Source organism: Thunnus thynnus, chromosome 13 (genome assembly GCF_963924715.1).
Source record: "Thunnus thynnus chromosome 13, fThuThy2.1, whole genome shotgun sequence".
NCBI lineage: Eukaryota > Metazoa > Chordata > Actinopteri > Scombriformes > Scombridae > Thunnus > Thunnus thynnus.
The window spans coordinates 27262771-27334859 of NC_089529.1; the positions used below are offsets into that span (position 1 = coordinate 27262771).

The window sequence follows — 72089 nt, forward strand, 5'->3', positions numbered from 1 at the left end:
AGGCAATGCTGCATATTCCTGGTAGCTACACACATGCACACATACATAAAGTACACACACAGAAAGTAAGTGCTGACATCACTCAGATTCTTTTCTGCAGGACAAAAGAGAATTTGAAGAAATCCAGAAAGTGTTGACTTGCGAGTACAATGTGAGCGTTACTTATCTCTGTAAGGTTAATGAACACATACCATGCTATAACTCGACGTGCATTTCAGTTCAGCCTGGTGAGTAGATCTGTTACTACCATAGTGACTGTCCAATCTTTAAAGTGTTACGAATCATTATTTTTCATTTAAACAATGAATAAAATGACTGCAATGAATGAACCCACAGAAAATGACTCTACAGAGCTTTTTAGTCTCTCTTAGATGATTGTTTTGGTTTAATCCACATGTACTGTGTGGTTCAGTGTCTGTTTTCTCATCAACTATGTTTCCAGAAGCAGCAGGCAGCTGTTTTCAGCAAACAAGCTCTGATTACCCCAAACAGTAGACGAAATTAGCAAATAGCTGGTCAAGAAAGTGGAACATCTTGCAGCTAAAGAGCCAGATGTTTTTCTCAGGAGTTGATGAAAACCAAACCAGAGAAAAAAGCAGAATGAATATTGGACCTACATTCACTAGGTGGCTAAAAACACAACTCCAAATGAAAGATAGTTTTGCTCTGCATCTGCTAAATGTGTTGATAGGCGATAACAACTTTATAATGTGATAATTTGTTCAGATTGTGTGTCTGTTGCTTTGTTTTGGAGTTCTTTATCCCCTGAGTGGCCCAATATTAATAGAGCTTAAAGCTATGAACTCCATTAAACACTCCTGGAGCATAATCCACTTCTCCTGGATCCATTCTTATGTTTTGCATGTTTCATAAAAAGGTGTTTATATCTGTTGCTTGCAACCAGTGTATTTGTAAGTGTATTTGAGAACAGATGTAAACAACTAACCATGCTAGTGACAAATGAAAGGTGTTTATTTAGGTGCCACATTTTGGAAAAAAATATCAGTCCTCATGTACATAGAGGGAAGATAATAAAGAGCTTAAATAACCTCCACAACAATTGCGTCTTAGATGAAAATGAAATATGCCATCCATTTCGACATCAAGATCATCTTGCATCAATCAATTATACATTTTTCTAGACCAAAAGCACAACATAGTGAGGACTTTAGAGTTGCAATGAGTAGTCTATTAATTGATTAGTCAATCTGCAGAAAATTCGTCAACTATTTTGATAATCCATTAATTGTTTTGAGTCATTTATTTTAAAGAAAGAATGTTAAAATTCTCTTTCTCCAGCTTCTTAAATGTGAGTATGTTTTAATTTATTTAGTCCTCTATGACATTAACCTGAATATCTTTTTAAGTTATGGACTATTGGTCAGAACAAAACATTTAAGGGTTGCATCTTGGGCTTTTTTCACAATTTTAAAGACCACACAACTAATCTATTAACTGACACTCTGATTGACAGATTAATCGATGAAGAAAATAATCAAGTAGTTGCAGCCATAGAGGACTTATAAAGCAGGCTTGTTTCAAATCTCTGACACATCCTCAGCAAAAACAGAAAAAGACATTTTAATATTTTAGCTGCCACCGATCACTTCAAGATAATTCTAGCATGTTTGTTGTTTTATTTTCTTTGTTTTGTATTTTTGCAATACATTTGCATACAAATCTCCAGTCAAATGTCCATGATGTGATGCAGCTGCAAAGCCTTTTCTTCACACTTGATATTATCTTTCAGTGCACAGCAGGCAGGTCTGCAGAAGGAGACTAAAGGTGTGAGAAACCTTGTGAGGAAAATGTCAGGGAAAGTCCAATCGCTGCCGCCTCGCCCCGCGATGGCATCCCATGCCTGATACTGTAAAGGTCATCAGCCAACAACAGGATATAGTTATGATAAGCATCCAATCAGAGCTCACGTTGCTGTGATAAGCATCCAATCTGAGTCTGAGAGCTTGTCACTGCATTCCAGAGGCTGATCTGACTCTATCATGAGGCCTGATGCTGGCAGGGACACTGAGCTGCGAGGCTATTTTAAGGGTCTTTAAAGATAGGAGGGAGTTCCAACACGGCTCACACAAACGGAAAGAAATCTGACTGACTAAGCTCGACTGACTCGAAACAAATATGTTCCTTTAAGCCCCAGAACTAACCTGTTTGAGACTTTTTACATGACCAGTTCTCCACTGTTAAGGGATTATGTGACAGCAATAAGACAATTTTTCATCGCGTGTTCACATTAATAAACTGACAGGTGAAGGTTGAAATTAGCTCATGAGTAATTTAAGCTATTTTTAATTCATAAAACCACTTTGACAGAAAATTAAATCTTCACTGAGGTTATAAACATTCTTGTTAATGCATCATCCACATCCAGTTACGCTCCACTGCACTCTAATCTTTTGTATTTCTTTTGTGTAATCATGTCCTGGTAGGAAAACAAGATTTGATTAAATTTATTAAATCAAGTTTGGGACTTGTTTATATATCACACTGCACTGCAATTTTTATTCTCTTCTTTTATCTGTCTTATTCTACACTGTTATTTGTAGTTACTATTTTATTTAACTCTCTTAAATCCTATTTAAATGGGGCAGCAGAAACAAGTTGTGAACACAACACTGACATATCACCACCAATGAAGTTGATATGTTGAACTTGTTAGCAAACAGTTGCTTATTTTCCACATCCAGCAGTTACGGAGCAACGTTATCATCCAACTCCTGAAGGAAAATATCTGGCTATTTAGCCGCTAAACGCATCAGCTAAATATTTGTCTGGCCAAAAACGATGCTATGTGAGCACTGAGAGTGAACCAAAACAGAACATTTGGAGCTACACAGCTAAACAATGAGCTGACACTCGCTATAAAACTCTGTAAAGGCCAAGGGGAGCCGCAGAGTCGCTGATAATTCTCTATAGGTTCATCACTACGAGCCACGGCCAAAACATTACCCTGCCATTTGATTCATTAGTTTAAAAATACTGATTATGGATGCTTTAAAGCTACACTCTCTAATGGAGTCATTAGTAAATAATCAATATTCAATATTCTCACTTGATCTTACAGAAGATTCATACTTCTTTATTATGAAAAAGAACTAAATCCATGACTGTAAACCGTGTTGATTTTCAAAATGTTAAAGCTGTTTGAATCCCTTTTTGGCCACTAGGGGGCAGGAACACATCCAGAGCCATGTCACTGGCTTATAAGGTTAATGTATTAGTTTACGTATCAGGCATGAATCGTGTTTGTGTTCACCTGATAATCGAAAGTCCAATATTCACTCACCCTTTACTACTAGTTTGGTTTCCATCATCTTTGGAGGAAGAAACCTGTCTCTTTAGCTGCAAAATGTTTTCTTCACCAGCTAAGTTTGTCTGATTGCTGTTTGATGCCTGGCAGGTAGAGCACAGTGGGTTTATCAAAGCCTTTTTTGGGCTGAAAACAGCTGCCTGGAAACAAGATTGATGAGAGTGCTAAGACTGAACCAAACAGTAAATGTGCCGTAAAAGCAATAAGAAGCTAAAAAGTTCCAAAAAGCTGACGTAGTAAGTTGGAGATAATTCTTTGTGAGTGTGTCACTATGAATAACCTTTCAGCATTACAGAGACTCATTTGATTGATATCAAAAATGTTGAATGATTAATGCAGGTTCAGCAGTGAGGTTCAAAGATGTTTTGGCATTCAGTTGTATGGGTGTATGGGACTATTTAAAACAAAATCTGGTAGTGTATCTTTAAGACGTATTGTGATTTTGTGTCTTCCTTCAATATACATCACATGCCTAAAGGTATGTGGACACCCGGACATTACAGCCACGAGCATTAGTCTGCTGCTATAACAGCCTCCGCTCTTCTGGTTTCAGGCTTTCCATCAGATTTTAGATCCTGGCTGCAGAGATTTGCTGCTTTTCAGCCACGACAGCATTAGCGAGGTCCAACACCGATGTAGGGAAATAAAGGCCTGGCTCACGGTCGGCGTTCAACTCATACCAAAGGTTTTGGATGAGGTGGGGGTCAGGACTCTGTGCCAGTCCAGTTCTTTCACACCAATTTGGGAAAAACATTTCTTTACAGAGCTGGCTTTGTGCAGGGGGGGGCATTGTCACGTTGAAAAAAGAAAGGTTCAAACACAAACTGTTGCCACAAAGTCGGAGGAACAAACCACGAAAAACAGACCCAGACCAAAAGAGGTATTTGGACGGGAGGGCTGTATAGTGTATAAACTTTGGTATGGATAAAATGACTTTACCAACATCCAGTAACTACTTTCTTTAAGGATTTGTGGTTCTTTGGCCAAAAAACCTGTTAAAACAATGAATAACCTCCGCTGAGGATTAGGACTGAAGACGATGCTCTTCATATTGATCCTGTAAGCAGAACCAGGTTTAGAGGATCAGTTTGTCAGCCAAAGATTGATGCAAGACTTTGGAAACAGAACCAGCGGATGCTCCAGATTCGAGTAATTATTTTAGTGTGTTGTAAAAATTCCCTCAAGCCTGTCTTTGAGGGCATCTTGAGCTCTCTTGTCTCTATACCGTGCAGCAGGTAACATCACATCTGTCAGTGGACCAACACGTCTCCAACCAGCCTTACAGCAGACATTTTTTAGCTTGGGTGGCCCCGTTGGGGAAACGAAACCCTCACCCTAGTGTTTAACTTCACTTCCTAGCCTCACCTCTCCCAAAGCTCCGTCCAGGTGAAACTAATGGGCGACTCCACATCTGTGGCCCATTCACTGTTTTTAATGAGTGGGAGAACGACGTGGAGAGAGCGGAGTATGAATGGACAAGCAGGGACTTTAACTAGCTGTCTCTGCCATTAAGAGCCTGTGGGGCAATTATGTTAGCAAGCACAATGACCTCAACACCACTACAGTGTTATTACACACAACAGCTCCGTCTGATGCATTTCTTTATATTTTTATGATGATTAAAGGATTAAAAGATGTCCTACTTTATGAGCTTAATAACCGTGAGGACACTTAGTTTCCTCATAAATCCTCCTTTATTTTATTTAGTTGAATTCACTTTATTTCAGACATGTAGACTATGTGAGGGAACATTAAGAGAGACGATCTTCTCCAAAACCAGGGTACTTTGTTATTGAGAAATCCCAAAAAATGTTTCCATAATTGTATGACGAGATCAGCATGTATGTTCTTTATCAGCTTTTTGTGTACTTTAATACATGATGTTTTTTTTTACCGTGAGAAATATTTAGTGTTTTTATGGCTGCATCAACAAATACTGCAGATGATTTGCTCATAATTTTATGCACATCTTTGCAAACTTTGGGATATACAGTAGAATTTAAATAAACATGTGGGTTTCAACATTTTGTAAGAATGAGAACATTGAGATATTGTATTAAATTAGCATCGTCTGGATGCTAATTAAGTCTTTCATATAAATTAATGAAAAAAAAAACATCAGTCATTTGATGGTAATGTTTATCCAAAGGCCCTTACAATAATTCAACTGACCTCGTTCTGCAACTGTCGAAAATATTAAAATATAAAATATATTAAAATATAAGATAAAAAAAGACGTTCTTGGAATTCAGTAGGAAAGAAACTGATTTAACATTGAAAATGAGCAACTAAAACAGTAAGATTTAACCAAACAAATAAGTCAATAAGATCAGGAATATTAAATTAAACTTGAAAGGGGAAAAATATTGATTAATAACAATGTCCATGGTTTAAAAATCTGCACATACGTGTGTTCATATAAGCTCATTAAACTACATAAAACTCACTGTCTCAGAGTTTAAATTCATCACACGATGCTGTTCGTCTGACAGGAACTCATTCATGCTATGAAACTGATTTCCCACTCTGTTAAATAGTCAGTGGAGTACTGCAGCCTCTTAAGTGTTAAAATGCTTTCAGAGAAGTTGGTCCCTGAACCGTCTCCACCTCTAGATTTCTCAGGGTCAAGCTTTTATGCTGATATTTTGACTGTCAGCCTCTCTAAACCCTCTGGGGTCGTCTGACACAGAGCAGCCACCCTCTGTTAAATCTGCTGCTGTGAAATCATTAGAGCCGACCTGCCGGTGGTCCACAAGCCCAGAGCTCAGGACCTGGATGTGTGTGTGTGTGCGTGTAAGTGTGTGTGTGTGCGTGTGCGTGTGTGTGTGTGTGTGTGCGCGTGTGTGCATGTGTGTCTGGAGGGGGAGGCTTGGTTTAATGGTTCTGATCAGTGTAAGTATAAAATAAGGGCCAGCGTGGATAAGTGCAGCATGTAACCGACATGTGCTCTGCTGGAGCAACTCATACTTTATAAATAATCATCTGCAACAACAGATCACTGTCAACTATTTTGATAACTGATGGACTATTTTAAGTAATTTCTTAAGAAAAAAATGCAAAAATGATCTGGTTCCAGCTTCTTAAATGTGAATATTTTCAGGTTTCTTTAGTCCTCTGTGACAGTAAACTGAATATCTTTGTGTTGTGGACTGTTGGTCGGGACTAAACAGTCTTTATGTTGCGTTTTGTGCTTTTGGGAAACAGTGATCTGTTTTGTCAACATTTTCTGACCTTTGGTCTATAGACCACACAACTAATCAATTAAACAAGAGAATAATACACAGATTAAATGAAAACAATCAATAGTTGCAGCATTACTTTCATTAATCTTTTCATTATTCATCGTCTATTATTATTTATTTCAATGAATTATTCTTTTATTAGCAATGAACAAATGCTCCTTATTTTCCTCTTTGTGCTCACAAGTCAAGTTAAAGTTAAAATTCTTCAGTTATTTTCTTTGAACAAATATACAAAAACCCAAAAAGGATTTAAATTGGAGATATTTTGTATATTGTTATTCATAGTAAAGCAAGCAAATCCTCACATTTGAACTGTAACTGGCACTTTGACTTGACATATGACTTAATAATTAGACATTTTACTAATTAGTTGACTAATAATATGTGTAAAAAATAGGCAAATTCTGACTCATTACAGTAAAAAATGAAACAGTATAATCCTGATTGGTGACCATAAGGCCAAAACATCAATCAGACCATTAATGTTTCTTCTTGACATGGTAAGAATGGAGATCTATTTTTGTAGAGCTGAAACAATTAGTCCGTTAATGAATTTGTTGATTGTCAGAAAATTAAAAAAAACAGAACAAAACAAAACAAAACATCAAACATTCTCCGGTTCCAGTTCCTCAAATATAAGGATTTTCATTAGGAAATTCAGATGTACGACTGATTGACTAATTTTAAAAAAATATCAGCAGATTCATTGATAATGAAAATATTTGTTAGTTGCAGCCCTATGTGATGACGTTGCTTGTTTATGTGTGAACTTTGTTTCTCAGCGTCACTTTCCCAAAAATCACCTGTCAGTCAAACAGCATGTTGTCTTTTCTCTTTGATTTTCTGTTGATGCTATTTAAGTATTTGATTCTTTTCTTTCTGCCGCTGCTGACAAAGTAAGACACTTTCTGTGCAGTAAAGGACATTTTCTTCCCAGGAAAGACCTGGCAAATAGTGATCCCTCCTCTGTTGCTGCATTTTTTCCCCTGTTAGTGGGTTTTTGGGGAGTTTTTCCTCATTTGAATTGAGAGTCTAAGGACAGAGGATGTTATATTGCTGTACAAACTGTAAAGCCCCCTGAGATAAATTTGTAATTTGTGATATAAAAATGACTTGACAAGCTACCATGAACTGTTTATAGGTTGAGATATAACAGTCTAAGTACAACTGACATTAATTTATATAAAACATTCCCGATCATTACTGTTAAAATCAGTGGTGGAGGAACTATTCAGATTGTTTACTCAAGTAAAAGTAGCAATACCATACAATAAAAATACTCCAAAGTAAAAGTCCTGTATCAAAAATGCTACTTGAAGTGAAAGTATGCAAGTATCATTAGCAAAATACACTTAAAGTAAAAGTATTGTAATGCTGGAAAAAGGCCTGTGAGTAGGATTTTACTGCAGTTGTTTGTCAATGTAGAGCTTGTTTTAAGTATTTTAAATACTGTTGGGTAGATTATTGATCATATTTTATAAGCTTATCATGCATTAAATTTTAATTTGTAAGTAGTAACTATAACTGGCAAATAAATGTAGTAAAAAGTACAATATTTGCCTCTGAACTGTAGCGGAGTACAAGTACAAAGTGGTAAGAAATTAAAATAAGTGAAGTACCTCAAATATGTCTTTAGGTGTAATTATTGAGTAAATGTACTTATTTCACCACTGGTTAAATACAGTGCACAAATGACTTGACAAACAAACAAAAAAAGGGTAAAAGGTAGTTACAGAAAGTGTTTATGTGAGTTTACGTCCCTTCAGCCCGTCACTGTCACCTTTCCGCTCCACATTCCAGCCGTCCTGCTCTTATCTTTATTGGCTGAGGACGGGCAGAATTACGGGAGTTAGAGGACAATTTCTGGAGCTTTGAGACACAGATGACCAAAGAGACCAGAGAGCAGACGTTCAACGGAGACGATAATTACTTATCAATGGACAGAGATGAGCAGAAGAGAGCAGCTTCTGCCATTGAGGAGACTTTTTCCACTGGAGAATTTCCTGTGTGGAGATAATGAGAGGGACTAGAAAGTGAGAGACAACTGGAAAAAAACAGTTGTGGAGTGGCTGTAGTAAAAGTAAATGGTCTGGTAAAGCTCCCCAGTGACAATCATTTAAGTGTCTTTAATCTGAGCTTGAGGAGAGTCAAAGAAAACATCTGTGCATGAAACTTAAGATTTTTTTTTTTTAATTAAAAACTAATCCAAACCACTAAAACATTATTCTGCCTTAAACCACAATAACTTACATGAGCCTTAACCAGAATTATTTACCAAAAATGGACAAAATACTGATGTCTGAGCAGTTTTTTCTCACTAACCACATCATATTATACGTATTCTAGTTAGTGTTTGGCATCTAATACTGTCCATCAAGCTGATCGCTGGATGTGAGCCGTCTATATGACATCAAGAGCAGTTAGATCATATTTCACCAAAACACATTTGCAAAAAACAGACATGGCTCATGAAGGAAAAAAAATCAGTGTTTATTGCATTATTTTAACATCATCAGCTGCATAAGAGCTCAAGAGCTTATTAACATCAGAGGAGCAGACTTCTGCAGAGGGATATTAGCTTGAATATGAGAGCCTGTCAGTGATTGATTGATTGATTAAAGCCAATTTTACAGACGGATCCAGAAAAAAAAAATGTAAACAAGTAATTTTTACATGATAAAACACAATATTGCAGCTGAAAGTTATATAAATATACAAACATTAAAAATGAAAGAATTCTGAAGGTTATTTCATTTATTTATACCTTTTATTTAAGGTGCAAAGTAATTAAAAACTTATTTCCTGAGGGTAATTTTAAAGGGCTGGTTCACCCAAACAGACCTGATTCACTCACTTCTCACTTTGCTTCATGGTATATTGTAAATTTATATTAAAATGTATAATATATGTGCTCACAGCATTAAAAAAATCACCACTTTACAACAAAACGTCTCTTTCCAGGGACAATGCCCTATTTGAACTGTGTAATCTACAGTTGACAGTTTTCATTGGGGAAAATAGTTGCTATAAAAACTGTTAACAGTGTCTTCTTTCATTTATCCAGACTCAGTTGAATGTTTTATGTGCCCTTTTTTCAGTGCTTTACTTACCTACATTAAATTGTGGTGGAGGCAAAAATATCAGTGACAGATAAGTCAGAACATGGGAACATAAAACCCAAACTATGTTTGCATGGTTACATACCACTAGACAGAAATGTAGAAATATATTTGTTGTTTTTGTAATTTGGGTGAACCAAACCTTTAATTCTAGGAATGTGTGAATGAGGACTGCACATGTGTGGTTTACTGAGTTTCACAACCAGCAAAACTCCAGTCGGTGCCGTTTGAGAGTTTAAATTTCTCTTGAAGTCAGATGTGGGTGAGGGTGAGCTGCTTTTCCAAGGATTGATCCTATCATCTCAATTTCTGATTAGATTTTTTCCAACTGTGCTGTGTTAGCTTGACGAGATCTGATATCAATATGACCTCAATTAGAATAAAGCAAAAATGGTAATTTTAGCATGTTTTTTACTGTATCTTACTTCGCTTTAGCCGGGCCCACAAAAGGACACTGAGTGTGTTTCCATCCACCTGTTTTTATGAGAATTTTTTGTTTGTTTTTTTTATGAGAATTTTCAATTTTCAATTTGTGCATGAAGAGGAAACACAGGAAATTTAATCACAAAAGAAGTTTTTACACTCAGCTGAGGAACTGTTGATGGGACACCTCCGACTGCAGACAAAGCCAATTGTTTCTCTTTGTATAATGAGTTTTTAATCGATGAAGGCTTTATATTTGTAAAACTTTCCCAGGAAATAGAAAAGTGGTTTTAAAGCATAATGGCTGGCAATTTTCAACATTTTTCTTAGTGTCAACAAATCTCATGAGCAAAGCCAAACCAAAAATGAACTGATCTAGTTACAAGTATTGTGTGTGTATCCACAGTTGATATATCTTATTACCTCCATTGTTGTCCAAAGACTATTAAAAACATGTCGATGAGCCGCACAGTTGGGTGTCATATGACATGTTCCTTTGCCACGAAAGATTATAGTCATGTTAGCTTTAGAAATGGCTCGCTAGCCACATCCTTTAAAGTCTGTGGTGTAATCTCAATGTGAAGTCTAGTCTGAGCAAGAACACGTGGGTGGACCAGCGAGAAAAACAAGACTGTCCTCCCAAGAAAAACAATATAATCAGTCAATAGGTTGTAATGTCAGTCATCCAAAAATGACCTATAGTTACGTTTAAGTGGCAGATGCCATTTAGCGGCCGTAGAAATTATGACAGAGAGGTGGTGTAGTTCAGATGACGTCTATATAAGTTGACAAATTTCCTTTTTGGTGGCGGGTTGGGCGGATGACTTAACCCAAACAGGGGACTTTGCAACAGGAAGCCGCTGCTCATTTTCCGTTTCCAACCTCGAGTTGGGACAGTTTTTTAAAGAGCGTAACTACGATCATCCCCTAACCTTAACCCCCGCGGTTATTATTGTTGCCATGATGACAAAAGTCACCTAACTTTAACCCACACTACGTGTTTCTCTAACCTTAACAAAGCGATCATTTTAACTCAAACTATTCAAGTCAATTCAATTTTATATATATAGCGCCAAATCACAACAAAAGTCATCTCAGGGCACTTTTCACACAGAGCATGTCAGCAATTCCCCCATGAGCAAGCACTTGGCAACAGCGGCAAGGTAAAAACTCCCCTTTAACAGGAAGAAACCTCAAGCAGGACCGGGCTTTAGGTGGGCGGCCATCTGCCTTGACCGGTTGGATTGAGAAACCATGATCTTTCCCTAACCCTAACCAAGTGTTTTTTGTGCCTAAACCTAACCAGCCCTTAACCACAGCGCTGTCACTTTATAACACATCATCATTTTTAAACTGTGATCTGTAATAGTTTTGGAAAGCACGGACAGAAGATGCTGTCCTGTCAATTACTGCCAATAGGGACACCAACGCTCCTATGTGTCATTCTGGTGTGCAGAGTTTCCCCTATATTCATGCTGCAGAATTATGAGCACTGCTGCTAAAATTTCACGCAATTTTTAATATCAATGGGCTACTAATGATTTTCACTCTCACACTGTGCAAGCACGATAACACCCCAGTTATCATGGAAATGTGTAAGACATCGACTAGTGCATCAAATCCCAGAATCCTCAAAATCTTCTCCTCATTCTTCGAATGACTTCTACATGAAAGGTACAGCTATAAGAGTAGCACAGCTGCTTTAAGGAATAGAGCAGTGCGTAATGTGTGTGTGTAGCGAGTGTGTGGTTGAGTGAGCGTAAGAGAACAAGCGGCAGAAAAGTGACGGTGAATGCGAGCGGAGCAGAGAAAAAGATTAGCAGTGTGTTGTCATTCTGGCAGTAAATGTACAGTACAGACTACAGTGTGTCAGTTAATAAATGCTACAGCTTCTCAAGACCGAGAAAAATCTCGTCTGTTGTTTCCCCAATCACTGGAAGAATGAAGAGGGTTAGCCCCGATGTTAGCGATAATGGGTTAGCCTAGCCTGAACAAGCTCACTGACGGTGGACTGACCTTTAAGGTGGACCAGCTATTTTCATTTTAGTGTCAATATCAACCAGAACTAAACAGAGAACAGAGAAACATCTGGCTGCTGAGTCTCTTCCAAGTTTCGCCCCCACCCCCAAGCAGTCAACCTAGGGAAACACTGGGAGGTCAAAAGACCTGTTTGGTCATTTAATTTGGAGGACTTGTTTAGAAAAACATTTCTGCGCATATTCAGTCGGTCACACTACACAGAAACTAAAAAACGTCTTTGGCTCATGTGCCAGGTGAGTAGTTTTCAATCAAGTAAATAGGCGCCATCTTTAAGTCCGGTATCCAGTTCCTAAAATACATCCCTGCCCCGGACTGGAGAATTAGCATCGCCAATGGCCTTGAAATGGATGGAGACGCGCATTAATTCACATTTTTGTTTTTCGAGTGTTCTGCAAAGTTCAGTTAAAATTTGTGCTACATTTGGAAACTCGGTCACTAAGGAGGGACTTTCTTCTCCCATGAGGACGTTGGGCCTCTGAGGGACTCTCAAACTGTCACGACATGACCCAGTTTGCCCACATTTCCCAGAATGATGTCTAATTGTACCCATTGGGTTTAATTAGCTTTGCGTGTCGCCGTCGATGCACGCCAGAGGTGGAGATACTGTAAGAGCCCCCTGTATGATAAACACTAAGAGCTGAGCGTGCTCCGCAGCGTTTTCCATGCAGAGCGTGCTCGGCTTTGAATCAGGGGGAATATTTGTTTGGAAATGTAGAGTTGAGGGTAAGCACTCTGAAGAGGAGGGAAGCAGTGTCTATTGAAAAATCTACATGATGACACAAACAATTATGAAGAGAATTCATAACACGGCCAAGATGGCTCCTTATGACCTATTTTGGATGTTTCCCCTGGCAAAGCAGCAAGAAGAGAGAGAGAGCGAGAGAGAGAGATGACTGAAGTCTATTGGGGTTGAAAGCAAAATATGAAGAGACTATTACCGCTGCCCAAGTCCTTCAGCACCTCCAGCGATATCAAGTAAAGAGAAAAAAAGGGGGGAAAAGGAGATCAAAAAGAGGAAAGGTTCTGGTTAAAGGTTTTGGGGGGGAAGTGATGCATTGAGACAAAGAATAGAGACAGATTTAAAAAAAAAAAAAAAAAAAAAAAAAGGAAATTAGAAGGAGAGGAGAAAGTGATACAGAAAAGGAGAAAGATGGAGAAAAAGAGTAAGAGAGGGGGGGTGGTGGGAGTATGACCAGTATTGTATTTCATCTCTGTGTAGTGGACGTCTTAATCAACAGTGTCAGGTTTTCTTTCTGGAGGCTGCATGGTGTTTTTCATGCTGACAGCGGAGGTAACATGTGAGTGGCAAACAGGACAGAGAGGAGGATGTACCTTCATTCTGCTCATAAGCAGCACCAGCTTTTGCATAAAAATATGTAAAAAAAATAAAAAGTATAATGCTTTGTGCAGTTATTCTTGTGTTGAAGTTGTTGTCAGTCACCTGTAAAGCACCTTAAACTGCAATAACCTGTATGAGGTTTATTATATAAAAAGTTTGATTGATTGTAGATCTACTGGGGTTTTCTCAGATTTGTCCTCCTGTCTTATTAGCTCCTATCTGATTGATTAAGCAATTCTTTTTTACATAAACATAAACAAAACTTTTTGCATGTTTTTCTCACAGAAACTCGCAGAGACTCACCGACCTGATGTGTTTGTTAAAGGAGAAAAGCTCAAGGTGATTTTTTTGATTTTAAATACCTTGCAATCATTCGAGATTCAAACCAGTCGTGTTATAAAAAGGTGGCCACTGCTATCAAATTCAACCCGGCTAATTTTAGACTTATAAGACTCATACCTAACAATAGATGCAGCCAACCTCTTAATGCATGCTATGATCTTCTCTCACATAACATACTGACTCACAAGCTGGTCACAAGCAAGCATGACAACTCTAAAACCGTTGAGTCCTTTTACAAACAGACACTAAAAACACTTGACCGGAAGGCCAATAGCTATCACCGTTGCCATACGCTGTAGCGCAAAAGTACAATTTATTTAATTTAGATTTTGCAGATGCTTGCCTCAACTTGAAGATCTTACATGAGCTTGCACCTCCCCCCACTGAACCACTTCATAATGCAGAAGGATAGTAACAGCAGGGCAACGAGGGCAACTACCAGATAGGATTGTGTTGTACAATACAGATGTAGCATGTTTAGGCAAACGGTCTTCTCAGTCAGAGCCACCCACTACTAGAACAGCCTGCATATTGATTTAAGAGACAGCACTAATTGCATGACCTTTAAACATAAACTTAAGATATGGCTTAAAGCAAACCAAACTTGCAATCACGTGTAATCATACTAACTCATTTCTGGCATTACATTTCATACTTTCATTGTTATTATATATCTCTGTTACCTCTGTAATCTATGTATGTATTGTATTGTATTGTAGCACTTGTTGAAGCATTGTATTGATGACACTAGGTCACTAATTTGGTTTAACCCGTCCAGGGACTACAGATGAAAATTTACATTTACATTGATGTGGAAACTGGAATGTGGTTTCACGTGCACTGTCCCTGGTAAATAAATAAATAAAATTTAAAACATTTAGTACTATATTACAGTTTTGCACATTTGGTTTCCAGTCTTATAAAAATCACTTCATTATGGTGTTTTATAGGAAAATTATACCAGAGAATGAGCACTGATAAGATTAATAAAACCAAAAGCTGTTAAAGCACCACAGACAAACTGTACATCACTTAATGGATGTTGTAGAAATACTATATGTAACCCAGACATTTTCAGATCATCTCCTTTAAGAAGTAGAGATGTTTAATACATCTCCACCAAAACACATTTCTGCACTATTTGGCCTTTCTGTGTCTCATCATTTCTGTTATTTTTTTTTTAATTTGGGCTTTTTATTTTTGTTCAGTTCCTCTGTGCAGCACTTTTAAAAGTCCTAATCAAATAAAGACCATCAATAAAAGACTATTATAATAACAGTTCATTACAAAATGCTCCATTACAAATATAAGCAGCAACATTTTTTTTACTGAACTAAAAGTCCTGCTTGTGGATTTCAGCATCAAAAAGTAAAAGTGCTCATTATGAAGAATGGCTCCCCTCAGAGTGTTAAATTAATGACACATTCAAGTGAAAGCAGTATTTAGTGCATTAGCATTAGTGGTGTCCAGTGAGGTGTTTAAGTGTTGTACTGTTGGGTAGTTTACACTGCAGCACAACAACAAACAGAATTTTATGAGCTGATCGATATGTTTGGATGTGAGATCTGAATCTAAATCTGCAAAATAACTCATAACTTCAGGTCAGATGAACGCAGTTTTGATCTCTGATAGTGGAAATAAACTATAATTAATAGCACATAATTTACAACCATGTACTTTATATTTACATTCAAACATAGACAGTGTAGACTAGACTGGCATAGAAGATTGTAAGAAATAACTACAGCAAAGTGTAACGGATTTTATTTGTTGAATATTAAGGGAATATTTAAGTAATATCATAAGAAACCCATATGAAATATTATAGATGTAGTAAATGAATTAAAAAAGAACAACGTATTACAAGATGTTTAAAACTACACGCAGCACTTTATGCGCATATAAGAATATCTTTGGAATATTTCCCCGCATACTTCTGTACATCCGTGTAAAATAAGGGACATAAAGTTGTGACTGATGATTATTTATTGTAACACGGGGGGACGGTGAAATATGCTGCAAACCGCCGTGCTGTAAACAGTGAGCAGGCCAGGAGAGCTTTTATGGAATACATGTAACCCTTCTGGAGGGTGACACCTCTTGATTTATGGCTGTATTTAGATAAGACGCGGCCGTAAATGGTTTCTAAATAGCGTCAAGGTCATGTAATGTAATGGGATAATGTTTTTAGGCGATAGAGATAAGATGGTGTGTTTAGTGTGTGAGGAGCTGTGGGGAATTAATTCGGAGATAAAGAGGCGCTACAGGCCTGGGAGTTCCTTATACTGCTGAGGTATGACAACAGGGCACAGACTGTGTCTGTCCCAAAAGTATCAGATAATTCATCAAACTTTTCGTCTTCTCAAAGCGCTCTGAAATATACCTCATGTTATTACTGGAAAGGGAGAGGTGGATAAAATCTCCTCAGGCCTATCCACTCTGATAATGTCTAAATGCGGTCATTTGACGCACAAAAAAAGACCATTACGCTTTTAAGAAAATATGAAAAATCGTAGAAAACAAGCACTGACCTCAGGAGACAGAAAATAACAGGTTGAATCTGACAAATAATTTAATATTTCTGGAGTTAAATAATGGCATGTGGCAGCATATTGAAGTATGATGAAGATTTAACGAGATAAAAATGAAATATTTTAATAGGAACAACATGTTGGCCTCCATTATCGTCATTCTTTGAAAATAAATTTGTTTTATGCCAAAAGAGACAACTAATCCCCTGAAAAGTGAAGATTTTAAAGCCAGGGGGGGCTTAATCTCAATATATAAGATGTCCTATAATGTATGTGGATTAAAAAAATATTTGAATTGTCAGTTAAAGCTGAAGACATTTTATCTTTTTTATCTTTCTCTTTGAATTTCATGTGCGCATCTTCAGAATCAAACGATGTTCCTGATTTTAAATCCCTGCTGTGTTCATCCCAGACATGATACAACACGAGTTTGTAAATGAAATAACACAGAATAATTATTTTTCCACTGAATTACACAGATAAATCACATCTTATCAGCAGGCCTAGTCTAACAGAGGGTGCGTAAATGCTGTGCGTAAACCTCTCCAAAACTAATGAGGACATTCTAACTGACAAAACCCTTATTTTTACAAAACCTGAGAGAGCTGAACAACTTTTTTTTCTCATATGTGCTCGTCTGCGTAGCCAGCAACCAATTCCAACAAGCAGATTGTTGCTCCTTGTGTAGTGCTGTGAGATTGTGGCACCATGGCGCATGTTATTGCGAACCTCTCCAGACTCTCCTCCCATCCAGGCGCTCTCCTCTATTGGCTGCTTCCTTTCCACGCTGACATCCAAATCATATAAACCTGGGGGCCTCACACCTTCACCGGGGTCAAATTTCTTGGGCAAATCAGAGCAGCCTCTTCGGGAAACGATCGCAAGAAAGAAAGAAAGTGGAGCTCAACAGATCACCGAGATTTGTTTTCTGGAATTATAAACTTTTTTCCGGCCTGTTTCACCTCGGCTGAAGTTACTTCCAGACTGACAACGATGTAAAAGTTGGTGGCTACGTTTTTGCTTGAGTCGTTAACGCATTCAAGGGAATACATGCTTAAGTCTTGAATGAGTTCTGTTGGCTGTAGATCCCCGAGCAGAGACCGTTTTGGGGCAGCAGCAGAGCGAGACAGAGGGCGACGGAAAACACCCCAACTACCGTATTTGCTATCCCGCTCAACATGAACCTCATCGGGGGCTACCAGCATCACCACCACCTGATGCACGAACCCTTCCCGTTCGTCCAGCGATGTCATCAGGATGCGCCGTACTTCCAGAGCTGGGTGGTGAACCACGGCGAGGTGCCCCCGGACTTCCAGATCCAAGCGCCCTACCCGGCCGTGGACCTCGCGCCTGGAGCGACGCACGATGCCCGGCTGGAGAGCCTTCAAGTGGGGATGGGGAAGAGGAGAGCGTCGGGGCCGAAAAAGGAGCGCCGGAGGACGGAGAGCATCAACACAGCTTTCGCCGAGTTGCGGGAGTGCATCCCCAACGTCCCCGCAGACACAAAACTGTCTAAAATTAAAACGTTACGCCTGGCGACCAGTTACATCGCCTACCTGATGGACGTCCTGGCCAAAGACTCCGGGGAGACAGAAGGCTTTAAGGCCGAAATTAAGAAATTTGAAAGCCGAGATCTGAAAAGGAAACGGGATCTGGTAAGTTCAGACTGTCTGTAGGAGCCTCCTGTTGCTTCATGAGTAAAATAGTTTTCTATAATTCAGCAGCTCATTCATTTAAGTTTGAGTCACTCTAAAATTAACTAGAGGCCTGGGAACTAAGTTGGAACGGAAAGATTATATTATAAGGCGGCCTTAAACCATTTGGTGTGATTTATCAAACTGCAGCAACATTAATTATAGTTTACGTTTAAATATAAAGCGTAAATATGAAACATAATTTCCAGTTTTACTTGCTTTCAGTCTGTAAATAACCCATGTGAATTATGACAACAACTCCCATCAAAATGTGGTTAAAATATATTTTTAGCTGATAGATCTGAGGTTTAATAGTCAGTCTGTTATATTTAATGGTATTTTATGTCAGTTATAGTCCACAGTAACGACAATTCATGGTGGGACTCTCACAGTTCCCCCTGAAAAACAGCACTTTATTTAAAAAAATATGGCCTTTAACAGTTATGTTATGATCCAGATAATATTTAGACCCTTTATATCTTTATACACACCGAGTTCACTCAGTCACGTTATTGATATGTTTGTTTTGTATCAGTAAAACTTTGCATGCTTAAAATATCTCCAGCTACTGATTACCGTAATGACAACTAGCTTTCATCAGTTATTAGTATTATTTTTTTCACTTTGAAACATCACTTCACACACTATAGAGGTTCATAACGTTTATGCTTAGTGTAATACACAATACACAACACCTATAAAGGTCTCGTGTTCACTCTTAAATTCACCAAAAAAATGCTGTTTTAGTCAACACTGAAGTTAGCACCACGTGTAAAACCTAGTTTAAGTTTTAAAATATAGCTACAATTATATTTTATATGACAATATGTAACATAGGCTATATTGTGTTTAATATTTGGTGAATTATTTTGTTTGTTTGTTATGTTTTGGTCATGGTTTCACTTACTTTCACTAAATGAAAGCCTGTGATGTCATGGCCCTGATTGCGTCGAGGCCCCCAAATTTTCGCATTATGGCTGTAGAGTGACGAAAACCAGCATGCGCCACATGTTCCCAGGACCTTCCCGTGTAATCAGACTCTCAGACTATACAGACGAATACACTCGTAGTAATAATATCCCAGGAAAAGATGCAGTGACACTATTTTAAAGTCCAGGTCCTCTCACTAAGCTGAGCTGAGCAAACTGAGGTTTATGTCCGTGTGTTTCAGCCTCCTCTGCTGATAATGATGATGATGATGATGATGATGATGATTATGATGTGGTGTTTTTTGGTGTTTTGGTCTCCCTCCTCTTACAGACTGACGGCCTGCCAGAGTCTTTAGGAGCCGAGAAGAAGGTGAAAGGCCGGACCGGTTGGCCGCAGCAGGTCTGGGCTCTGGAGCTCAACCAGTGACCCTCCTCTCCTCACCCCCCCCCCCCCCCCCCCAAACCTTCGACCCCCTGCCAGCCAAAAAAAAAAACAACAACAAAAACCAAAAAACTTTCTCACAGACTCTGGATTCAAAAGGCCACTGACTGATTGAACGTGCGCACACCGCTGTGCACGTGCAATGATGCGCAAAAAAAGAGAGAATGAAAGGACAACATGTAAACACAGTGAACGCGCGGCTGAGGAAAACACCAACATGAACACTTGTTGAGCTCCTTTCCTCCTGATGTGGTTTCTAACTCCACACACACACACACACACACACACACACACACACACACACACACACACACACACATCTGGCTCTATGTGTTTGATATTTGTGGTGTTTTTTTTTTCTTTTTTTGATGTTTCCACCCCTCCATTACTGCAGATGTTGCCATGGTGTCAAGAAAACATCTGTCTCCCCTAAAAAATGGGTTTATCTGCTGCGTTTTCCACTTATAATGGCGCTGAAAATAAATAATTATGACACATAATAAGTGGAGCACATGTAGAGTGAGAAGAAAGGGCAAAGATACAATGATTTTTTTATTATATTAACTGAATTTTTATCTTCTAAAACTGTGCTTTCTTCTCTCTTTTTTTTGGCGCGGAATTATTTCGATATGATGCCAAATCACAGTCATGCAGGCGGTAGCTACAACATATTTAAGTATTTATTTTCAGTGTGGGTTTTTGAGTGTGAGTTACCTGGACGTGACAGGTATGGATTGATATATTTTAATCCAATCACAAAGCAGTTATGACGCTCAATTCTTTGAAGTCGTGACTGCGTTGAGAAACAGCTCCGGTTAAACACAGAAGTGACATTAGATTATCATAAAGAGAAACGTTTGATGCAGAAATAGTGATACTATGTTTTATTTTATCACTCAGGCTCGGAAGTGTTTATTATCTTCTATCAATTTGCACATTTTCAACTGCAAAAACTTAACGAAACATAAAATAAGCATCACATCATGTTAAATTTAATTAAAGATAATATTGTAATTTTAAAACATGAATCAATTAAGCAACATATCAAGTTATAAATGACAAGAAGCTTCATTTATAGCCTGGTAATTTGGGATTTGTATTTCTGGATTGCTTATGTCTTTGTAATTTAATATCATGTTTTGTAAAAAAAAAAAAATTGCTGGGAAAAATAGGAAATAAAACAAATATACGAACTAGATTCAGTAATCATTTCTGTGAGCTGGTGGGAAGCCGAGACCAGAAGAAACACGTTTTTTGGGGGAAACAAATGTTAGTAATGTTAATGTCACACAGTTTCCGCCTGATGGATTTTGGCGCAGTCAGAATATTTAAACTCTTATTAATCCAGTATTCTTTGTCAGATATCTTACAACAAACTCAGATGGAGCCCTGACTGTAAACTCTTCAGGCTGTTGTTGATGTTTCTTGTAGAAAAATGAATTAAATATACTGAATCTACCTCAAAATTGTCACTGTCCGTTTGAGAAGACACCGAATGTTCAGTTAACGCACAGCTTTCACTCCCACATGTAAAACACAAAAAGGAAAAAAAAAAGGGATAAAAAATGTTTATTACTGTGCGAAATGTTGATAGAAGTGTATAGATGTGAAGTTATATATAGTTCCGTAAATAAATGAATTATTTTAAGACACTCCAGCCGTAGTGAAGGTGTTTTTGCTTGTGTAAATGTCTTTCTTCAACAGGAAATCAACGTCTTATTAAACAGATATTATTGTCCAGAAATCAGGCGACGTCTTCGTTTTTTTTTTTTTTTTTTTTTTTTTTTTTAAAAAAAAGACGTTTTGTTTTACATGTTTTTTGGGGAGAATAGCGGTTATAATCAATGGAAAAGGAAAAATAGTTCTGAAATTAATCTAAGAAGACTCACATAATTTAATAATAATTTTAGAAGCAGTTAATAAAGATTGTTTTTGTCTTTTTTTAAAAAAATTTAATCCGAACATATGGCTTTTTTTTCACAATTTCTGCACAATTCTAATTATTTCCAGGGAACTTTTTTCAAATTCAGATTTATAACTTTAATTTCTTTGCACATTTCTAAGATTGAAGTTGAATGTTCATTTAAAATGGATGTCACGTTATTCAATGTCCCCTCTTACTATATTCAGAGCATTAAAATAGTCAGAAGGTCAGAAGACTTGTATGCTTTTTAAATCCTATACATAAAAATAATTATAATAATCAATCATTTCTAATCATTCTGTGTTGATTAATCATGCAAACATTTTATTGACTCTTGAATGACTCTTAACCTAACTCTTTCATTGGCTCAATCACCTCCAGTAGGCTCCACTAAAAGTTTTTTGAAAAGAGTTAGTGATAGCATTAAAAAAAAAAAAAAAAAAAGTTTGGCTTAAAAAATAACAATTCAGCCCGGTGAAAAAGTGCCATCTCAACAAAATCTTGTAATATATTTAAATGCTTGGTGGAGGAAACGTTTTAAAAGTGTGGGGCAACTCTCTGTGAACAGTCTCCAGGAGGGTAAAACACACCACACATGCTGACTGACCTCCATTCAAAAGGAGAATCTGTGGTGACATCTAGTGGTTGAAAGCTACAACTGCAACAACACGGCTTTGAAGGAGTAGTTAGGAGAGTTAGGGGACCTGTGAGGGACAATTTTTAAAAAGAAAAAATTGATGCAACTGAGGCTGAGATATCCTGATTTTCAGTCCCTTGAGCAGATTGAGCTCCAACTAACTGTTTCTACCTGTTTCCAGTCTCTATGCTAAGCTAACAGTCTCTTGGCTCTATTAAGCACCTAGACATGAGAGTGGCCTCAGTTTTCTTAACTAAGTCTGTGCAACAGTGTATTTAGGTGTATTAAGCTAACCGTTATTACTTAGCTTTGATACAGTTTGTTGGGAAATTATGCTAGAATTTGATTTTTGTTTGTTATTTTGGTTGGATTGGTGTGTTTTGATTTGTAAAGCAAATACAGGTAACGATACAGGTGACACAGTGATGGTTTGACTACTGAATGATGTAATTATCCAATAGGATGTCTCGCATGATGTTTGAAATTGTATAAAAAGGGGTTTTCAGTCCATTATTCCTGTTTGGCTCCTGATAAAGGCAAAAGCTGAAAGGTTAGACTTTGATTCAGCACAAGTCTGTTTGAACTCTTAACTGCTTGAAGGAGGAGGACCGCACACAGACTAGCTCATTTCATCAACTTCTTCTTTATTCAGAATCTACAAGCTCCAGCATAAATTTGATGGGGTTGAGGTGCTTCTTTATTTGATATCCGAAAATGTTTAACTGACTGAGGCTAGTTTTTGACACAGAAGCTTCTACAGGACAGAGCCACGAGATTAATGGAGGCCCCATCTGAGTTGATATTACACTTAACTGATTCAATGGTGAAAATTAATCAAATTTCCACAAAATAAACAGACACACGGTGAATCAGAGGCAGTTGCCCTCTTTGCCTGGTTGGTAATCAGGTCTTTGATCACATCTGTGATTTTGTTAAAGGACAGGTTCACGATTTTTCAAGTCTTTCTTAAAACAACAGTCAGGTGCCCGAATGAAAACTGGAAGAGGTTTTATTCGCTGTAAACATTCCTCCTTTTCATACTGGCAGTTGAAATATTCCCATTAAATGTGCTTTCAATGTAAGTGATGGAGGCCAAAATCCACAGTCAAACAAGGGTAACTAAAAACACCGCCTCTCAGTCGTACGCCTCCGCAAACCAGTCAATTTACATCCATGTCTGTCCAGACTCATATAATATTTGTAGTGAAGACTTTGAAGGGATTTAATAAAAGCTATTAAGTGTATTTTCCCTGTATAAGTTCACATGCTCGGCCACAACACAAAGTTATAGCCATGACAGTAAACAATGCTTCAGATATGGATGTTGCAGCAAAGCACTTTTGTGAGGTCACAGTGAAAGTGACCTTGACCTTTGACCTTTAATTACCAAATTTTAATCAGTCTATCCTTGAGTCCAAGTAGACATTTGTGCCAGATGAAATTTAATTCCCTCCAGGCGTTCCTGAGATAACGCGTTCACGAGAATGGGACAACCCAAAAACACGATGCCTCCGGGCACGGCTGTCGCCGACGCAGAGACATATAAAGTGTTTAGAAGTCAATCTGAAGATAATAGGAGGCTTCAGCTGTCTGTGTTAGTCAACTAAAGTGGATATCTAATCTTTTTAGCATAAAATCTTCTTTGTGTCTCGACAGACGGTGTTTTCCTGTTCAGCTACAGTGGAAGAATCATAACAAAAAGAGGGAATTTTGGCACTGAAAGACAGTGACTTTCCAAGAATTGAGTGGCTTTGACTCATTTAGACGACTTCATATTAGCTTCAGATTAACTTTTAAATACATTTTGTATGGAAGGAGGACTGTGGATTTTGTTCCTCCATCACTTCCATTGTAAATGCATTATGAAGAGATCTTCTAATGGTCAGTATGAACAGGAGGAACGATTATAGCAAGAAAAACATGTCAGTGTTCATTTGGGCACCTGACTTGTAAAATTGTGAGTCTTTATTTTCCTCGTACAGTGAAAAATGCTGCTGCTGAAAAAGACCACAACATATGTGACAGCTGAACAATCTGTGAATGAACAGAGGAGACGAGACGGTTGCTTCTGCCTGTACAATACATTTATTATTATTTTTATTCTTATTAGAGGAGCAATAAGCAGCCATATTTATATATGTATTTTCTAATACAACAATTAGGTTAATGTGGCGTGGCCTATATGTTAATAAAGATGGATGTTATCTACATGACGCTAACAAACCTACAAGCAAAACTGAAAATATGTCAGACAATAGAAAGAAAGAAAAAAAAAAAACCCTGTCAAGACAAACTCAGTGTGGTGGACAAACTTAAATATGACATGTGACAGAAGATGCAGATAAAAATAAAAAAAACAACAACAACAAAAACCCCAAACTGTGTGTAGCCTACAATCCATGTAGTCACCACCATAAAAAAAAAAACACAGAATAGGAGTTGAAGAGGAGTATGGTTTTGAAAACTATGAGTTTTTCTGGCAGTGCATTAAGAATTTGAATAAACTTGTATCAGCATGTTGGATTCATCATATTACATGTTTCATATTTAAGAGGTGTTGCTGGTGGATACCTGCCAAAAGGGCTACAGGTCAACACAGCTTGTGGCTTAACACTGAAATATAAAAAGAACGTGATCAAAGAAATGACATCTTCAATTCTGCTTCCTCTGCTTCGTATCACTGCAAACTGAAAACCGTTAAAATAAGCTGTTTGCAGACTTCACTTTGGACTCTGGGAGCTGCAGTCACGTCATGCATTTCACAAACTAGACCATAAATCGATTGAGCATAAATCAATTAACAAATGACAAAAAGGAAATCACCGTGCTTCAATGTTTACATACAAATGTAAATCATTTTAAAGGTGCAGTGTGTTGGATTTAGTGCCATCTGGTGGTGAGGTTGCAGATTGCAACAAACTGAATACCCCTCCCCCTCCCTTCCAAGTGTGTAGGAGAACCCACGGTGGCCACGAAACTCATGAAAAACACCAAAGGCCCCTCGCTAGAACCGGCGTTTGGTTTGTCCATTGTGGGCTACTGTAGAAACATGCTGGTGCAACATGGCGGCCTCTGTAAAGAGGATCCCTATGTAGATATAACGGGCTCATTCTAAGGTAACAAAAACAGTTCTTATTTTCAGGTGATCAGACACTAATGACAACATACTTATGAATATTATATTCCTGCCAAGTCTGTTCCGTTAGATGCCACTAAATTCAACACACTGCACCTTTAAAAGAGTGAAGATGGACATGAGTTCAATCCGAGTGTAAAAAATAAAATACCATAAAATACAAAACAAATCCAGTGATGCCACTTTTGGTGCCAAATTAAGATTCATGTTGGACCTTTTATGACATTCTAGTACATGAAGGAGCTGGATTGTTTCAATTGGGCATATAAATGTAAAACTTTTAAGACTTCATTAGCCAACATTCACTAAAGTTGAAAGGTGTAGTAAGTATCAAATCAAGAATTGAGATGTCCACTATAAACACTGCTCTTAAATATTAAAATGACGCTAATAATTACTCTTACACCCCTCTATCTCACACACACACACACACACAAGAAAAAAAATTGAGAAATCTAAAATCAACAGACACAACTTTATACAACTTGTTAAGGCTGAACTAAAGAGAAAGAAAGGATTACAAAGAAAAAAAAAAAGAAAGTAGCTACCACACCTGCGAAGCACTGAGAAAATAAATCTGTATGTGTGTTTGTGTGTACATAAAACAACTAGCAAGAGGGAAAAGTTTGCTTCATAGCCGAATGCTACATCATTCACCGCCACCAGTCTTTACATGCATCACATCCAAATGAAAAAGGGGCGACGGGGTGAGTTTTTAAACATTATTGAGAATTTGGGTTGCTTCCTGTGTGTGAATTTTGTGCCGTTTATAGTTTTGAAGGGAGGAAATTGACCTGGAGCACTGACAAACGAGTCTTCAGCAAAGGCGACGCCCCTTTCCAACAATTCATTCATTCACAAAAAAGTAAAGAAAAACCCACTCAGCATTCAATATCAGTTTGGCACATGCATTCCTGATGGTGAACATGTTAACAGTCAACTCGGCAAAGAAAAAAAAATACCCCAAATTACCAAAAATGTTGTTTTTACTCTTAAGGCAGCTATATTGTACATTGCATTCAACCAAGTACGCTGTTCCTTTTGTACATATCGACAGTTACGTTACAGCATGACGACGTAAAAACCCTGCGGAGCGAGTCCTGGTCCTTCACAGTCTTTAAGGACTTGGCATTTGCAGAGGACAGGAAGAGGAAATGCCTTGGAGAAAGATTGTGATTACTACATGCTCAGAGACTGAGTAAACTCATCCCAACCTGAATTCTCTCCAATTTTCCATTCAGTGTCCATTCGAGGACAGCCAGAGTAAGTGTGTGTGTTCTGGTCTTGCAGAGGAGCGGGACGGTGGAGTTGCTTTTGGTTGTTGTCGCTGTTGTTTTTGTTGTTAGTGGCGTCCAGGTTTTGTGAAGGGTTGCTGTTGCTGTAAATGGTGCCGTTTGTCACTGTGGATTATTGTTGATTTTGTTGTAGCTACTGCCGTGGTGGTGGTTGTTTAGAAGTCTAGTCCAGTGGTTTGCCACCGTCTCCTTTCTGGTCCAAACGGCTCTTGCTGCTCTTCACCATGTAAATAAAGTAGGTCAGTGTTTCCTTCTCGTTTACTGGAATATTTCTGAAGTGACGACTCACCGTCTACAGAAGAGGAGAAAAGACAAGATGTTTTTTTTTTTTAAAGAAACAAAACAGTATACATCTCCCATATTTATCTACACAGAATGTGTTAGTCGTCCAGAACTTTGTGGTTCTGGTATTAAGGCAGCAACTAACAAGTGACTGGGTGGCTGTGGTTCAAATGGTAGAGAGGTCAAAACCCAGCTGACTCCTGTTCACATATCTATGAGGCCCTGTTTTAAATTGTGCAAGCACAGTGATAAACACAAAGCAGTGGGTCTCGGGAGCAGAGAACATGCTGTTTTACTTCATATATGTGCAGAAGTACAAAATCCATACGGATTAGATGAAGTGGAAAATAAATCAGAGGGTGCGGTGATAAATAAATACACTCTCAGCACATCGCTCGTTTCATAGCTCTGACGAAGTTGTGTCAAGTGAAGCATGACAATAGTTCAACAAATGGAAGGTGCAGAGTGTCACGATGTGATCACACAGCATCACAAATCTGTAGCCAAAGGCAGAAGGTGTCCCAGTTTATTATGGTACAAAGATAATAGATTAATAACTAAAAGCTGTTCTTTGATATCATGAATGCAACGCAATGTTGGTTTTAATTCTGCTGAATATAATGCTATAAATAGGCACATCATATTTCAAGGTCGGGAAAATACCCAACTGTCACAACAGTCAACAGTCAGTGTGTTTGTTGCTACACCGCCATAAAAATAGGACCCTAAGTGTGCTTGAGCAACACACTGAATCCCAAACTGCTCCCAGTGTTTGGTGAATGGAAAACAAGTAAGTTGCTTTGGACTAAACGTGCCAAACAAATGTAATATATATAAAAGTATATATGTCCCGTCTCATCCTGTATGTGCACTGAAAACATCTTGACACGAACTCATTGCACCTGCGTTTGGACAGTTATCCACATTTGAGACTGCACCCCCCTGAAAATGTTTGGTGTTTCTACTTCAAAAATAATTGAATTTTTAATAGATTATCACATTTGTCATTGAATAATTTTCTGGTTAGCAACTAAACGATTTGTTTCGGCGCTACTTGTCGATGCTCAGATCTGTTCTCTTGACACCGACGACGGCTCCTTTTTCCAAAGTATCTCCTATCACATGCTTCAGGTCCATTCTTGGTAATCTGTGTACAAAGTATGAGGTGCCGCTTCATTGACTAGTTTATGTAGTAGCACATATTCAGTATCTATCACTTTCCATTACATAGATGCAAATTGAGACGGATGACTGGCTCCGTTTGCACAGGCATGGTTTCCATTTTTCTGCTCACTGAGTGAATATATGAATCAAACACTCAGGCTAAAAAACATCTTTCATTCTACCTTGCTCTATCAAGGATTGCTCAAGGATCTTTTGCTGGTTATGGCCAGTTAACAAAAATTTACACAAAAGAACATGAATTTAATCCATCTTGTAGTCACTCTTCAAGTGCTTTATTGTGGATTTTTTCTTGTCTAGTTTTTAAAAAGTAGCCCAAAAGATGATTATAACTCAGTATTATTACCGTCCATAAGACAACTAAAATAAACATAAAATCTTTGAGGACATTTAACCATCACCTGAAGCCAAATTTAAGGTAGTTTAGATCAATAAATCAACCATTGGCTGAAGAAAACAAACCTCCTCTCACTGGATCTCCTGAATGAGGCTGAACACTGGGACAGCTGTGACTGGTTGTGGGCTGTTGACTGGTGCTTTATTAATGATGTGGGAGGCTCATTAATAGGAGGGCTTGAACCTGTCTAAAAGCCTGGGGAAACATTCAACTTACAGCCCGGTTTCAGTCACTCCCACTGTTCACATCCGACCCCCCCCCCTCCCCAAACACAAGCCGACTGAGAGGCTCTAGATACAGGAGGTATTTGTAAGGATGAGGGCCGAGCCAGCTGCATGAAGTCCACCTGTCGATTTGGCGAATTAGTCTAACAATCTCTCCATGACCAATTACTGTGGAATAGGACCTGCAACACTACGTATATCACGGTAAATGAGTAATACGGATCCGGGGGGTTGAGGAGAAAGAGGTCAGGAACACCTAATGAGGGCGGCTCAATGGCCTTCAATGTAACTGAACATCAACTACGAGGCTGATGATGCCAAAAGAAATCCATAAAAAGGAGTAAAGAGTTCCTCCCAAGGTGCTGCTTAATATGTTGTTTCTATAGGAATGATGTTATGGAGTAATGATCCTACAGGGGCAAAACTTTTATTACAAATATCTATAACAATAGATTTCTAATTCCTCTAAGATGTACTGTTAGTCCAAGTACAAGTCACCCAGCATGTAGTGGACAACGTGTCATTCTGTTATCAGTGTGTTGTTACCTCTGCCAGCTGGGCCTTGTTGAGGCCGGGTCTGGTCTGCAGCTTGTAATGTCGCTTGTAGCGTCTCAACGTGTTCACCTGCAGCTGGAAAAGGTCGACCTGAAAACACAACAGAGGCAGGGATGCAGTCAGTTCACGTCTGAGAGTCGGTACCTTCTCGACCTGATTCCATCCTGGAAATAATTCAACGATTAACTCGAGACTGCTTCAGTCTCTTCTTCAGCTTTTAAAGAGAATGAAACTTCATGGAAAGGAATCTCTGTGGAGAAATTGGACACATGCACAACTAAATAATACAGGATGATGGACATTTCTTCAAACAGAGTAATGGCGGCTATGAAAGCATATTCTTGTCACAGTTCCTCCGTGAGAATATAATAAACTATGTATAATAGAATCTTGTGTTATACATGTTCCAGAGTCCAAGAACAGCCAGTCCTCAAAACTTTCTTCTTTAAAATTTTAATAGCAGCTGTGTCATAATTTAGTGGTTTTATTAATTTAAGGCTGATAGTTTCTGTGTCCTGCTTTTGTCTTTTCCTGTGTTCGTCTGCAAAGCAACTGGAAGGGCTTCTTGCTCCAAAATGCCCCGACTATGATGTCTGTGTTCAACATTGTGAGTGACGAGGACATCTTGTAACTGATCGCTAATTCAGACCGTCTATAAGTCTGAAGTCGCCTCCTGTTTCTAGTTGATTTACATTTGTTGTTTATATGTTCCTTATTTGATAGTTTTGTGTTTTGAATCGGACGGCTCATCCTGCGTAGTTACCTGCATTTCCCTCAAGGTGGCAGACTATCCCCTCCCTGAGTTGCCCGCGCTAAGTCGACTAGGTGAGCCCGAGTATATTAGATCTACTCACCTGCTGGGTAGCGTTCATTAGCCCGGCGTGCTCATGCAGAGACACACGTGGAAAGAGTTGGAGTGATGCTAATGCTATCCAGACAAGGAGATGTATGCGGGGTCGAGACGAGCGAAAACTATCTGAAATTCTCAGTTAACACCCTCGGTGAGCGGAGTGAGGTATGTGAAGTAGTTAATTGCCTTTACTGCAGGTACAGAGGGTTTGAGTTGTTCATTCTAATTGTTTGAAACGTTTTGTTTGTTTACATTATTAGCGTGCAGCGCTATCTTGTTAGATTATTATTAGAGTAGCAGTGGTTTGCTTCTTTGCGTGAATTTAAATGTGTTTGTTTATTTGAGGGAAAGGTTATTTGGAGTTTGATTGAATGAGGGTAATATATTCAGTATTGTGATGTTTAGGATTTGTCTGTTTATTCACTGCTTGTGGTATGAATTGAATTTAAATGCAGTTTAGTCAGCTCTGTATGAGGCTTTGAATTTAGTAGATAATGTTTGCTGACTGGATATTAGTATCAGTGAGGTAAGCTAATTATTAATTTTTATTGTTATTTAATTCAATTTATCATCCTCTGTTCTGTATTTCAATATTAATGACTGTAAATAAATGTGGATTCTAATTTTTGTATATTCTCTATAGTCTTCACGGTGCTTTCCATGGTGCATGAGATGATGACTGATAGTGAGAAATAAAACACAATGTGAAGCATCAGTTTGGGGCTTTCCGCGTCTTTCTCAACTAAGCCTGTTACAAATCTTTCTTTTTTAAACAAATGTTATGTCGTTACCTCAGGAACCTCCACGTCATGATCCGGGGACTCTCCTCCGTCGTCGCTGGTCTTCCTCTTCCTCTTGTTGCGGACGCTCTGGATGAAGTTCTTGTGGAAGTCGCAGATGTAGAGGTGTCGCACCTACAAAACATATTGATGAGCATTAAAGGAATAGTTTACCGTGTGCAAAATATGTTTAGTTTAGACTGTTTTAGGATCTTATCTATATTCACTACACTACTACTGGGAGGAATATAAAAAAAACACCTTTTCCAGAACTTTTAAACCTTAAAAATCAAACAAACCAAACTTCAGCAGTGTTCAAATCAAAACCAAACGCAGCAGTGTTTACTGCTGTCTTTAGAGAAGTAGTCATACAAGAGCCCTCGCCAAAATAAACTTGTGAAACTGGCAACGTTATAATTTAAAACAGGAAGTATCTGATCAAAATCACTGCGTACAGTGCATAGATAGTTGGCTGTTTATGATAATTGATGCTACAGACACATTTTGGTTGTAACTCAGAAAGTATTGAAGTAATAATAATAATAATAATAATAATAACCAAACGAGCGAGGCTTGCTGTTTTAATGCCTGTGCTGCCACGGCTGAATGCCTAAAACGCTGCATTAATTCTGTCCTCTAGTGAACTCCTGTGTCATTCCTCTGAGCCACGCTCACAACATGGGACTTATCACATGAGTCACTATAGCCTGGAAAACAGTGAAACCAGTGGGCAAAGAGCAGAACACACACGCACACACACTAAAGGATAGTCAGTTCGCTCCTCAGGCTGCACTGCTTGAGTCACTACACATCGAGCTTTTCATGAAAGAGATGAAATTTCCTGGATGGCTTACTGCAGCGACACCACATTCGTTAAACATTCTTCCATTCGAGGATTACACTGCTGTGCGCTACGAGGCCCAGGGCCCTAACGGTGACCCCCTCCCTCTCTCTTGGTGCACTGTCATTGCATTCTGTTGCTTTAAGGGGCTTATCAGGTGAAGGGACACGGCAGAGTACACATGGCGGGAATATTTCCCTGCCTCCAGGTCTGTTGTGTTTGTGGTAAAATGATTAAAGATTTTATTTGGGAATATGCACCATGTGAGTATAACTGAATTAAATAAAAGTCATTACAACTAGATTTTTACACATGGTCTCTCCACTACAGAAAGTATTTTTCTATCATTTTCAGTGTTTTGTATTGTTATGTGTGTATATGTATAACGGTTTACCTAAAGATGGGCACTGCAAATGCTTAAGAATAACCACAGGAACCACCCAAAGACCCTTGTCATTTTACTGTGTGTTGTGGGGCTGAAACGATGAGTCCATAAACTGTATAGTTCATCAACAGAAAGTTAATCTGAAACTATTGATTAAATTAATAAATTGCTTATTGGGCTTTAGGAAACTGTGATGAAATTTGTTTTTTGTTTTGCTATTTTCCTCACAGTTAATAGACCAAATAGTTGATTCATTGAGAAAGTAACCGCAAGATTAAACAATAATGAAGATCCTCTTTAGTTGCAGCTCTACTATATTGTGCTTAAGCTGTGCATATCCCTAAACAACACTGGAATAGATAAAAATGACCACAAACTAATTGTCGCATGGTGAACCTAAAAAGGACCCTGGGGCCTAACAGTAACAGCTGCCTGGTTGGTGATACAGCTTTGGTTTCTAATAACTGTATAACTCGACAAGTTTCTCTCATCGTGGTCTGACGAGGCATACTGACACTTTAAGTAGGCCACTGTGAAATGTGAATATGACTGTCATTAAAATGCAAAAAAACAAAAAAAACAAAAACAGAAGCAAAACTGCTAACCAGCTAGTGGTTTCTGCCACATTGTGAGGAGCAGTGGTGGAAAGTAACTTAGTACATATACTCAAATACTGCATTTAAGTACAGTTTTGAGGTACTTGTATTTTACTTGAGTATTTCCATTTTATGCTACTCCACTACATTTATTTGACAGCTTTAGTTATTTTCAGATGAAGATTTGACACAATGGATAATATTACAAGCTTTTAAAATACAACACATTGTTAGAGATGAAACCAGTGGTTTCCAACCTTTTTGGCGTCTTACATAAAGCAGTGTGTAGTCGGGGTCACATTTCAGATGTCTATGAGTTGCTCCACCAAATAGTGATTTTTCTCTCTAAACTTCTCACATGCTTTCATTTCAATAAATGTTAAAAGGATCCAATATTTCACCAAAAAGATTTGAGAAAAAGTCCAAAAACTGAAAACAGATATATGTATCATAACTTTGTTTTTTTTTTCTTTCCTCTCCCATTAATCATCTCACGAACCCTCAGATTTACCCGGTGACCTTTTGGAGGGTCCTGACCCCTAGGTTGGGAACCACTAGACTAAACTATCTAACTGTATATAAAAGTAGTTGAAACTAGCTCCACCTCCACCAGCTACAACAGTAACATGCTGCTCTAACACCGATGCTTCAGTATTAATAATTTAATGATGTCATATATAATAATATATCAGTCAGAGGGACCAAACCACGACTTTTACTGCAATACTTTAACTACATCAAACTCATTATACTTATGTACTTTTACTTAAGTAGGATTTTTCATGCGGGACTTTTACTTGTAATGGAATATTTTTACATTGTTGCATTTTACTTGAATAAAGGATCAGAATACTTCTTCCACAACTTTATGAGGAAGCCGGTGACTGTGAGAGAAGTTGAGCAACACGGTTAACTAGCTTCCTTGGCAACAGCCATTTTATGAAGAGCAGCGGAGGCGTGTTTTGAGGAAACTGTTGCAATGAGAGAAAGCTCTAAGTTGATGTGGGAAGAACCCTGCTGCCCTGCACGTCCTCCTGACAGCCAAAACAGCAGAGATTATTTAAACAGGGGGTGTAAAACAAGACATGGCCACAAACACGACAGCCATTCCCTGACATGTTTACACCAGCAACAACAGGAGGGGGGGAAGTTCTGAATCCGCTCTTTTGTTTATTCACGTCAACCGACGCCAACCGGCTAACTAGCATTAGCTGACAGCTGGAGAGCGAGCAGCTAACTTCCAGTCATCACCTTGCAGTCACAATCACTGATTTAAGTGTCAAAACTGAATATCACGTTGTTATAAAGTTGACTTACACTCTTGTCAATGTCCAGTTTGAGCTTCTTCTGTGATATGCTCTTCTGAATCCTCTTGCTGAAGGAGGCGTTTCCAGCGGAGCGGCCGCAGCGCTCACCGTCCTCGATCAGGCAGCAGCTTTGACCGTAAAACGGCGGAGCCGGCGGTCCGTCGTGGCTGTCTTCCTCTGTGCTGAATCCATTCATTCTGCCCTGATGTAATGCTCTTTGTGTATTAGCCCACACAATACAAGAAAAAAGAATAAAAAGCCAGCGTTATGTTGGCTACCAAGTCTGTTGTTCACGCGGTGCCCTTTTGTGAAAGACACTCCGGTAGCTAGCTTCCTCGGCTAAGTTAAGTGGCTAGTTTCCGAGCTAACAACCGTTGCTGTTTAATCCTGACTCTGGCGACTTATTCCGAACTGTGATGGCTTTGCGTTACATACATATTCCTGCACATCTCCGTCAGATTCACGCCACAAACACAACAGTAGCAGCTACCGTTTGCTAGCTCCAGAGCTAGCAGGACCGCAGGGTGGCTGAGTCGCCGCTAAACGAGCAGATTCCTGCAGTGATACTCGCTCCTGTAACAGCCCGCTTCTACTCCGTAAGAGTCACAGATGACAACAATCTCACACGATTACGAACTAAAAGGAGACAACCGGCAATAACAAACGGAATAGCGTTCACGATGTCACGTACTTAACACCCACACCGCAACAATCGCGGCACACTTTCGGAACAGTTGGTACAATGGACATGCTCAGGCTGTGTGGCGGAAGTTCCCGTCCCAGACGGTGATTGGCCAATTTTACATAAAGGCGGTTTAAGCATGCAAACATAGCTATTCTATTGGCTGTTAAGACACATCAATCATCTGATGGTTTCCTTCCTGGATCACCCGGCGTCATGTTTACGACTGTGAGCAGAAGTTAAAGGTGGCGTCTTTTAAATGTTTTAAGGGGAAATGGAAATCACCCTGCACTGTCAGCTGCAACTGAAAACTTGTTTTTCATGGCAACCTAAGAATAAAATTAAGGCAACCCATCATCTTTTTCAACAAGACATAAGTACACCCTAATCATATCGGTCCACCTTTCTCGGAGATATTTGTTCGGAGAGAGTTTGGCTATTGTCGCAGTCGAATTTTTTGACCAACAAAGTCATAGAGATATCCTTTAAAATGCTTCACAGGTTTTATCCAACTAATCGTTATTTGCAGAAACTCAAGAAAGACATTGATGTAAGCTGTGTGAAGAGTTTAGAGACACGCTGGTACATTTATTCTGGTCTTGGCCGCACACAAAACAACTGTGGAGTAAATTTCCACGATTTGTTGCCGATCACATCCACCCTCAATTTACATTACTTAATCAATTTGCTCTCTATTTTATATTCACAAATCCAGATTCTTAAGCAAAAAGACAAACTTTTCAGAGCTGACTGTACTGCACTTCTTCAATATCTGAATGTAAGAACAAAAAAAAAAAACATTAAAACGTATAACCACTGTAAGCTTTACAAGATATTTAGCTATTTTATTTTTTATTTGTATCACAACCTTTAGTTTCCCCTGTTTGTAGACACAAGTTGTATAAGATGCTGTAATGCTTCATAATAAATATGTTTTAATGAATCATAACAGCTCGGCCACCTGATAAACTGATCAAAATGCACATGGATTAACGAGTCTGACACTGCACTGCGAGGGTGGCTCTTTATCGGGCTGGTGACACAACAGAGACATTGTAGATATGTATATGTTTAAGTTACTTATTTACTTGTTTTAAAGACTCTTACATAACAACGAATTGGTGCATTGGTTTGTGTTCTCACTGCAGGATTTTTGACTAACAGGACACATCTGTTGACATCACCACGGTGTGATTGCACCTTTAACCGCACGGGGGAGACAGAGGTTCACAGATGAATATAAATCAGGGGAAGGCTGACATTAAAATTCCTTCACACACTCACACACACACACACACACTGCATACTGCCAGTCAAATGGTTTAAGCACAATGTACTCCAGCAATTTTAGTTATATCTCAACCACTGTAATTATAATTTAAGGGGGTATTCCAGGAATTTAGTATTGCACTTCCATCAAGACAGATTCATTAGTTAATTAATTGCAGTAAAAATAGTGGTTTGGTCCCTCTGACTGATACATTATTATATATGACATCATTAGATTATTAATACTGAATCATCAGTGTTAGAGCAGCATGTTACTGTTGTAGCTGCTGGAGGTGGAGCTAGTTTCAACTACTTTATATACAGTTAGCTAGTTTAGTCCAGTGGTTCCCAACCTAGGGGTCGGGTCCCTCCAAAGGGTCATCAGATAAATCTGAGGGGTCGTGAGATGATTAATGGGAGAGGAAAGAAGTTCTGATACACAAATCTGTTTTCAGTTTTTGAACTTTTTCTCTAATCTTTCATTTTTGCTGAAATATTGGATGATTTGAACATTCACTGAAATTAAGCCATGTGAGAAGTTTAGAGGGAAAAATCACTATTTGGTGGAGCTGTTAACAACTCATAGACATCTGAAATGTGACCCCGACTACACACTGCTTTATGTAAGAGGTCAATGTTGGAAACCACTGGTTTCATCTTTAACAATGTGTTGTATTTTAAAAGCTTGTTATATTATCCATTGTGTCAAATCTTCATCTGAAAATAACTAAAGCTGTTAAATAAATGTAGTGGAGTAGAAAGTACAATATTTCTCTCCGAAATGTAGTGGAGTAGCATAAAGTAGCATAAAATGGAAATACTCAAGTAAAGAACAAGTACCTCAAAATTATACTTAAGTACAGCACTTGAGTAAATGTACTTAGTCACTTTCCACCACTTCTTTCAGTCTCTAGTAAGGGCTGGACTTCAAAAATGCTCCTACAGTTCCTACAATGCATGTGAATCATTAGACCTTCTGTCTGTTAAGTGCCCTTATCTTTCAAACTTGACACACCCAGTTTATAACACAGGTTTTCTGGAAAAATATTTGACAGAAATTATATAATCAGGTTTATTTTCATAACCCTAAAGTCCTCCTCCTCTCAAAAATGTGTTTTGTGTATATTTACCTCACTGTAATGTTTGTGCTTCACTGTGCAGAATAATGTATGTGCAGCGTTTGTTTTCACATTCATTTGCTGAAGGGGAAAAGTTTCTCTGCAATCACCTTAAATCTGAGTAAAGGTATGTACCCATTAGCATGATTTCTGACATCACAATTAGTTTGGGGCCAGTCAATGCTCAATATACATATTTTTCAGTGAAGTAGGACACATCTTGCCTTCCAGCAGTTTAGCTTTTGAGATGAAAAATATTTGCATATTCTTAGATTTTGTATTGTTGAATGAAAGAAAAGGAAAACATGTCTGGATTGGATCTTTCATAAAACCCCCTTGAGAGCAACACAACACCTTACACAACTGTTTCCACAGGCTGAGAGTGACCCTTTAATGGTACGTATCCCCAAAATAACAGTTTGTATATGAGAACAGAATTATGTGTTTATGTCACGTGAATTTTATTGGATTGGAAATGGGCTGGATCGAATTGGCAGTGGATTAGATCAAGCTGATTGGATCCGTGTAGTAGAGGAAGAAGTTCAGGTCCTTGTAAAAGTAGCAATATCACATTATAAAATCAAAATTTCACATTTTATTATTAAGTATTATCAGCAAAATCTACTTTAGTATCAAAAGTAAAACTACTCATTACACACTAGACACACATGGCCTCTGTCTGTGATAGATTATTGAATATCATATTACTGGATTTTTATTACTAATATCAAATGTATGTAACATCGGTGGTGGTGCAGTTGATTGTAACTATTTTTTATATTGTTTGGTAGTTGAATCTACAACAATGCATCATATTCTATATACTTATCATAGGGTTTAAATGTAAAATATAATCTCCAAAGTAACTAGAAAGCATATAATGTAGTAAAAAGTATAATATTTGCCTCTAAACTGTGATGGTGAGGAGTAGAAATGTTTCATCTTTTGGTAATAAAAAACATGGGCATAATTTTTCATTATAATGCAATTCAATACAATCGCCTTGCAACAAATAAAAAGAACACCTTAAAACATATTGTGGTGCTTGTACTTTGGGGCATTTATGTTTTGATGACAGTTGTTTGTTCAAAAGTTTCCAAACAGAATTAAGTTGCTAATTTATAGAGCAAGAAAGGTGCGATATAGGTTTAATAGGGCATCAATTCATAATCCTACAGCATGCAGTGATATTTCAGGGGATAGTGTTCTTCCAACTTTATGGTAACAGTTTGCAGAAGCTCCTTTCCTGTTTCCTCCATGCACAAAACCAGCTCCAAAGAAATGCTTTTCCTAGTTTGGTGTAGAAGAACCTGATTGGCTTGCACAGAGCCCTGACCTCAACCTCATCCAACACCTTTGGATGAAATGGAAAGCTGACTACAAGCCAGGCTTTATCGCCCAACATCAGTGGCCGACCTCACTAATTCCTTTTGTGTCTGAATGGGAGGAAATCTCTGCAGCCACAATCTTGTGCAAAGCGTTCCCATAAGGCTGTTCCAGCAGACAGGACTGGCCACATTATGAGTTGTGAGAGTTAATTTGGAGAAGCAGCCAGTCAGCAAATCCAGACAACGAGAGAGAGAGCTTTAAAAGCCCACCTATATGTGAAGCCGTCCGTATTATGCAGGTTTGCTAATGATGCTCTTTGTTTGTTGTCATTTGTCTAATGTGATATTTGCTCTCATGTGCAAACTCTCTGCCTCATCATGCTCGCCTAATAGCTGAGAGCGGACGTGGATGTAATACAGAAGGGAGAAAAAACGTGGAAAGATAGGACACCATGAAAAGTATCGAAGGAGAGTAAAGACAAAAAGGATTACCTTTTCTGTTGGTAATGTTCCTGAGCCCAATAAAGACTCTTTAATGGATATCTTTGACAGGAGACTGTGGGAATGTAATAGCCTGGTCTCTCTCCTCACCCATGTATGGCTCATGAGTGGAGGGGAATGCTGATTGTGTGCTGACTGACTTTAAAAGTGGCAGATGATGGAGCGCCAAAACATTAACAGGTTTTTCACTTTGCAATTTCGGGGTTTATATCATCGGGGAAATGCCTCTAAGAGGCAATAACATGGAAAGTGGTCTCTCAATGTATTCAAAGTTATCCCTGCACGTCTTGCGCTCTCCCTCTCAGAGCTTGTGTGACAAGTTGAGTGTTATATGACATCCCATGAGACTGAAGGAAATGGGCCACACTGAAGAGCAATATTACTTCTGGAATGAATAAATCACTGCTGGCTAAAAGCTATCCAAGCTTGTGTGTTGTCAGATGAAATGGTTATGAGATTAACATTTAGTAAAAGTATGTTTTAGTACCATCAGTCACAAAGACAATTAAAGTACTAAAATAAAAACCACTTGAGGTGACGAGGGAGGCAAATCAAAGAGCTCTGGGCAGGGAATGTTCTGAAGGAATTTATTTAGAAAGGAGAAAATCTTCTGGAGTAGAGATACACAGTTGGGATGATAAAGAAATAGAAAATTGCGTTTAAGTGAAAGAGTGATAGAGACACTATCAAATAGTTGCATCTAGATTGTAGTGCAGCAAGGGGAAGATACAATTCAGTGGAGAGTCAAAAGTAGATTATGGTTGCTTTCTGGAAGTTAACAACTAGAAAAGAAAAAACTAAACTGTTCCTTAGTTCAAAACACCAACTACAGGAGTGAGAGGAGTGTTAAAGTGTTTTTATTTTAAATTTCTCTATAACATTATAGAATCCTTGCCACACTCCACTGAATGATTTCCATTCAATAATTGCATGATTCATGGTAAACTGACCCACTCAACCTCTCTTTGGCCTTATGAACCAACACCTTTTTCATAAGACTGTTTCTTTTTGCTAATTTGTGTTTATTGGGTAGCATTTTTGATATACGCTTCAGATATTACATATATTTTTCTTCAAAATCTAGGATAAGAAAGATCTATGCTCCTCACCAAGTCGCTCCTATCATCCAACACTTCCCGCTTTAGTCTCTCAGGGCTATCCAAATGGAACTGATATCTGAATGAATTATCTTAATACAGACCCAGAACCAGAGAAAATAATGACAGAAAAATTAAAATTAAATATGAACAAGATCAAACACAGCAGGGATAAATCTGCAACAGTCAATTTGTATAATTACTTTGATACACACAACCTCGCCACTCTCAAGTGTACAGGCCTATCATGTAAGCCTATCTAGAACCAATCTTCATAAATCTTCGGCTGAAAATTTTTGTATTTTTACACTAAAAAACAGTGCCATCATGAATATTAACAACTAGGTGAAAAACAGCCGTCTGCAGCACAAGTACACATAAAAACATCAGTGTAAAACAATTCACTCATTCCCAAATGCTCTGGTGTGCTGGTGGCTGATTTTGCAGCCTCGATCATTGATTGGGGTGGCTTCCACTTGAAGTATGGCTCCAAGTCTGCCATCTTAAATGTCATTAGAGATGTCAGTGATCCCTCCAGGGCCAGGTTGTGTCTAGTTTTTGTTTTGTTCATTCCCACCAAAGAAAATACCCAGTCTGCATCAGCATTGGAGTGTGGCAGGACTAACACCAGTTTAGCAATGGCGGAGAGTCTCTCAAACCTGCCCACCCCTGACACCTGTGAAACATGAACAACAGGGATAAGATGCACCATTAATACATTTAGACAAGTCAATGAAAATTAATTGAAGTTTTCAAATGAGACATAGATTTCTGACCTTGTGTTTTAAGCTTGCCATGTTGGCCCAGAAGCCCTCAGTGTCTGGGTCTGCTGGCAAGCGAGGCATAGACATTGTCTGATAGTCCAGGAACTCCTTCCCCAATGCATCATGTTCCTGTGAGCTGTGGTTGGGGAGACGGTGCACATACCTTTTTTGACGAGAAACAAGTGTTGAGTTATAAACTTCTACTCACTCCATATGAGATATACGTAAGGTGAAAATGAGTAGTTGTTAAGAACAGCTATCTTTGTTTTTATTTGTTATTAATTTCTGAAGAAATCAATATATACATTTTACCTGTCCACAAAGTAAAGGGCTTCCTCCACCCCACATTCTGCCCTCTGCCTCACATCTGGCATGCCTCAGCAAGGAGTCTCTCAGAGGCAGCCTTTGTCATCCGATTTGACTCTTATCAGCCTATTCAATAGGTGTTATCAGTGTGGGTGCATCGGATCCCAAAACTCATGGTTCGGATCATATCACGGATTTGAGTCACAGATTGGATCATTTTTTGGAAAAAAAAAAAAAAAAAAAAAAAAAAAGAAAGGGGGGGAATGAATAAAACTTTTGCTTTCCATATATTCTGTAAAACACTTTGCCTATGGTCTTAAATTAAAACAACATTCAAGATGTCCAATGTTTATAAAAAAATTAAATATATAAAATATTCAAAGCTCAATTGTTAAATTAAATTGTTGTTATTGTTTGTTCATGCACCTTGAAATGAGTCTTTACATTTATTGCCAAAGCACAAGTTATTATAGTTCAACAGAACAATATAGAGAACATTTTTCTACAGAAAAATATCAAGGTAGCATATCAGAAAAGTTTCATAAGAGTTGTTTTGTACTAGTCTAATGGTTGTTGTGGAAAGCACTAAAAACTCTTTGGTAGTTTATTTTAGGAATTCAACACAAACCTGATTATATTTTTGACAAGAAATACATCAAAGATCTTACTAAATTTGCAGAGAGACAGTCTACTAAATATTTGACAGCTTTGGGATGATCATTACTAAAATGTGTGTGTTCCTGCTGAAGTGCAATCCTATTTGCTGACAAAGAATGTTTTAAGTAAAGGACTACTCGAGATGCACTTTGTTGTGAGAAGTGTATTTCTGATTGCAAAATATGAGAGCAAGATTATTGAATGCTCCTAATTTTTTTTCCAGGGACTATGAAAGATATAAAAGGGTGGTCAACTTTTGGTCAAGAACACAGGGAGAAATACGAGCATGAGGCTTCCAAGGCATAGGACCTTAGTCCAGAAATGAGGGCCAAAAAAATAAAGAAGCATGTACAGCAGCTTAAGTTAGAGTTTTGTTAGAGCTACTGTATTTCTTTAAAGTGCCCAAGGAGTTGTATAAAGCGAAGTTTTACCTCAGTGAGTTGACATGATCTTGTTTAGGTATAATACCAAGCAGGACTACATTCAAGTGTTAATGAAGTTTAATGGTAAAATGAGCCATGAAAGTGAGTTAGTCAAAATTTCATTGTTGAATATAAAAAAGGTATAATGGTTTCATTGCACTCACCTCACCAGTTTTTTGGAGTAAACTTTATTACAGATCTGCATGAAAGCATAAGAAAATTGTTTAGTTTTAACTTAACTTCTTGGGCACTTGGCAAAAACGCTGCAGCCTTTCTGGAGTCGACTGACACCACAAACAAGTTTCCTCTTCATTTTGCAAGTGATATCTTTAAAAGAGTCGAACACCTTATTTACATGTCTTTCAGCTGAGCAGCATTTATACATATTGGGTACATCTCAAGTCACTTATTTGATCTTTCTTCGCTCCTCGCCTGAAGTTGTTCCTGGTGCGCCATTTTGACGGGCGTCCCAAGTCTCTTATTTCTGCTCTGAGGAATGAGGATCGAGAAGTGAGGAGGGATCTCTGAGGAGCGAGGAGACATGAGAGCAGCCTTTTACCAGCTGACATGCCCCCTTATTGGATATCAGTTATTGATTTGATGCTGCAGCTTATCGGACTGATCTGATACATCACAACATCACTGCAGTTTCATACCGAAATAGAGACAGATTACAGATTAAATTTAAATTTAAGTGTATCACACCCAAGTTTTATGTTTTGTTTTCTGATTCATCATCTAGTTAAAAAATCTGTTAATTGTCGGTCTGATCAACAAAAGAACCATAAACAACGTTCTTCATTTATTAGATTTTTCTTTTCATGATCCATTATTTCCCCCATTTAACTGTTTCTTGCTGACAGACAGACTCTTCCTGACTTTAATTTTATCCAAAATGACAGTTGAACACATTTTTTACACCATTCATCATCATTTCCATTCAGTCACATGTGAGGCTGACCACTCCTGAGCCTCAGGTTCGATATGAGTTACATAATTTCCATTTTCCCTGAAACATTTAGCCAAATACTTATTTTCCAGTGTTCAAAAGACACCCTTATCATATTCTCATTATTAAATAATGAATTCATAATCAGAATATCAAAAAATGCAGATGCAAATAATCAATAAATAATATAAACGCATTCTGCGAGTAGACATGGCTCCTGTGCCTCTGAGCAGGACACAGTACACAGTATAAATACAGAATGCAGGTTTTTATTCATGTTTATGTTTTATTTGTGTTTATGAGGAGGTACACTTCAGTCAAAGGCTCCCCATAGCCTCTTCAATCTTGGTTGATTGTCTGTGAGAGAAAACAAAGATACAACTTACACACAGTGTTATGCAAGTCATGTTAGACCAGTTAACTGCTTAAAATTTCATTTCAATCATTTATGTAGAACTGGCTGAAAAGTGGATACCTGCCAGAAAGCCCTTGTGATCGGTGCTACCTTTAAACCAAAAGCCCACATCAACCACAACGTCCTCTATATCAAAATTTGACACCTGCAATTAAACATTTTTAGTAAATTCATCCCCTGCACATCACCTAAATATTAAACATATATTCAACCTACACTTACCTCAGCAAAGGCAAGACCTGCTTGCTTTGAAATGTTGTGTAAAACATGCCAACAATTCTTGATGCAATTAAATTGCGTTGTCTGATGTCGACGGCTTCATTGCCTACAGAGAGGCCGACACAGTTGCACCATGAACCATCTGTCTTTTGGAAGATGAACTCTCCTGTGGCAGATCTGATTCCAGTTGTGGTGCACATGCCAAGGAACCGATGGGCCCCCTTGTTCACATCGAACACACACACACACACAGTAAGTGGGTTCACCTTTTCTCTTCCTGCAATGACAAAAGAATTAGCCCATTACCTTAAGGAGAATTAAACAAATATAGTAAAAACAGAATCCTATGTGGTTTCTTGCTCCAGCTTCTCCTTGCTCATCTGGGGCTCCTGCAGGACAACATTTCATCCCACTTTTGGTCCTCCGGATATGGGGGAAAGAGGCTCCTGCTGTTTTTTTTTTGCCACCAACTTTCATCACTACCTACTGTTAGAACAGCAAATTAAAGTCAATTTCAGTAACACCCAGTCCTGACAGCCAGTGCTACAAGTTTGAAGGGACATCCTGTGTCAGCTTTGATATAGAACAAGAACCTTAAGGACTTAACGCTGGTGTATACTTGAAGCAAATTGATTTGTACAAAGTGTTGTCTGAATCTGCTTGAAGGCAAAAGTGTTTAGAGCTGTTAAAAATGGCTGCACTCAAAGGAAAGGGAAAAAAAAGCTTGCCGTCGTAGAGAGGGGGGAGATGTAAAGAATGACAAGGTTTCTTCAAAGGTGTTGATAGTGTTGCACTTGTTTGTACACATGAAAGTGACAGAAGTGATCGTGTGAAGAGTGAAAACTTTCTCACTTCATCACACCTGGCCAATCGCTGATTGTAGTGCTTGATTGTGAATTGTTGTTTTCGGACACTGTCAAAAGTTGTCAGATGCACTCATCCAGAAGGGGAACTTTTTTATTGAAGTGCAATGTTGTCTTACTGTCATGGTTGCAGTTTCATTTTCTGTATTTCTCTTACTGTCAACGAATCTCATGCTAAGAGCCAAACCAACTGATCAATTTGATCTATTGATCTACACAAGTATTGTGTGTGTATCCAAAGCCGGATGTATCTTATTCCTCTGTGCTGTTGACCTCAGTTGTTACCCAAAAATGTGCTGAGATGTATAATATCACAATCTCTTAACTGCAGTACACTGTACATTTTAAAAAACGTATGTATAAAGTCAAGAGGTTGTGATATATAGCACAACAAGCTAGTTGTAAATGGAAATGTGTTCCTGTGCATGCACAGTGGCATCTGCCTTATACATAACTACTCTCTGGAGACTGAAAACATGATCACTATTATTAGTCTTTGGAGCTGTTTTAGCGTGATCAAACTGTTCATAATGAGGGAACATGTCACTCAGTGAAGACTTATGGTAGCTTTGATTTCTTCTGTGTGGGCGTTGATTGACCGCTGTGATTGACAGTTCACTCACCTGCTGCTCTCCCTGGCTGCGAGACTCACTCTGAGTCAGACTATTGTTGCAATATTTATTAGATTAATGTTACTTGATTATGATACCTGCCCTGTAAGCACAATTTAGCTAACAGGGCAGGTATTGTCTCTGAATTCTTTTCATAAATACCTCAGCTCAGGTTGAGAGACGATCTAAAATCCTATCTGCAGTTTTCATGAAACCGTATAAACTAATGTTTGCTCAAGTGTGCACCACTCGGTGTTCCCAGTAAGCTAGCATTAGCTTTGGTCTGAGGTAGCAGGACATGTTTCCAGAGCAAGAAAGACACCCTGCACTCCTTATTTGGAAGGTCCTGGCTCCAAACGGAAAAGATGGCACCGACTATAAGCAGCAACTCTGGGCTTCAAACCAGCTCCAATGCAAACTAATGGGTGACGTCACACCTCGCTATGTCCATCTTTATATACAGTCTATTGTCTGGAGTGTGTGAATAGAAAATCAAATTCTTTTCATTTCTGTGCTGCTACTTTCAGATTATCATACAGATTAATGTTGTGATATGCTCAAAATGTGAGGAATCTATCCAAATGTGTTAAAATCTGATACAATTCATAAAAAAAAAAAAAAAAAAGGATAGGAGTTAACTTTAGTTACTCAGCAACTATGGATTTTGGTAACAAAACGCTTCGTTGTGTTTTCCAGCAGCCAGGCCTTCAGTTTGACTTGTGGTGCTTCATTAGGAAGCAATCATGCTCTCACTGCCGACTTCATCACTCAAAAAGAAACACTGTTTTTGTATTGATTCATATAAAAACACACACACAAGAAAAAAAAACAAGAACAAGCATCAATATTTGTGTGTAACCTTCCCGAATGTTTCTGACCCCTTTGCAGCTCAAAGTGCTGTACATTAAAATGTGGAAGCGTGCAGGAGCAGCACATGTCCGGGCTCTTAAATTAAACCAGTGACAAGAAACACCAAGTGACTTAATGATTCATTCCAGATCAATTTCTCTGTTATGTTCACTGTTTTCTGCCAAACACAATGATGCATAAGAATGAAAATCAGTCACTCTCGCCAAGCACAGCACCACTGTGACTTTTTGCTTTCTGACCTTTCATGGCATTTGGAAAGGGCAACACTGCACACAGATGGTGCATACGCATATGCAAATTGATAATGTTAGGTGATGGAGGTGGTGGGATGTATCAGTGATTCAAATAATTTGCTCTGCGCCTTGATAATGCCTCTCGATGACAGCAGTGGCACTGATATTTGATTTTTGGAGTTATTTTCATGGTGTTACAAAAACACACATTACTGTTTACTGTTAATTATCTAAAATACAATACATATCCAATCAGTCTGAAGTGAAATGATACAAAAATCTCAAACTGAAGGTGCCCTTTGAGGGGGAGAGAAGACCAGACTAAAATTTTAATGGTTTTGACTTTTGACCTTACTGTCATTAGATATTTGTCTCCAGCTGAAGTTAATTCCACATGCCATAAATCACTGAACTACACACTGAATAAATGCTCTTTTTTTCCAGCGAGACCCTTGACCTCCACTAACATTTTTATTGGAGAGGCAGACATGAAGGCGGTCAGTGGGGGTTCAATAAATATTAGCTTCTATCAGTATATTTATATGCAAACTACCTGATAATGAGGCCATCAAGGTCATTTTGACATGAGGTCACATTATTATCTTATTAGAGACTCAACATTAAAAAAAAACAAAACATACAAAGGCTCCATTTATGTTGTAAAAAAGTTACACATTTCATTCATAATATAATATCATGATAACATATTTTCCACTACTGCTGGTTGACTCCATTACCTTGGAATCCACATAGAAAGTGAGACGTGAGCGGCATGTAAGCACTATTAAAGCATTCTGTCTGTTCAATCCACACCGACTCCGGCCTGCGATGGCCGTCTCTGTCCACAGAACCAGCCTTCTGTCAGCAGCAGCTCCTGACAAGCTGGGAGGACAGTGGCCGGCCAAACCGTCTTCACCAGACTGACTGACAGGAGAAATACAATGAACCAAAAAAGTTTTCATGTAGGCTCTAGGGGAAGAAATCAACACTGTTTTCATTTATTGATTCATTGATTTCCTCACCCACCACAGCGGGCGAGGGGAAGCTCATATAGCCTCACCAGGAGACTTAAGTCAATATTAATACTGTTAACAAGTTCAGAACATATAAACAGCAGATTTCTGTGATTTAAACAGCTGTCTGGAGGTAACAGTTCACTAAACGCACCAGAGGAGAAAAAAAAAAGGACATGTGAAAAGATGCAGGGGGTCCCAGGGTGTCTAGGAGTCTGTTTGGATTGCTAGTTTTGATAAAATGGAAGCATATCTGACATGAAAAACTGGCTGTAAGATTTAAAACAGAAGGAAACCAGATTAAAGTGTTTATATGCCACAGCACACTAACTTGTGCGAATGCTTATTATTCCATTTTGGGGATAACGCTATTCATACTTTGATTTCAATATCTATTTGACCAAGAAAATCTGGCAAAAATATGTTAATTTCAACACATGCATCCTACTAAGGACAAGTGTAACTCAACAAGACATTTCTCAACAAAAGACATGGAGAGTGTCTCTAATCACAATAATTTCAACCACTTTGTGTTTTATGACACAAAATCTTCGATAAGAGATCATTTTGACACAATATTTACAAGTATTAGACTATTGCTGCCTGAATCTGGTTATTCCTTGTTTGGGTCCTTTAGTTCCAATAATGGGAAATCTTAATGCTGCAGCATACAATGGTATTTTAGACAACAGTGTGCTTCCACCTTTGTGGAAATAGCTTGGTACAAAGCCAGGCATATAAATAAATGTTTTTTCCTAGTTTAGTGTGGAAGAACTTGATCGGCCTGCACAGAGCCCTGACCTCAACCCCATCCAACGTGTTTGGGATGAGCTGGAACACCAACATCACTAATGCTCTTATGGCTGAATGGGAGCAAATCCCAGCAGGTAGGTTCCAAAATCTCGTGGAAAGCTTTCCCAGAAGTGAGGAGGATCATCTGAGTTACCTGTCAGATTAGAAAATTACTTCAGCTGCAACATGAAGCCTGTGCCATTGAGACTTCAAGCTATTACAACAGAAACTAGACAAAATTCTAGGCAGAAAACTTACTTGTGTTTTAACAACTTTTAATCATTCAGGGAACCACAAAATCAATGATTTGACCTAGTTTAACCCTGTTTTAAGAAGACAGAGCTCTATTTATTGTCTAAAATGTCAGTCCTGAAATTTGACAAAACACACTGTGAAAGTCACTCAAAAGTAATTCTGAAGTTACCAGCAAAATTGTTTGAGAATCATTTTCTCTGAGCTTTAAACCTTGGCTCCCTTCTCTCCTTCTAGGCTCTCTCTGTCTTGTTGATATTCAAATAAACAAGAAGGCTGAATAAGAGTTCATCCTCGGGTCTGAGAAAATCTCATTTTGCCTGGCTGACATTTATGTGAAAGAGAAGAAATAATAGCTCAGGGTTTGTGACTGTCAGTAAGCTTTGGGGAGGAGAGAAGTATGTGTATATGTGTGTGTGTGTGTATGGAGGGGGGGGGGGGGGGGGGGGGGGGGGGGGGGTATTTAGAAACTGGAATTGATTGGTCAGTCAAATCAGTGACTCAACAACATGACTCCCTCCTCTTATAATTTGAAACTTTTCATGCACTTGAGGGTAAACATGCAGGGAATTGGAAGTGAAATATTGAAACAAAGTTGAAACCAATGTACCAAATCTGTTTTTGAATGCACAATGTGGGCAAAAAATAATTTAGTAAATTAATTTAAAAAAGTGCCAGGTTGCATCGAAACTCCTGCAATGAGTACATTAGTGGACATTTAACTCCTTACCGTCCAAAAAGCGTCTTAGATCAGCTGGGTTAGACCTGTTAGTTGTTCCAGAATCCAAGTTAAGGTCAAAGGGTGATCCACCTTTTGCTGCACTGGCACCTCAGAGAGCACTTTGTGCACAAAGCTTCATTTTAAAATGAAAATCTCTCATGTTTAAAACCACAGTTTTTTGACAATGTACAGATTGCGTTGGATAACCACTAAATGTCGATGTCAGATGTAATACATCAAGCGAGCAGTGAGCATGGAGCTAAGAAAAACAGACTAGTGGGAAAATTAACATTTCATTTTTTACAACCCAACCAAGTTTATTACTGGGAAAAGTTTGGCATTTATTTACATGAAATTATGGGGGTGGGTGGCCAATAATCCAGAGACAGAGTGCCATCATTGTGCCAGATTGTATGGTTTGATCATGGCTAGGAGGTAGGAAGGAGCAGTTCCCCTCACTGCCCTGTAAATTAGCACCAGAGTCTTTGAACTGGGTTTGAGCTGCAACAGGAAGCAAGTGTAGTGAATGGAAAAGTCAGGTGGTGAAGGGAAAACTTAAGGAACACCCGATGGGCAGCAGGATTCTGGACTAGTTGCAGAGGTTTGGTGACAGATGCTGGGGCTCCAGTGTGAAGGGAGTTACAGTAGTCCAGAGAGATGGGAGATGACAAGCACCTGGATGAGCAGCTGGGCTGGATCCTTCTAATGTTGTCCAGGAAGAATCAACAGCTAATAATGCAATGTTTGCAGAGAATGACTGCATTGTTCAGGATCGCTGTGGGTTCCTTGCTGACCAAGATGGTACCACCACAATGTTGTCAATGGTGATGGATAGGCCTCTGCACGGGTATTCTTTCCCCTGAAGGAACACAAGCTCACACTTATCAACATTGAGCTTTAGGTGGCGACTCAACATCCACTTCAAGGTATCTGCCAGGTAAACAGTGATGTTAGTCAGGTCGGAGGAATGAGTAGAATAGATGGGTGTTGTCAGCATAGCAAGTAGAAGTCATGTGAGTGTATGACAGTGCCAAGTGTCCTTATGTAGAATTTTTTGAGAAGTCTGAGATTTCTTCATACAATGGAGAACTGGAATTCATTGAAACAATAATATAAAAATAATAACAGCAACATATCCTTCCAGAAACATTGTCCCTGTCACTCTAGATAATCCACAGATTTTATGAAAGTAGTTTTCATTGGAACTACTTTCTACCAAATAAATATGGGCCAAGATTTTGGTAGTACCAATGGCCCAAACCAACTAGGTCATAGGACAACAATGACAACATGGATGGCAAGGGCTCATATTCCCTTTTCAACCAGCAAATAAAGCAATGTATCCCCATATGTACTGTATCTATTCTCTGGCTGAAGAATGAATCTCCTAAATTATACCAATTTGGCCATAAAATACTCAACAGAAGACACTTTTGACAGATTTTTGTGCTCAGCGGAGCTTCTGGAAAAATAAAAAAGTCAAAAGAAGCCTCTGTGCGTGTGTACAGCCTTGCTATGTCTGCAGAATGGAAAACTAGATTAAGTTTCTGGAGGTTTAGTGAGAAAAGTGTGAAAGCCAGTTACAATAAGAAGCTCAGTCAGTCATTTATAAAAGCCCAAAATTGCATTTCATCACCAGAGAGAAAGTGAGGCGGGGATAAAACACCTCAGGAGAGAAAAGGAGAGAAATTCAGACTTTGTTGGAGATTGTTTTTTTCCCAGGTTCATAACACAGACTGCAGCTACGACTGAGTGTGTGCAGAAGCTGCTCTGTTTGTCTGTCAGGCATCTGTTGGGGTCAAAAACAAGATATTATACATATTATACACAACACATGTCACATGAAACTCGCTCTGGCCAACAAGCTGTCATACACTAACGGCAGAATAGACTGTTTGTCTGTGACTAAATGACCTTTCCAAAAACAAATCATTTCCTGATCTGGCCTGGTTTAAGCTTAGGCAACTTAAATGACTTGTTTCAAGGTTAGAGAGAGGTTGCCATCATAGTTAAAACAACAACTGTTACTGAGGGCGTTTCCAGACCTGCGCTGTTTCATCCAGTTGAATTGGACTCTCTCGGACAGCAATTGTACTGGTGTGCAGACCAAAACAACAGAGACCCTTTGAGGATGTGGTCTCAGTATGACTTTGTGTCTCTACACTGTAGTTTGTCAGTAAATAATTTTCTTGTTTATTGTCAAACTAGATAAGACTATTTAGATTAGACCACAGTGTTGCGTTTACATCACAATATAGTCTTCCACCCTTGAGGCAATCAGATAGGAGATGGCCAACAACTTTACTGTTTTGGTTGAGTCTCTTCAATAATCAGAGAAAAGACAATAGAGAATTTAACAGATAAAGAGACAGATATTTTCCTTAGGAATTGGTGAAGACCAAAAAGAGCTAAAAGAGTGAATATGCACTTAAATTTATCAGGTCTGCTGGATGTGTGGATCTGTCACCTGTGGTGAGGATCGGTTCTCAGCCCCATCCTGTTTACCCTCTATAGGCTCCCCCTTGAACGTGTTATCAGCAGACATGAGATGTCTTTTCATTGCTATGCTGATGATACCCAGCTGTACATCAAAACTGCCCCAAGCCCTTCGGCAGCCATGTCACGCCTCACCTGTCTTAAGGAGATAAAGGACTGGATAAACACAAATTTCCCCCAGTTAAACAGCAGCAAAACTGAATCTCTCCTTATTGGCACTCCACAAACATCAGACATCAGATTCAGTCATGCCCCATACCTCATCTCACCTTTGATGGCCAGGACATCCCCCTTTTCCTCCTTAGTCACTAATCTGGGTGTTAGGTTTGACCCTCACCTGACTTTTGATGACCATATAAGAAACTGGTCCATGCCTTTATCTCCTCAAGACTGGACTACTGCAATTTGCTCTTCACAGGGATCCCTGGCAGGAGCATCCAGGAGCAACCAGTACATTCAAAACAGCACTGCCAGGATCCTGATGAGAGTGAAACATATAACACCAATTCTGTTTTCATTGTACTGGCTCCTTCTCTCCTTCAGGGTTGACTACAAAGTCCTGCTGCTCATATGCAAATCCATAAATGTGCCTCTCTACCTACAGGAACTGATCACACCACAAACCTCCACCCACACTCTCAGATCTGCCAGCATCTTGCTCCTCCAGGCCCCCAGTACTACGCTCCGCAGCACGGGGGAACGAGCCTTCTGCTCTGCTGCACCACGCTTGTGGAACAGCCTTCCAAACCATCTGAGTGCAGCACAGACCTTAATCTCTTTTGAAAAAGGCCTAAAAACCTTTCTATTGAGGAAGGCTTTTTCATCTTAACTCTTATTATTTTCTTAAGGTTGTGTGTGTGTATGTTTTTTTTAATGCTGTAGCACTTTAAGATTCACTATGAATAAAAAAAGTACATATTAAATGTATTATTATCTATTATGATCTCTCTAGTGCAGAAATTATGAAGTTGAGGATCTGCTTCTTTTGTAAATTGAATGTATTTGGGTTTTAGACTGCTGGTCAGACAAGACAAGCGATTTGAAGACATCACTTTGGTCTCTGGGAAGTTGTGAGGGGGATTTTTCATTTTTCTGAAATTTTATAGACGTAGTAATTCAGCATATAATCACAATCTAGTTGCACCCATGTATCTCTGATAAGCCAATATCAACCTCTCATTTTTTTTGGAGTTCATTTATTTGTTAACTGAACTTTTAAAGCTATTGTCATGACTAGATTATGAAAATCTCACATTAAAATCCCCCCCATCAACCCACACACTCAACCTGACTGACCAAAATTGTGAGCGGCAGTTTTGCAATTATCAGCCATCCCATGAAAAGACCATTAACAGACTGCGTTAAAGTTAATTAACGATCAGTCAGTCAGGTAAAATTCCTCCACATCTTTCTGCTTCATTAAAGCTGAATTTCAATCGTGGTCTGTCACTTACAACACATCACAAGGCTCGTCAGCTAGTGATTGCTGGGCTGATGGAAACACACCCAGGCTCGCTGTGTGGTACCTCTGATGTCCCATCAGTATGTTTTAGTTGCATCCTGAATATTAATAGAGCCAAAAAGTGCCCAGAGTGGAATGAGTTTGCTTCAGCATGGAGCCTTGATAAGAGGTGATTAGCAAAGTAGAGACAGGCGATACAATGCAACATGGAGACAAAACCCAGATGGTCATGTTTGCTGATTAGAGAGTAAAAGCCTTCTCTATGAGAGTATAATGTGGTTCATTATACAGCAAAAAGCCTGTACTTGGCTCTAAAAAAGGTGTTGACTTAGCACTCCTAGTCTGAGAAACAGACCTCAAACACAGCCTCAGTCCAACACATAGTCCTATTTTTGCTCTGGCTACCACAGCAGAGGAAAATTAGACCTGTGGTACCCAGTTGACCTATCTCCCCATTTCTCTCTTCCCTCATTTCCTACCAAATCTCAATGTGTCTCTCTACTAATGGCTAAATGCTATTAAAAGAGAGATAAGCCTAGAGCTGCCATATATTGTTAAAATGCCAGTTTAGATTGAGATTAAATGTTTCAGCATCTTGAACTTACATTTGAGAATTTGAGTGACTTTAAATTGCATTTGATGGTTTGGAAAAGAGATTGTTTCTAAGGAAACTGTCCTCCCAAGAAAAAACAACAGCATCAGTCATTTCAGCAAATGCTGTTAAATGAATGTTGGAATTATTATCTTGTCAGTAGGTCACCTCACATTTCCAGACAGTCAGCATTGTTTTCTTTTAACCATGCCCTTTAACTAGCCAAGCATTTATTTTAACGCAAACCATGATTTTTCCCTAACTAAAGTTGTGTTTGTGCCTATACCTTATTTATAGTGTTGGGAGATCAGAAAACAATTTTATTTTTGCAACTATAAAATTTTTGAAACACTGGTGGAATTGTTTCTATAAGGCAAGGTGTCTCAATCTTCTTTCTGTTATATATTATATATGTCTGTTGTTATCTGTTGTACGGCCCTGTAACATGTTTGTCATAGTTTTGCAGTGGCAGTGGAGTTTTATAGCATGGAAGTATAGGCTATGCAATCAGGCTATGCACAGATAATGGGTGACATCTACTGAACCCCTTCTTTTTAGTGTTACATTTTGCCAGATCTGTCCCATGCTGCAGTAGTATGGAGTCAAATAATGGTCATAAATATTTTGAGCTTGTGAAATGGTTTGTGACTGTGTAAGAAAGTTTTGCAGCTGTAGATATATTTTGTGCATGTGGGAAAAAGTTTTGTGCACAAAGATATAATATGCACATGTGTAAAAAGATTTTGTAGCTGTAGAAATATTTTGTGTGTGTGTACTTAAAATTTCTGCAGGAATTTTTTCCAACAGTGAGGTTTCACAAAGTCTGAGAGACAGACACACACTCCTGTATGTGCTATTACGTTACATATCTCCATTCTTGCTTTGCCTTCAGTTTGAAAAGTTCCTGCCAGTGTTGATGCTGCTACTTTGGTAACACTAGCAGACATTTGCTGACAGAAAGCTACATTACTGTTCTATTCTGGGTATATAAAGCGTCCTTCCTTAACTTGAAACTATGCATTTGGACAACTGCATTGCCTTTCAATAACAGCAAACTGACTGCAAGCTAAATACACAACACATTAAATATTTACCAGTAATATCTACAGCATCCTCAAGTACAATTAGAGAGTTTGCACTGTTGTTCATCTTTCAAGACCTGCAAGGGGATGAACGCAACAGAACCATTTGCCCTCTGATTGGACCGATTGACTCTACGTTTGACCAATCAGATTCGGATGTAAAAAACAGAGTCAAAATTCATACTCGTAACTTGCAGTTTGTAGTTGTAACTTGAGTGTCACACACAAAAAGGTAGGAAATGTGTGTGTCCGTCTCTCAGACTTTGTGAAACCTCACTGTTGAAAAAAATTCCTGCAGAAATTTTAATTACACATACACAAAATATTTCACAGGCTCAAAATATTTATGACCATTATTTGATTCCATAGAGTAGTAGCTGCTGTTTTCAATGTAACCATGGATGTACACACAAAAATCAATTTACTGTTGTCATTAAAGACGATGTCTACTACTTCTCTGTTCATCTTCAGCTCCACACGTTTCCTCGACTCGAATTATGAAATTTGGATTTTCTGTCTTCAGTAACTGATAAAAGTTATAGTGAGCAATTAACATAAATCTAGGCTTTTGAGTGATGACATCTACCATGATTGTTTCAGCCTGGGCAGCAGCACATGCAAATATAGTGTTTACAAAATGCCCACTTCTTGTTGTCTTCATTTTTAATCCCTGTTGACATTCTGACAATGTCAAAAGGAATTAAAATGACACAATAAACCAATATGTCACACAAAAGCTGATAATACTTGCTGGGAAGTCTTGTGCTGGATTCTGGCTCGAACATGTACAGATGTATTTCGGAAGTTTGATGATTCAAGTAAAGAACAGCAAAAAGAAGCAAAATCTGACTGCTATTGTTTGTTTACATAGCCTCTGGATTTGCTGGAAGACAGCCAAGGGGCAGCTCCTCTAAGTTACCAGTCAGAACAGAGTGGGCTCATCTGGAGGGGGCCTTAAAGAGACAGGAGAAGCTGAACTCAGGGGCTGCATAAAGGGCCAATATAAGAAAAATAAGAGGTTTTTTGAATTGTAAATTATATAGAAGATATTCCAGTAGAGCCCCAGAATAAAAATATAGACCAGGAAATGTGCATGATAGTCCCCTTTTAGCTCACAGAGGGGAGATTTTGTTGCAAAATGTCTGTACAAAAGTTTCAGGGAAATCCATCCAATAGTTTGTGGGGGATTTCAGTCAGGAACAAAGGGATGGTCCAACCGACTATTGCTGTCATTGCCGTTCCAAGGAAACCATAAGTATTGCTTAATTTACCAAAAAAAAAAAAAAAATCTAGATAAATTGGTTTTCGCCTAAATAATTCAGAAGATGCTTCCTGTGATTGAAAACCAGATCAAACTGCACCAAATCCTTCAGGTAATACAATAAACAATTCATGATTTAATTAGGATGTGCTGCAAAATTTTAATCTACACTTTCTGCTTCACTGTATCCAATTTCCACCTTTTTTAAAATATAAAGAAGCCTCACTGTTTCGTGATTTTGCCATTATATCCATGACATTTTGCTACATGGACAACATGCTTTTAGCCTTAGAGGAACCATAGCGGAATGTAAAGTAAAAAAAAAAAAAACAACATGTTAATAAACTGAAACAATTTTTGATGGGTTTTAAAGTAACATTTTAAGCTCCATAAAAGACAACATTAATTGTTGGGCTGATATGTTGGATTCCATCACAACACACCACAGGTGTTGGTGATATTGAATCCAGGTTGAGGGCTGAATCCGAGCAGAATGCTCCATGACCATTAGGACTAATGTGGTAATTTGACAGAGAGCAAGTGAACGTTCCACTGCAGGGCTGGGTTAATGTGGTGTCCAGTTTAATTTCCTGGTTATTAGTGTTGAATGACTTCGACAGCTTTTCTGGGAGTTAAATTGCCACTGCTGTTTGTTCTCAGCTGTGTGTGAAAGCTTCCACAGTGAGAGACTTTCCTTTTTCTTCATGATTTATCCTCGTTTCACACTTTGTTTTATCATCTCTTTGCTTTTATTTCCAACCCCAGAGAATAGTATGCACAGGGAAACAAAGAGAAGAGTAATGAAAAGGGACAAAACAGGTGCTATGAGCAATTACAGTAATGTTGACACATAGTACACACACGTCATATTTAAATTAAAAATGAAAATGCAGTAATTTTAAGTAATGCGAGCGATGCAGCTCTACGGGTGGCAATGTTGGTCTGTCAGTCAGTTCACCACTTTGGTCCAGACTGAAATATCAACTATTGGATGGATTGCCGTGAAATTTGATACACATATTCAAAATCTCTAGTGCATAAATTCAACACTTTTCATCTAGTGCCAGTAGCAGGTCAGAGTTTCAGTTTGCCTCATTCCTTGGTTGATGACCAGATTCGTGCAAATGTAATGACGTTCCAGTCAGCCTCAGCTGCACTTTGTGTTTAGTGCAAATTAGCAGATAGAAGAAGTTTTGCCCAAAAAGTTTGGAGAAAATTGGAGAAGAGCTGTGCAACTTAATGTTGATGGACTCATACTGCATGTTCCTCATAAACATGTCATCTTTATAACCTTGTGTGTGATACTGATTGCAGTCTGCTGGTGGACAGAACAGGTCGTTATGCATCATTGGCTGCAGGTGCTGTTAGTTTATATGACACCTGTCAGTGTGTTTGTGCTGGTTGGCCATTCTGGGTTGTAAAGTGTTGACTTATACTGTCTCTGATTCAATTTATTTCTTGCCATTATACACCAGTGTCACTGTTTCGGGTTTTGAATTTTTGCTCTCTGGGTTTTAGTCGGTTTCATTTTGAAGTCAGTGTTAGTGAGAATTGTAAAAGAAAACTGAATAATAGGTTATCATTTGATGTATTTCTTGAATATATCATACATGTTTCAGATAGTGTTTAAGTTCAGTTTAGTGTTAGTTTGTGTTTCACACATGTTTTAAATTCCTCTGTGCTATGTCTGTTCTAAACTTAGTTCTTTGTTGTGTAAGATGAGGCAGTTGTGTGTTTAGCAGTTAAATTTATTCTATTATACCCTTACCTGAGCCAGTGATAAGATAAACTATAGTTATGTAGATGTTTATGTGTAAAACTGATAAGTTTTTAGAGGATAGTGTGGTTTGTCCTTAATTTAATATAGTAGTAATGTTATTTTGTGATGCTACTTGGTGCATGCTTATGTACTGTCATATATGGTCGTGGAGAAAGACTGTTCCTATGTTAGCTGAACTTTTGACTTGTGTTTCTATCTGAGGGTTGGTTGCTGACCTGTAAGGTTAGTAAACAGATGTCTTAAATTCTGTATGAGTAGTATTTAAGGGACTGGTTAAGTGCCAACTTTTCAGACAAAGAAAAGATAGCTAGGTGGTATCTTTGTCTCCAGAACTATGATGCATTATACTTCTGATTGTATTATTTGATTACATTATTTCATAACCTGACAATGCTCTCTTTGTGTGTTTATTGAGTGATCAGCAATTTCCCATTACAGAATCTCGAGGAGAGCACATTTAGAGATTTGTAACTTTTTTCAGTAATCTTTCATAAAATTTTTTTGTAAATAATCTTGTGTCCAAATCACAAGTGTTGTCCAATCATGCTTCATCCATGGTAGTGTAGTATTCAGCTCAAAACATAATTCAAAGCATTACAGCCTCATACAGTAGACACTGTTGGTGTAGACTTATCTCAGAAAACTATAAATCCCTTAGTCATTATCTGCAGCTGTAATCATGTTTAAAAAAAAAAATTTGCATTTTGCTTTGTTATTGATGTGAATTTGACTACTGAGTGTTTTTCTCCTTCTTTGCGTCTTGTTTCTGTACATTCATGAAGTGGATAATACAGTTTTGGGCAACATTTTCATCATGCATCTTCACCCGATTTGAGCTGCCCAGAGCAAATCTGCATCTGTGTGCATCCAGTTTGCACTTTTGCATTGACTTTTTAGGCTTTACTGCTTTAAAAATTTGCTTCGCATTCAGCCTGAACACAGTCCCACATTTGATTATTAAAAAAGTACATTTTTCATCACTCAATACTTGCAAAACAGCTGCCTTTGTACTTTGGAGTCCACTTTTTGGGTTGTGGAATATTTTATCGCCATTGTTCCCTACCCAAAGTTGAATGTATGCAGCTATAAATCGAGTCTTAACAGCAGAGGAAGTTTGCAGCAATCTAAAAACATAAAAACTAAACATCAGTATTTGTCACTTAGTATCTCTCCATTTTGCACAGAGGCTCAGTAGTCATATACAGGAAGTAATCCACCAGTGACAAGGCAAAAATACTGATTATTGAAGCACAAAAAGGTAGAAACCACAATGTAATGCAGCTACAAATGCTGTGTCCCTTTTTTAAGACTCAAAATACATGAAAATGGACCAAAAATTCCAGCTTTTTATTTAAATTTGGAGGAAACAATTGTATCTGTTGTGGTCCTGATAACTGCAAAATATCACCTTTTTTAATTGACAAAAAATGTATTATTGTTATGGTAATTTTCCAAAGCCAGTCTGGTAAATGGAGGAACTCACTAATGTGCAAATACACAGCACACACAGTTTACCATTTGTATATTGTAGGTGAGCGTCTCTGTATCACACTGCTACACTCACAACCTCATGTCCAGTCTCCATGTTGGCCACATGCCATGATTTCTGTTTGATATTTTGTAGATTCATTCATGCGGCCTGATGATAAATTCCTTTCATGCAGTCAGTGGTGCCATTTGTATTTAAGATGTTTCACTAATTGCCTCCTCCCATCAAGCTAATTATTTCTCCATTGTGCTGTGATGCTGCAATTCACGTCGCTGAGTCACTGAAAGTCATTCAGTGTGTAGAATGACTAGGCGGAAGAAATAAAAACCTCTGCTTTGTGATGCTAAACACCAGCACTACCAATTCTGAGTCGTCAGTTACAGACACACGAGCGTCCTTAAAAGCGGCGTGTAGAGGAATTTAGATGTTTTTTTCTGTCTGTTTGTTGGATTATACAAACACCGCTACGCATAATGATTTTGTTTATCTTGTTTTAAAAAGATTACGTTCTGCATCTCTCTTCATTCACACAAACACACAACACTCCAAATTCCAATTTTCTGAAACAAATACAGAAAATACAGTGAGGAAAATCCTCAGAGAAAAAAACATGACTCCAAGAAACTTATCGAAATGAATCTTAAAATCCATTTTATTCTTCAAAAATATGAGGCTTTGAGTGGATTAATGTCTGCAGGGGTCGTTCATTCTGTGTGGGTAAGTATGTGTACGATTAATCAATGTTTAATGATTTATGGTTCATATTGTACTCAAAGGTTTGAGTGAAGAGCTAGACTTCAAACCTCTTTTGTTAAGTTCAGCAGATTTTACTGTTTGCTAAAAAAATAAAATACACACTTTTAATATGAATTTATTTAATGCAGGGTTTGTGTGTGTCTCTGCCATCTACTTATATTTTTTTCTAAAAAGCCACAAAGAAATTACTGTAATCTGATCCCTAAAAAGTCCGGCTAAATGTTAATTTGCCCAGTCTATGTCAGATAGTGAACGAAAAAGCAAAATCTCTGCGATCAAATAACACAAAGGCAACAAGTATATGAACATGTTGGCTTGTACACTGCCACACTTTACGAACTGTCACCATTTTACAATTTAAGATGAGGAAAAACTCCCTCCATATATTACATAAATGTTAGTAACCAGAGTTGGTGTTAGTGCAGTAACCCTGAACATTATTACCACTCTGAGCTCCAGACACAAAATTTTCACAAGCCAGTTTGATGTCAAAAGTTGGTCTCCACAAGAATTAGTAAAGAAGCCAAAACACTGCATCTTGTAATTTACCGTCCTCCTGTTTCTCGTTTTGCTCTCCAGCAGCAGTATGAATCAATGCTTTGATTGCAGCTCTGCTGTCATAAATAAACACAGCTAATCTGCTGCAATATACATTATTATATATACCTTCTGTTCAAGGAAATCTGCTTCTTTCCAAACCTTTTTAAATAAGAGTTTATCCCTGAAATTTTCCACAGAAAAGGGAGATCATTTCTGGCTAATAGAACAAAGCTTTTATGCTGTGTGTGTGTGTGTGTGTGTGTGTGTGTGTGTGTGTAGGTGTGTAGGTGTAAAAACCTTAGACCAATATATCAGCCTGCCACATTTGTTTACTGACATCCAAACAAAGTTGCTTCTTCTTGTGTGTTTGCTTTTCTTCACAATTCAATCACAATTCGTTTTCATGTTGATGTTCACTGATATGTTAATTCCTTGGATGGAAATCCATAACTGCAGCAAAACTTCCAAATGTTGGAATTGTAAGAACCGCAGGAGAAAGAGAAGACATTTGATGCAAGATTGTATAATTGAAACCCAAACAGTGCTTTCTGAGCTACATAATTATCTGAATTTATTTTAATTACAGAAAATGTTTACACATTTTAATATCTATTTGGATCTACATCAGAAATACTCTTGAGGAGGGCTATTCTTAATGACTGAATCAACATGTGTCCACAATCAGACGGGGTGATTTCTGTTTTTCTTTTGTATATCAGACACTGTAGTCATCTTTCTGCTTTTTGGATTTTCTTAGCAGTTTTGATAAGCAGAGGTCTGTCTCTTACTCTATGCACTTCCTTGTTCCTGTGCTGGACTTTCTTTGTGAAGCATTTTGTTGCATTTTTCTTTATAGTTTCTTTGCTGGTGTCAAAAATATGAAATATGTGCTTAGAAGAGCTTTGGTCTGCTGAAAAGATTTCACAGCAATGGAGATGATTTACTACAAAGGAAAATCTGATCCATCGAGACCATAACAAAAGTCCAAGTTCAGAGTGAGTGAGAGAGTGTCTCGGCTAATTAGGCTATTGCCGTCTCTAATGCTTACACAGAAAAATAAGTTCATCACTTAGTGAGAAATATGGGAAGTTTTTGTAAAAGAGAAACCTGCTTCACAAAGGTGTGTGTGTGTGTGTGTGTGTTTGTGTGTGTGTGAGATCAGACTCGGCAGTAAAGTCCGACACACTCTGATTTAATGCGCAGCAGAAATGATGAGAGAGGCTGCTGGACTGAAGTCATGGTCAGGATGTGCACTCCAGTAGCAACACTGAGAATAGTTGACGTGACACCAAATACACGTACAGTAATTATGTATAAACCCATGAGCCATGATGCATAAAAAAACACTCACATTTCCATCTATCATATTACACACTTTACTGACAGATGATAACTCGATATTTTGTTGCCTCCAGAGGAGCTCAGGAGCTAATTTAGCTTTTTTTAAATAATATATTGTGTGCACAAGATGGAACTAATATCTTGTGCACAAGATATTAGCTATTAGATTATATTTATATATATATATATATACCAGACTTATGAAAAGATTGTGGTGTTGGAGGTTGTGTGCTTTGTCCTCCATCAAATGAACAGGTCTTCCCAAAGTGAAAAGGAAACCGCTATCATGATTATATCCTTTATGTTTTTGTTTTGTTTCTTTTTTCCTGTGACATTTACGCCAATCATAATACCACTACAGTAAAATCAACTTATAAAACTTGTACAAACAATCTGGGGCTACAGCACAGCATCCAAGTTCCCCACCGCCTCAACTTCCCACAAACAAATTAACAACATCAGCAGCTGTCAGTCTTCCTCTTCCTGCTGACCTGAGCCATCAGTCTCCTCCCTGGTTTCCTGACATTAGCGATCCGAGTCGTGTACACTCTCTCCCCCTCCTCGCCTTTGATGCCTCTTTCTCTTCGTCTCCTGCCACCTGCGAGTAGCCCATTTAAATTTAAAAGGGCCCAAAGGACTCTCAGCCTGGCTGTGTAGGGCTCTTTGCTGCCCTGACCTGGATAATATGTGGCTCTTTTAATAATGGGTAATGAAACTTACCACCTCAGCACTTAGCACTGATCTTATACTCTCTGTCCTTCTCCGTTTTTCTTCCTCACTTCCCCTCATTTTTAATTCTTTCATCTATTTCAATTTATTCCAGTCTCTTTCTCTTAGTCTCCATCTCTCTTTCTCCCTGAGGAGTCTGAGTAGAAGCCATAGATGGTAATTATCTCTCTCTCAGGCCTGTCTGTCTGACTCACACGCACACACTTTACTCCGTCATTTTATTCAATCACTGAATGACAGAGGGTGAAGCAGTGCTACCCAGTGAGGACTTGATGTGACACGGTTAACACCTGGCTGTCAGAAACACATCACTCTCCCGTCACTTTTTCAAATCAGATGCAGCCCCACCCCCCTCGGCTTTCTCCGCCTGCTTTGTAGGTGGTGTCGACTCATATTGACGGACATATCGCGGCCCCTCAGTTCTGGTCCTGACTCTTTTACTTTACCTTCTGCTCTAACAGAAATTCAAACTGTCCTTGCATTCAGGTGGTAACTCTGACTTGTTCATGGTACCGAATGATAATCGTGACTGAGCAGCATGTTGTGTTTGCAGAATCGATTCTGCCTCGGGATGTTTACCTTCACTGGTTGAGTCAAAAACTTGGGTGAACTGGGATACGGTTTCTGCAGAAGCAGTTGTGGGTTGTTGTCATATTATCGAACGGCAATTCAACCTTTTTCTGCCTTTTTCAACGTTGGGAAGGGGCAGGATTAACTCTCAGGGGTCTCATGTCCACGCTACCCCGGCTAAATTTGTAAACACATTTTCTTTCATTTTTTTTTCCTTTTTGGCCCTCCGTCCAGACTAAAACAGTGTTTTTTTTTCTCCCCCAAAAACTGAGTTTTTCCAAAATGGCCTCCAGAGTGTGTGAGTATGTAAATGTGAAAACGCCAGCTTGGCATTGTAGTGTGTTCATGTAAAATGAAGCTGTGATCAAATAGTTGGTGGCAGCATTTCATTGTATTTCATTGGAAGAGGAAGAAGAAACGCAACAACAATAACAACTGCAGACGGCTTCGTGCGAGTGTTGTTCTCTTTGTCTGCTCTGATAGCTACGTTTAACTCTGAACAAGCTATCTGCCACCTTTCTCTCTCTGAAATTATTGTAATCTGCTCGCAATAAACAGAATGTCAAGGGAGCCGCCACGGAAACGGAAATAGTATACCATTTCTTCTTCGCTGCTTTTCTGTGGCTGATTTACTCATCTGTCCTCTGCACATGCCCACAAGTTTCAGTTACTGAGCTATCCTGCTGGTGGAGGTGGAATCCATCAATGAAGCACAGCTGTAAGTTCTCAACACTGACCATCTCATGCACACAAGAAAAAAGGAAAACGCACCACAATTCAAACATTTAAAAAAACAATAAATACACACATGCAAGAAAACTGTCCTTAAATAATCACACCTTGAATATAAACCATGAAACTGGACTAGAAAGTACATGCAAAATATAATCAACAAGTTAAAATGTGTTTTGTGGATCAGATAAGATCTAATGCTGAATGCTTGACAGTCTGGGAGACACGCATGCAGGAATCAGTCTCAGTCACTGCTGGATAACAATAAGGTCATATAGTCAAACTCACCGCTGCAATTCTGTATATTTGATTCAGACTAGCGACTGTGTCTATTCATTTTCATTTTTCTTCCTACTCCTGTGTGCACCTCATGATTCTGTGCAAGAAAAAAAAAACATGCAGTGTTTTAAAAATATAGACCTCGTCTTTATTCTAAAATCATAAGGAAATGGAATATATTTTATATAGCAGTAAAAGAAAGTCAACACTTTGGTCGTCCCATTCTCCCTCTAAATGTAGGTGCCTCGCTGAGCATTTGGTGTTGAAGGCTTTCTATAACAGCTTGGGAATAGCTCAAGAAAACCAATTCTTAGCAAAGGATGGTAATGCAAAATTTAAAGTGAAAGTGATCTGCTGTTGAAAAGAGAGGAAACAATGATGTTCTTTACAAAAATTTTCCATTTTGTTGTGAGCTTACATGTATCTTTCACAAATAGCCATTCCACTTCTCTACTCTAGCAATGGGGGTGGCTAATGGATCGACCCCCTATCATAAGTTAGAAGTTGTTACTCTGAAGTAAAAAGGGAAAACAAATCTTAAACCTCTCAAGAGTATGTAATAAAAAAGGAGGGAGGGAGGAATACAAAAGTGTCAGTGGTTTAAGGACAAGAAAACAGAAGATGTCTCTGGTAAAATTAGATCATCACTTGTGAGTCATTACAAGCTTTTTTTTCCTCCATTTTTCATTTCCAAGGCTACCAATAAATCCTGAAGGGTATACTCACTGCCTGTGCATCTCCACCACACAGTTTCTTTGTGTTTGTTTTCTTTCTCTGCCTCTTCCTACTTTTGGGGGGAGATCATGCATATTTCATGGTTATACGCCTCTTTTAGCAGCAAATTATATTTGGAAAATGAATAAACAAAAGGGATTTGATTATTCAAACTGAACTCCAAAGTAGAGCTCCAGAACTTTTTATTCAGAGACCACATGCCTGCAGGGATATATGTGTGTAGGGAGTGAACCACTGTCTCTGACACTGTGTCCTTTTCATTTAATAAAAAGGCATGCAGAGTCTGATCTGTATACAGAGAATATTGAAAAATTTGCACTTTTTTTTCTCCACCTTACCAACCCTGTCTCCTCAAAATCATGTTACCACACACTGTCAAGACACTGTTTAGACACTGTCACTGTCTAATGTGAGAAAATGTATGTTCTGGCTTGTGATTCATTTTGGTGCAATGCATTATATGCACCTATATTTGTTGCTAATATTATTTTTAATTGATGTGGTTTTACAGTTTAACCATTAAAATAAATCTTTCCAGTACAAATGAAGGATACTGGTCATAAGTATGTTCTCTAGTAAGTCTACCACTGTTTAAAACACTTGACGTGAGCTTATGTAGCTTTTCCTGTAAGGCCAGTAGAGAAGCATCCTTCAGACCAATGGTTCCCAACTAGTCTTTCCACAGGGTTCAGATTTTTTTTAGTCCGGTTAAATCAGACTTTGCTTTGTTTTCCCCCTTGCTGTGATTCGTTTGGACAGGTCTGAACACAGTAATCATACTTGGGTGTGGACCCAAACAACCATATCGAAATCCTTTAGTGGAGGCGGTCTCAGTCTAGTCCCAAACAAACCCCAGGAGCTGTTCATTTGTGGTGAGAATGTGATCTGAACTCGATCCAATCCAACTACTAGGCATACTCTGCGAATTTGAGCTAAACATCTCCTGTAGCCAGGTGTGCTTTGCATATTGAGATGCAGATGAGTAAACTTAACAGTTGCTAGCAGCTAGCTGGAGAATTAATTGAGGTCCAACCTGGACTAGTGCAAAAAAGTTGTTTTTGGCCAGAGGACCTTCTTCAGGACCTTCTTCCTGTGTTTATGATGTTGCTCCCACCCCAGACACAACTGACCAATAAGCAGAGTGAATGTTATCACATGGCTTGTAGTGATTCACTTTGGTTCGCTTGGATTTTTCTCAGTATGAAAAATAACTGAACCAAGGACAAAACACAAAGTTTATCAACTACACCAATGGATTCAAACCCTCGTCCTTCTTGCTCCCTAAAATAAAAACTAAAATAATACAAGTAAAACTGAGGCTTACAAAGCATTGCACCGAGGGAGTGAAATTAGGTCTCAAAACCAATATTTAAGAAACATTAGAAGCATTACAACAGCAATTAAAACTAATTAAGGTTTATTTAAACTACTTAAACTACAATTTTTGTGGCAGAATGTGAAAACAGGCCTAATACAAAGAACAGGTCAATACAACAGTTGCAGCTGAAAATGATAAGACATTCACTGCAAAAACTTTTTTTTTTCAATTTTGTTTATTTTTTATTATTTTGTGTTCAGTGTTAGTAAAACCAAGCTGAATATATTCTATGTCAGTTTTGTTCAACCTGTTGTGGAGCCAGCTTCTTCTTCTGTCTCTGGAGAGACCGCTACAGTCAACGGACATACAAGGCGACCGTAACCCAAAAAGCCAGCATTGATAGGTTATTGGTACTGTATAGCTGCATGTTGTAGCACCTCTTTAAATAGGCATTGGTAAATGGTACTTTGAAATAAAAGTGTGGAAATTTACTATATTTCAAAGTTGACCCAAATGCTTTCGACCAACTCAGAATGAGCAGAGTTACTTTGCTTTTTGGCTTTGTGAGCCATTGCTTTCCAAACATGAGAGTGAAGAGACCTCATCGCCTGGATTGCAAAGTTAATCAATTTCCACAACTCTGACCTTGTTTGTTGATGACCTTTCAGTGCACAACTAACAAGATGACAGCTGTTCATGACGCCACCTGAAAGTGACGTGCGATGTACGAAAAGTCTGAGCTTCAGATGTCCTAGAACTATACAATACTGTCTTAAAATCATATTGCAGACTATTAGCAGTCAGACCAGTAAATATGCAGGCAGTAAGTAATTGCACACAGCTATTTGGTTGACATTGGCTACATGAATCTATTCTACACTTTGTCTCTGTGCTGCAGATGGCTTTAAAGGTTCGGTGTGCTTGAGACAAATTAATTTGTTCAACCACGTCTAAAGGCAAAGAAGAAGGGCGAGACGTGATGACTCATACAAATACATATGTTCAGTCTCTCCTCAAAGGCGTTTGTGCTGTTGCATCGGGTTGTAAAAACGGACATGGTGAATGAACTAGTTGATTTAAGAATGAAAAGGAAGATGTAGGCAGAAATTTAAACCCTTTTGTGAAATGGGTGTGCTTGTCAGACTGGCTGTTTCAGAAAGTTACATAAATTGTTGAATGCAACCCCCCCAGTGCCAATACTGGAAAAGTGTGGCGAGTGTCTGTGGTCCTCGAACTCCGGAGCAGCCTGCCAGCATAACCTGAGGGTACCAGTCAGCTTCAGCCACAATCTTGGCATTTACATAATGACATTTAAATCAGACCAACTCTAAGTAGTCCTTAAGAGACGCGTTGCTCTGCAATGAAATCATAAATAGTTCCAATTTATATCCTTTTTATAATTAATCTACTGCATTTCTTGAATTACATTCCTCCATGTTTCTCATGTTCAATCAGTTATCTTTGTAATGTTTTAATTTGCTGCATATGTTGTATATGAGGTTTTATATAAATAAAGGCTCGGGTGATGTAAGCTGTATTTATGTACATGTGGAGTTTTCCTGCTGGTGCCAGCTGATAAGGCTGCTGAGCATTAAGAATAATGTGAATATAGTGGGTGCGTTTGGGGTACACAGGCCAGGAGATCTCACAGGAATGATATGCTCCCTCAACCACCTCTCCTTTTTTCATTAACATAATACCTTACTGTTGCATGCATAGAAATTGTTCATGCTTCAGCAATCGTCTTTTTCCTCTTCTCCTCCTCCTTGCACCTGTCCTCACTACTTTATTTTTACACACCCTCCTTTATCTGTTTCTCCAAGCTCCTCTTCCCCTTTTCTTTACCCCATTCCAGTTTTAAAAGCCACACATATAGCGCTGCTTTGCTATATCATGTTGCAGTGTGGCTGCAAAGCCCCGAGCAGATCTGTAATATCTCTTATTGCTGCCTCAGTAACTATTTACCCTGTGAGCTGTGTTCTCTGTTTTGTGTATTCAGTGCCAGCGCTGGCTTGGGTGAACTAAATCCCTGAGGGTGAAAGAGACAGAGATGGAGAGAGAATGGGAGGAAGGGGAAGTGAGGCCTTTTTAAAAACCTTCTCAGATCAGCCTGTATCATCCCTGTAGATGCTCCCTCAACTGCCCTTTTTTTTTAAAATGACATTTGAAAAGAAAAGCTGCTTCAAATCATTGCAGGGTGGCCCAGCAGGGGAATAAGAGGCTTTATAATGGAGCAGTGGAATATTTTGTTTGAGGAAAAAATTAGCAGCTTCACACATTTACTTTTTGTAAAATGAACCTGCCACATCTGAGTAATTGGGCACAAATTTAATTTTAAGAAGTGTTTAGTCACAGTAATGCAGCATATCAGACTCAATTATATGATATTTATGGATAGTAAACATTTCAAATGAATTTATCTGAATTTCAGGAGGATGTTTGCTGTTTAGAAATGTAAACAAGTAAGATATAAAACCAATTAAATTACATTGCAGGAAAGGTAACCTGCAATATTCCTTTTCATTACCTTTTTATTCTTTGAAGGTATAACAAGCCAGATAAAAGCTGTAAAGCATGAAAGTCCCCATTTACAAATATGACCCACAGCTGAAAGCTGCTAATTCAGACCTGGATGTTAACGGTCATTCTGGAAATTGCCATGACCCATTGCAACTTGAACTTTGCATAGTGAGATGGTCGCACCAAAACAGTCAATTACAAACAAAACACACACAAATTCACGTGTAAAATGAAATGTATCAAACATTACTGATGAAAAATAAATCAAATGTATCAGAGAATTTGTTTTAATTTGAACTTCAGAACAGACAATTGTATTAAAGCAGAATACTGTAACATATGTCATATGTACAAAAAATGCTTAAGATAAAGCTTGGGACAGGCAAAAGTAAATATACAAAATAACAATAAGAAACAATGAATTTAAGGTGAAACAAAAGACAAGAAAAACTACTACAGATAAGGCATTTGCTCTATATAAAGTAACCAGTGTAAAAATAAATGATGGTCAAAAAAAAAAAACATTAGATGCAATGAGTATGGAGTATATACAGATGAAAGCAGCCGGGAGGTGCACACTCATCTGCTCATGTACAGCCTGCCAGATGGTAGCATAGTGAACAGTTTTTGTTCAGGGTGGCTATGGTCCTCGGTAATCTTGCGTGCCAACAGAGATGACGTCAGCTGTCTTCACGACTCTTTGGAGAGCCTTGAGGTCATGGGTGGAGCATCTGCCACACCAAACTGGGATACAACCTGTCAAGAGGCTCTCAGTGGTGCATCTGTGAGGAAGAGATGTTGGCGTGCTGCTCCAACTATGGTGTCTGTGTGCAGCTGTAACCATGTCCCTGTCTCATTGATGTTGGTGATGAGGTCCTGAATGGTCTTGTCATTGGCACATTCTCTCTTAAAGTTAATGAATTAAACGTTGAATACATCACATCTCATCTCTACATACATAATGTCAAAGATTGAGAGAATATTACTCCACATTTGCCTGGCATGTTTTAATATTTTTATTTGATGTCAAAGATTAGCTATGAGGTTTAAATTATTTAAACTTTATTTGAATGCTAAAGACTATTTTGCAGATCCAATTTTGAAGCCAGACACTCCATTTGTGGGCCTTGAGGGGAAAGTCTGTCAGCTAAACATAACTAGAGTAACTGTCAAATATTGTCTGGGAGTTATGAGAAAAAAAGTATCAGCCTGGGTGGTTGTGCAGCAGGCAGACAACAGACTGAAGTAGAAGAAATGAGTTACAGAACGTTCAGAATCAATCCTCATTTCATGAATTAGTCTGCTCTTTGTTTCCCAATGAAATGACCTTCATCGGTGAAAATCCAATTTGAGAAGCAAAGATTTTCATTTTCATCCTGTCTGACTGACATTGCCACAGTGGAGAAAGAGATGTGGCACAGAATGAGACTCAGTGTAATGACAATCTAATTTTATTTATCCTGACATTGCTGTGGCTGTCTTATTGCTGAATAACCTCGAGCAGCAGCACTCTATGTGCATCTGTCTGTGTCTAAATATTCCTGGTCCATTAAATGTGATCCAGATTTCTGTAGCAGACTGACTCACATTAAATCAGAGGATGTCATCCTTAAGATTGTGGAGGTTGTTGATGGCATAGGGAAAGACGAGGGTGGTGTGGGTAGATGAAGAGAAGACTGATAGATGACTACTTGTGTGTTGTATACTTTCAAATCTGCAGCAAATACAGATTCAATTTTTAAAAGGGTGTTACTGTAAGCAAATTGACGGTGTTGGACCAATTGGAAAGTGTAATCAATTATTCATTACTTATTAAAGTAGAATTATTTCTGTCACTCAACTCTGTCAAAGTCTTCCAACAACTCCAAAGCCACCTCACCAGCATCTTACTGTGTAGAAAGAGAAAATGAGGCATTGTGGTTTAACAAGCAATCAGTCTATGATTTGGGAGGAGGTTGGGGTGGTCAGTTGGATAATCTTGGCTTGTGACTTTTACACTGGTGACCGCCATTTGCAACCTGTCTAACTTGTGTCTTTTAACCATGACCAATGATCTTTCCTGAAACTTCACCATGTTTCAGTTGCCTAAACTTGAACATGTTTTACCTGTAGAGGTTTCAGATGGGAAAATATTTCAAGTCAAATTAAACAACAAAATATGATGTTGGTTCATGTACACAGCTCATGTACTGATCTTACACCATGAGAAGTTACTGGCAGGACAGCATTGTTTGTCTTTACCTTCCAAAACTGTTTCATATCACTGTTGAAAAATTCATTTTATGACAATGCTATTAGGCACAAACATGGCTTGGTTAGGTTTAGGAAAAGTTCATGGTTTGGGTTAAAATGATCATTTTGTTAAGAATAGAGAAACATTGTGGTTTGGATTGACATTACTACTTAACATAAGTCAACCTTTGTCATCGTGGTTACAATAATAACAATGTGGTTAAAGTGGACCTATTATGCTTCTGGGACTCCACTAGAGTTCAAAAAGCTCCTTATTTATCTCATACTGGCCCCTTATGCAGCCCCTTAGTTCAGCCTCTGTCTCTAACAGGCAGTCTTAGCTCCTGTTTGTTTTGACTGGCCAGCTTTCTGGAGTCCTGCTGAGGGGCAGCTGTATCAGATTTGTGTTAAGTTACCACTGATGAAAACCCAACATTTCTTGTTTTACTGCTTCATTACAGCTATTTGAAGCTGTATAAGCAAGTTTTAAAGGGGACAGATTATGCTCATTTCCAGCTCTTTATTTTCATTCTGGGACTCCACTAGAGTAGCTTTGCATGAGTCACAGTTAAAAAAAAAAACTCCTGATTTATCTTATTCTGGCCCTTTATGCAGCCCCTCAGTTCAGCCTCAGTCTCAACCTCAACCTCAGGTTTTTGGTTTTTTTTTTTAATGTTGTAGATAATACAAAATGTCTGCGTGCTGGAGCAGTAAAATGAAGTATGACCTGTGTGGGCAGGAAGCTGAAAACAACATATTTGTGCTCATTTAGTTTTTACATATTGAATAAAAGGGAGGCCTGCTTTACCAAATTATGTTTTAAATCAAAAAGCCGATGGTGCTTTTTTTCCCTTTTTGTGAGTGGTTCTTAAAAAGTTTTTTTTTATATACAGTCATGTAGCCTTGTCTCCGTCCTTGTGTGGTCCTGAGCAGGTTTTGGCAGCAAACTAAGATAACTTGTGTCTAAATCAGTCATGGTAGACAAGTGCATTCTTTGTGCTTAATACTGTGAGATGGAAAGAGCTTCCTAAAACCACAATTCAATTATTCTGAGTGCTTTCCCAACTCCTTAGAGAAAGAAGAAGAGCTTGTGTCATAGATGGGATCTGTCCTCTATGTGCAGGTCCAGTCAGGATAATGAATAGCCCATTGAATAATTCATACTGAGGCACAAGTCAAAAACATAAGCTAATATGTTTTTCTGAGTATGACAGATGAGGACAGTCCTCGGCACAGCAGAGAATATTTAGTCTAAATGATTGAAACATGAGGTGAAA

At 38.5% G+C, this 72089-nt stretch overlaps 2 protein-coding genes across 2 annotated transcripts; one reads left to right on the plus strand and one right to left on the minus strand.

Moving 5' to 3' along the window:
• Window positions 1-17178: 17178 nt before the first annotated feature.
• LOC137196067 (heart- and neural crest derivatives-expressed protein 1-like) lies at window positions 17179-21078 on the plus strand. Its single transcript, XM_067608867.1, has 2 exons — window positions 17179-18016; window positions 19316-21078. Exons 1-2 carry the CDS (start codon window positions 17540-17542, stop codon window positions 19409-19411), a joined length of 573 nt encoding a protein of 190 aa, XP_067464968.1. The 5' UTR covers window positions 17179-17539; the 3' UTR covers window positions 19412-21078.
• Window positions 21079-23930: 2852 nt separating this feature from the next.
• On the minus strand, window positions 23931-34590 carry sap30l (sap30-like). Its single transcript, XM_067608878.1, has 4 exons — window positions 33827-34590; window positions 30700-30822; window positions 29050-29148; window positions 23931-26710 (listed from the first exon to the last, which is right to left on the minus strand). The coding sequence occupies exons 1-4, from the start codon at window positions 34010-34012 to the stop codon at window positions 26582-26584; spliced, it is 537 nt and encodes a 178-aa protein (XP_067464979.1). The 5' UTR covers window positions 34013-34590; the 3' UTR covers window positions 23931-26581.
• Between the last annotated feature and the right edge of the window lie 37499 nt (window positions 34591-72089).

Coding starts and splice junctions, on each gene's coding strand:
- LOC137196067 (XM_067608867.1), top strand. CDS start 17,540: ATGAACCTCATCGGGGGCTACCAGCATCACCACCACCTGATGCACGAA. Junction 18,017..19,315: donor TGAAAAGGAAACGGGATCTG/GTAAGTTCAGAC, acceptor CTCCTCTTACAG/ACTGACGGCCTGCCAGAGTC.
- sap30l (XM_067608878.1), bottom strand. CDS start 34,012: ATGAATGGATTCAGCACAGAGGAAGACAGCCACGACGGACCGCCGGCT. Junction 29,149..30,699: donor ATGACGTGGAGGTTCCTGAG/GTAACGACATAA, acceptor TTGTGTTTTCAG/GTCGACCTTTTCCAGCTGCA. Junction 26,711..29,049: donor ACAAGGCCCAGCTGGCAGAG/GTAACAACACAC, acceptor CCTCTTCTGTAG/ACGGTGAGTCGTCACTTCAG.